General features: G+C 39.7%; 1 pseudogene; it reads left to right on the plus strand.

Annotated features, from left to right (window-relative positions):
• The first annotated feature begins 13859 nt into the window (after positions 1-13859).
• On the plus strand, positions 13860-37788 carry LOC147642485 (uncharacterized; annotated as a pseudogene).
• The last annotated feature ends 34301 nt before the right edge of the window (positions 37789-72089 follow it).

Consider the following 72089-nt stretch of genomic DNA (forward strand, 5'->3'; position numbering starts at 1 on the left):
TGTAAGTTGTGCCATTGCTTCAGTAATTCTATGGAGCTTTCATGAGCTTCAGTAATTCTATGGAGCCTTTTGATGCAGCCAGCCTCTAACTGTCTTGTAGTTATTGTGTAAGTTGTGCCATTGCTTCTTGGTGGGCCAATTCCATCCTTTGCATTTCGACTTGACTTACACTTATGGTGTTGTTAAGTGTTCTTGATTTTTCTGCATGTGCCTTGTTCTATTGTTCTCTCTCTTGCTGTAAGTGTCCTCCGCTACTTTCAGATTGGAGGATAGCTGTTGGATTTGTCATTTGTAGCTCCTCTTCTTTGGCTCTGGAATTGTACTGGAGCTCTTGTACTTGTTGGTGGGCATGAAGTGCTGTAAGCTTATGGTGGGTGTGGGTGACCTCCTTTTGAAGTTTCTCTTTAGCTTGTTCTAATTTTGCCTTGAGGTATGTATTTTCCTTGATCCTTTGTACAATGGTATTATTGCTCTCCACCAGTGCTTTATATCTGGTCTTTTTCTCCTCCGTGGCCTTCAAGCTTTTCATTATGACATCCCTATGTGTGGCCTCAGAGCTGCCACCAAGTGGTCCTTTAAGGTCTACACTTGTGTGTTCGAATCGTTAACCTGCTTCTAAAGGGCAGCAATACGATCATGGAGCATGTGTGTTGTGAGGAGGTGGCAACACCAAACTTTCTGCTCCTGCTCCTATGGTGCACTTGTGCTTGCGCTTTCTTCTAGTCTTGCATGTGGTAGGTTTAACAATTCATCCAGACCCTCCATTGTTTCCTGCATGAATTGTGTTCATCTTATGTGGGAATTTACTCATTTTTGGTGGATTTTCTTTTATTCTTGAAATTTTCTTATTCCAACACTTGGATTAACCCTATTGGCCCTTTATTCTTGAAATTTTCTTATTCCAACACTTGGATTAACCCTATTGGCCCTTTAGACCACTCTTTGGACCTTAATCTGTAATTTTTTGAAAATGTGGACCCTTAGGCTAAGGTGTCTAATGCACATATTCAATTAATTTCTAATGCATATTAGAAAACTCTTTTTGAAATTCTGTTTCAGGGGAATTCATCCTAAATAAAAGGGATAAATTTATATCCAAAAATATCTCAAAACTCTATTACCTCTCTCTGGAATTATTTTTCTCTCTAGGCCAAAAACAAAGGAAAACAGTGTTTTCTTGCATTCTGAAACAGGGGATGAGTACAGGGGACTGAGAGGAGAACTTATACATCTTTTTGGGGTTGAGGAGGAACCTTACATCTATTCTCAAGGGGGGGATGATTACAAGAGACTGAAGGGGAGATTCTTATATCTTTACATCTCAAAAGGTGGAGGGAGGAATCTTACATGAATAAACTAATAAAAGAGAGGCTAAGACATCGCCATATTAGGAGATTCTTGGTGGTCCTTTTATACTCTTGGTAGTGATCTCTTTACCACTACCCTAGTCTCTGTGGGTTGGTGCTTATCCCTTATATTATATTTACCAAATAAATAAAAAACACCTTCACACTTAGCACTAAGCTCACTAAATTCTGTGTATCTTGATATTGAACCATAATTGTAGGCATATGACAAAGACTAACTTAGGTATAAATAGAATTATTACTAACCTCTAAGTTGAATTGGCCTTACCTTTCCTCTTTGGCACAACTTGAAGTTTATCCAGTCATAAATGAGAAAAATTCATGCATAACCATGTTTCATCTTATTGTTACAAGGAACTCTTTATTGGTTGATTTGTTTTTCATGCAGGTATCACAACACTTGGCCTTCAACTATCATCACCTTCTTATTAAATGACATTGACTTATCTTCCACCAACATATTCTAAGGATGGAATCTGCATCAAGAGGGGGGCATGTTAAACCTCATTGGCCAATGTCGATGCCATCCATTGGCAACCCTCACTTCATTTGGCCCCATAGCCATTAGAAATGATAATACTAAATATTTTAGGTGTGCAATCGTCACTTGTCTATGAAAGGCGTGCCATGGGATTATTTATTAGATTGCATACTTAGATCAACTATTTGCACAAGACTAGGTGGCCTTGGATAGCCAAGGACCTATATTTTAAGTATGGCCAACCAAGGTGTGAATGCTTGGGACCAAGATAAGTATCCATTTATAATTCTCACCATTCATTCTCTTATACAGCTAATAGAGTGCTCTTCTTTTCCACTTTCTTACTTCTTGCCTAATCTCATAAACTAATCCAATTAGGGCTGTTATATGATCATTGTGTGTGTGTGTGTGTGTGTGAGTGTATGTGTGAAAGAGAGATTGAGTGAGAGGAGGGTCAAGCTTCCATTAAAGTGTGGAAGTGGCTATGGAGTGGATCTCTCGGGTGCTCCTACAGTGATGTTAGCCATGAGAATCCCAAGAATTAGCATTCAATAAGGTGAGTGACACACTCTCATTTGCATTTTATATGTTTGCATTTTATACGTTTGCATTTTATACATTAGAACATGGTAGAATGTTCATAACACAGTGAAAACTTGAGAGCATCACAAAGTGAAAACTTGAGAATAATGCTAATGATTTTGAAGATGAATAAATGATAACCAAAATTGCATGTAATCCTCCAAGGAACTATGATTGTGTAAGGTTAGTGTGCGTGAATGTTTGTAAATGCAAGACATGACAAAACAACAAGTGTATGCATAAGAGGTGAGTGGCCTGATTCTTGATCTAGTTCTCACAAACCTAAGTAGCCTCAAAACAATTTCAGTCTAGATTTTTGTGACTAATTCTACATTTGGTTCTCACAAACTTGAGTGGACTCAAAAAAATTATAGTCTAGATTTTTGTATCTAGATCAATGTGTTAATGGATTCAATTGCAGATGTGTTTGAAGCTCAAGTGATGATATAAAGGTGAGTTTAGTTGTCACTGCTATATAGGTGAGTGTAATTGTGAAGCTACTTTGAATATAATGTGCACTTGACAAAGCCCCATTGAGGCTCAGATGTGAGGTTCACGCTTGGCAAGATCACATCCATGAGGTTCACACCCTTGAGGCTCATTCTTGTGAAGGTTTGTACCTATGAGACTCATGCTTATGAGGCTCATTCTTGTGAAGGTTCATGCTCATGAGTCTCAAGCTTACGAGGTTCATGCCTATGAGGCTGGCACTCGTGAAGGTTCATGTCCGTGAGGCTCCGACGCTTGTGAGGTTAGTGCCTGTGAGGCTCACACCTCAAGAGACACACTGAGGAGGTTGAGAGGTGAAGGCATAACCCCACTTATCAACGCCCTAACAAGCAAAAATATAAGGGAATCAACCCAACAATTCATTATGGAGCTAAAAGCATGGGAAACACACCTCAGGGGGAGACACTGGAGAAGGCCAAAAGATATGAGGCTAACATAATTTCAAGTCCTAGGATAGATAACTCACGTCTTGTAGGCAACACTGAGGAGGCTCACACAAAATCTCAAGTCCTAGGATAGATAACTCACACCTTGAGGAGGCTCACATCTGTGAGGCTTATCGACCATGAAGAGTCCTGCGTGAAGCTATGTAGGACCCCAATAAATCCACTGTCAGATGCTAGTTGTTATGTCAGTGTGAAGTGTGAATGAGGAAATTGAATGTGTAAACATGACACCCCATAATATTCCTTCACTTCAATGCAATAATAAAAAGTGAAAGCCATAAGAAACTAATACATATGTGAAGCAATCAACTACAAACCTGCCACTCTAATCAGTAGTAGAACTCTCTACCACCCACCAGTGGGTGGGTGAGTCTCATCTACTCACCCCTAATTCTAGGAGAAGGTTAATAAATGATATCTCTCCTCACCAACTTACCACTCATAGTATTTTCAATGGTTATGTGATCACATGAGACAACTGTCAACCTAACCACTCCCATAGATCCTAGCCAATGAGTGGGTGAGCCTCATCTAGTCCGACTAAAACTTTTGACTTAAATATGCAGCATTAAATTCCCCTAGATGCTCACAAGCTGTTACACTTCAATATAATGAACTATAGCACCAATTTGTTGATCAATTAATGGGGGATTATTCAAGACCAAAATCAAGACACACAATAGTCCTCTTTATTTTACCCACAATGGAGGAATCTAAGTGTTAATCCCATTTTGGATTAACAAGTATCTCCTCCAATTGAGGACATTAGTAAGTGTCATGCAAAGGCACTATAAAAGTTGTACATTATGAGATATTAGCCACCCAAGGTCTTAGTTAAGTAAGTTTTGGGCGCCCAAGTGTGAATAAGGGCCAATTGTATATAAGGCATTTTCTTATAATGAATAGACACAATCTCCCTTTGTGCTATTGAGAGCTCTTCTTTGTGACTTGAGAGAGATTGAGAGAGAGCATTCTAGAACTTGTGCCTCTTCTATGCTTGTATGTTGCATGCTTCGGTTGGAGAGTGAGAGAAAGTGATTACCTTATGAGATGGTGCAAGTGACTCTACGGTGATAGCGTGGAGGTGGAGCTTGGAGGATTGGAGCTTCTCAAGTGAGCTTGGGGGCCTCAGGGGACTCAAGTTCAAAGCATTGGTAAGTGCCCTATGACAGTTGTGTTCTATTGCTCTTCCCTTAGGTGAATGCATTGAGTTCCCTCTTGGAGGTGTGGTAGCCCATAATAACATTTTTGGCATTGCTGCTGGAAACACCTTTGTTTCTTCCATCCTCTTGGAGTTTCAGCTCCCATTACATAAGATTCATGATTACCTTTGTATTTTGGTAGTGCATTGTGTAGAAAATAAATGGATAAGATTTGTGTGAAAGTGAAAAATCGTGAGAAATCGGTTGTGTTTGTTGTGTAAATGTTTGGTGGAGTGGTCTTGTGATTCTGCAGCAGCTAAGTATGGAATGATGCCCCGCATTTTCTTCTCTTTCTTCTTCTTTCTCCCTTTCCTTATCTCCTTCATAATGGCCTAGGTCTCCACTAGGATAGCTTGACCTTCATGCATTTCTTCAGCTGTTAGTGGTGGTTCCTCTAGCAGTAGTGTCAGTTATAGTTTCTCTACTAGTTCAGGCTCTGGGAGAGGCCTTTTTGCCACATGATGATTAAGGACTTGGGTTAGAAGGTACGGGTTACAAATTTTGGACTCGTGAGCCTTCAGATAGTTCTCCATCTCTATGAATATATATAATAGGCCCAGTCCTCCTCCTTCTCTTCATGTACCTTAGTGATTCTGTTCAAAGGAACCCTGTTGTATCTATCCACCAGCTTGACCTGCATTATCAGTGACATGGCCTTGCAGGCTTTCTTTATAGCCTCATCCCAGATATTCTCGTACTGTGCCCCATTGGAGTTATAAGAACTCTTCTTTGGCATTGCATCCAGAGGCATTTTGTCGAATGCATGGGCGTGGACTTTGACTGCTAGTGGGAGCTGCAGAGCGTCACGTATGAGTTCTTCCGTGATTAGGAGCTACTCTCTAGTGTCGTCAGCCTTCGTGATCATGCCCCGTTTGGTGCCTTTTGAAAAGATGTAGGGGAGAAGAGAGCTTGAGCTCTTGCAAGAACACACACACTCACACAAACCCTAGAAGAGAACACACAAGGTGAGAGGCTAAAAATTCTTCTTCTTCTTCACACAACAAAAGAGGTCTCCAAAGAAGATAAAGTGACTAACACACATAATAGAGTATATACAAGCGATCCATAATGTGAACACGCTAAGAGGAGTGAGTAGATGTGGACTAGTCGGTGTAGTCTAGCTGTAGAATCTCTGGCAAAGATATGTTGGTGCCAGCTACTATCAAACGCGCCAGTGATATAAATGTCGAACGATCATGCAGGTGCCTCGTGAGTGATGAGTGTCAGCTCATGTTGAGCTTGATATCTCAACACTCCCCCTCAAGCTTAACTCCAGCTCATGAACTCCAAGCATATCTGAGAATCTTTGGAGCTTCTTAGCTCCCAAGGCCTTTGTGAAGATGTCAGCAACCTGATCCTTTGTGCTGACGTAAGCTAAGTCGATGTCGCCTGCCCAAGACTCTCTCTGATGAAGTGGTAATGCACCTCAATGTGTTTCATTTGTGCATGGAAAACTGGGTTCCTCGCCAACTGTATACTACTAAGATTGTCACAATATATGACAACCTTTCTATTAAGAGACTAAGGTTATGTAGAAGGGTGAGAGAAGGGTGTGAGTGTGAATGGACTTGAGGTCCACTTGTTCACCTATTTAAAGGTGAGGCCATGAGGCATTTTGTATGTGAGCAAAGCCTAGTTGTATGCATAAACAACTTAATAAGCAAGAGTTTGTTTGTTCTTGTACTTTTTGAGTCTCTCCTCTCCACACACTTGATCTAGCATGAGCACCATGTTTTCTCAACATGGTATCTAGAGCTTAGGTGATTTGAACCACTTGTGGTGTAGAATAGGTCAAAAATATCCACTTTTTGCTTATCTTTCTTGTGTGGAGCTCAACCCTCTCATGGTGGAGGAGCTACAGCAGCCTGTAGAAGCCATTTCTCTCAAAACTTTCTTCATGGGAGATGGAGAGCACACCCGGGTGTTGCATTTCGTATGGCCAATTCCTTGATTTCTCCTGGCGGCGCAGCGACGGCATTGCCCACGAAAGCGTCGCCTGTGTTTCGCCACTATAGGAGATGGGCTCCTAGGGCTATGGTAGCCCATAGAGTGGAGGACTCACAACTCTGATTTGAGCTTCAAACACGCAGCAACGCGCCAAAAATCGTCAAAAAACCAGGAGGGGGTTCTTCTTCTTTCTCAAGCTTTCCATTAAAGCTTGATTTTTGGAAGTTCTTTTTGCTCATATCATAACCCCCTTGCTTTAATCACACAAATGGTGTTGTGAATGCTTGTAGCTGAGATTTCTCTTGATTTTGAAGAGATCCCATCCACATGAGGTAGCCATAAGCCTCATGCTCAACAAAGCTTCAACATCAACATCAAACTTTAAGCTTTCAAAGTGATTCAAAGTGTGCTTTTAAGCACTAATTGTGTTGTTTAACACTAATTACTCTGTTAATCTAGCAAAGGAAAAGTGTTCTTAAACACTAATAGTGTAATTAAATACTAATGGTGAGTTGATCACCAAAATAAGTGTCATTTGACACTAAAAATGTGCTTTTTTAGCACTAATTGTTTTATACACACTAATGGTGATATTAATCATCAACCAAAGTGTTGCTTAAGACTAAGATGGTCTTAACCCATCAAAGGAGGAGGTCATTTACATTAAGGAGGCTCTTCTTCATTAACATGGAGGCCGAGCACACACCATAAGTGCTAAATTTCAAGTCTTCATCGTCAACCCGTTTCTTCCAAAGAGAAATGGTGCAACCATGAACCAAGTGTCTTCATCCCATCACCCAAAGAGGTTGAAGAATTCTGGTTTTTTCATCATCAAACTCAGATTTTTGAGTGGTTTTAAAGTTGAACACATGTACACTAAGTGTTCATCTTCAATGTTTATGTTTTACCCTTGAGGCTCTTATTTGTAAAAGACATAAGCCATATGTTCTCACTTTCCAAGCCCAAGGCATGTCATTCTGCTGTATATTCTGCATTTTCATCGTATAAGATGAGTTGTAAGGTTGAGCATAGAATCCCTAAATGCTCTACCTTGTTGGTTGTCATGATTTTAAGCATTTTTTGGCATTACTTTTGTAAGAGGCATTGGCAACATTATGAGCCATGTCCTCTCCTTCTTGAGCCAAAGATGATAAACATTATTTGTTTGAGTATTTACCTCAACCAATTACTCACATTAAGCTTGTAACTTCAAACCCTAAAGGGTATCATTTAACCAACATGCATAAAAGCTATTGTAATTATGGAATAGACACTGTCCTTGACCAATCCATAAGGCAAGTGGTAAGACCCTCCCTTTCCCTTCCCCATTTAAATCTACCTCATAACCCATGGAGGAGATATGGCATTCAAGGAAGCATAAAGCATGTTGGAGGACCATCTAAAAGCAAACCACTTAAGCAAGGGTGGCAGCCTTGTCATGATCATTGTGTGAGAATGATCAAGGTGGAAAGCATATGGTGGAAGAAATGGCATGTATGTCTCAACCATGTCATCTACAAGAAGCCAAGCAAACACAAAGACACAAAGAGTGGGTGCACCGTCATCGAGGTATACATCTTCATCGACAACAAATAAAAGACTTAGATGGTAACAATGTATTAGCCTCTAAGGCTCTAGGAACACATTTGTAAATCCTAGATAATCACACCTATATTCCAAACCTTGTACGCCTAATGCTATAAAGGCATCTTATGTCCAATACCACCTATTCCATCCTTCCATAGTTAGTATTGATGAGGGGGGGTATTAAGAGACTAAGGTTATGTAGAAGGGTGAGAGAAGGGTGTGAGTGTGAATGGACTTGAGGTCCACTTGTTCACCTATTTAAAGGTGAGGCCATGAGGCATTTTGTATGTGAGCAAAGCCTAGTTGTATGCATAAACAACTTAATAAGCAAGAGTTTGTTCTTGTACTTTTTGAGTCTCTCCTCTCCACACATTTGATCTAGCATGAGCACCACATTTTCTCAACACTTTCTCTCCACATGCATTCCCAAATCAACAAGTAGCTTGCGTAACCAAGCTACCTCACATGCTGCCACTACATCTCCTCTATACTCTGCCTCTGTGCTGCTCGACAAGGCAACTGTGGGTTGCTTCTTGCTGCTCCATGTCACAGCAGCAACACTCCCCAATGAAAAAATAAATCCACTGGTAGATCTCCTATTTGAGATGCTACTTGTCCAATCTACATCTGTGTACCCATATAGCTCCATTGGTACACCTACTGCATAAAATAATGCATAATGAACAGTGGCCCTCAAATATCAGTGTGCGTCGCACACTCTCAAGATGTGGTTTGCACGGAACCTGCATAAACTAGCTCTCTAAGCCAACAATGTAGCTCAAATCTAGCTTGTTGATCGTGACATAGATCAGACTCCCCACAATCTTCCTGTACATAGTGGGATCCTCCAACACATAACCTGCATCCGCACTAAGCTTGCCATTTTGATCTAATGACACCGGGATTGGCTTATAATTAGCCATCCCATACTTGGACAACATGTCCAATGCATACTATCTGTGTGATAGCCAAATACCCTTAGGTGTGCGAATGACCTCAATTCCCAAAAAGTAGCGTATATCTCCCAAATCCTTCATCTCAAACTTCCTTTTGAGAAGACTTTTCACATGCTCAATCTCTTCCAAGTTATCACCCCCAACAATAAGATTATCTACATATATGGTGATGATCATAATACCCTTATCACTCTTGTGTCGTGTACCACCGATACATCCCCCTAGGTAAATAGGAAGAGATGGGTTATCTTGCAGCTGCAATGATTTGCACAAGTGGTGCGGGTAAGGCCAATGGGGCTCTAGGTACCGGCAACTATGCAACTATTTGGATATCTGCACATGGAAGTGTCATGACTCCCTAATTTTACACAGTGTGCACAATAGAGTACTGGCCTTTCTCTTAACGATGGAGATTTGGTGGTAGTGTGATTCAATTTGCAAAATACCACACCAATTCCCTATGGGGGTAAAGATGGGTATGCCCATGCCCAGATGTTTCTCTTCCCTCCTTTACCTTCAATTTTTTTAGTATTTCATTGTTGCTCAGTTTGTCCACCGTCGTGGAGCTTGATTCAGCCCATATAAGACCTTACGAAGCTTACATACATACTCTGGGTGACCTGTATCCTCAAAACTTGGTGCTGATCCATATACACCTCCTCTTGTTGTTGCAAGTCACCATGCAAGAACACAATTTTTACATACATACTCTGGGTGACCTGTATCCTCAAAATTTGGTGCTGATCCATATACACCTCCTCTTGTTGTTGCAAGTCACCATGCAAGAACACAATTTTTACATCCATCTGATGTAAAAACCAGTCTTTAGTTGTAGCCACACCACAATCACAACTCTCATAGTTGCCATCTTTGCCAACTAGGGCAAATGTCTCCTCATAATCAATCCCATGTGTCTGTGCATATCCAGCAATCTAGCCTTATACTACCTGCTTATGCTACCATCACTGTTATGTTTCACCTTATACACCCACTTACAGCCAATAGCTTTCTTGCTTTCAGGCAATGGCACCAAATCCCAAGTCTCATTTCCATACAATGCATCCATCTCCTCATCCATGGATTTCTCCCAACAGACATTTCCAATAGCCTCATCAAAGCATGTGGGTTCTACAGCTCGCACAACTTTTGCCATATACGCATAGTGATGTGCCACATAACCATCATAAGTTAACCTCTGCACATGATTTTTGACTCTTCCATATCTTTGTAACTTTGCATTCATGGCTTCCATAGCCTTCTTCACACCAGGTGTCCTCATTGCTGGAATTCCAAGCTCCTCATCAAGGCTCATCTTCGAGCCGCTAGAATCTCCATCAACAAGAGAATGCCCTACAGAAATGTCAGGCATACCAAGGGGCTTAACCACTTTCTCTTTGCCTTTATGTGATGTACCAACTACATTTTTAGGATTGGTATTATGACGCAACCTACCACTCCATGGTCTATCAAAACAGAACCACTTGATGTGAGGACTCTCCTGGTCCATTCCATGACTATGATTACTGACCTCTCCTGGTCCATTCCATGACTATGCAACCACATTTCCACTTACATCAGCCTCAACAGCATCCTTTTTAGCAACATATCAGCTACTCATCTCATCAAAGACAACATCCCTGCTTACCGTCAATTCACGTTGTCGTGCCATGGCATGCCTATGGTGTGAAACCATGCATGTGAGGTCATTAAATGCAAATCCAGATGCATGGGATTGAGTGCCATGACTTGAGTCATTTTATGATGCACAAGTATATATGTTCATATTATGAATGAGGAACAATAAGCAGAGCTGTGAGGCTGAGCCAGGTCTCGAAGCCTCTGACAGTGTGGTGTGAATCGTGGAGTTTTTATGCTTATGGAGAATTTTGGAGATAGCAGAAACCCTGTGCCTTGATAGGACTGGATTATGCTTGTGGGTTGTTTGATTGCTTTTACTGATTCCATGAGATGGTGAAATTCTCATAAGCCGTGTCTATCATGGTTGAGTTGATATTAACACTGAGACAGAAAACTTTTATGGTATATAATGGTCCTGGTCATGATCATATGCTTCTGATGGCAAGGTCATATGTGTAATAAGGATGCCAAATGAAGCTTCTTTTGATGTGGCGTGGGAAACACCCTTAGCAAAGTTGTGGTGTGAAGGAGTTTAATTTTTTTTATGGTTATCACTCTAAAATAGATGCATGGAATGGTAGGCGCAGTGTGGAATTTCAAAATGGAATAAACATGTTTTCAGCTGCAAAAGGTGGTGGGGGCGCCGATTCCCTTGCGGAAAAATGAAGAAAAACCAGAGGTAGCGCAATCAAAAAAAAAAGGGGAGATATGCAGGAAACGGGGAGGAGTCAAGACCAGAGAAGGAGACGAACCAGAGATTCAAAAAAATAGAAAACATCTTCTGTTCATGTCATGTAGGATTTCAAAATATAGAGGAATTCAGGCTGCGTCTAGTGATATGCTTCATGTAATTTTTGACAAATTAAGCTGCAGATATTAATGAGCGACGGGCTGGTGAGCTAAGCAGGCGCAGAGCTGCTGGTGGCTTTCGATGGTGGTGGCGAAGGCCTCTGAGAACACTAGCTGACTGTGGGGAGAGCGCTGGTTGAGTACAGAAGAGGGAGGTGATCGTCTGAACTGGAAATGAGTAGAATCGTAAGCATGTGAAGGCAGTCGGCGCACAGATGCATTAGAAACAACAAGAAAGACTTCATCGCCTCAGAAACACTAGGCCCTGAGCTACTATAAATCAAGCTGGTTCTTTTCGCACTGATTGAGCACCAGTGGTTTGTCTCACTTCAACTACCAGCAGGGTTGACTAATGCACATATTGCTCAAGGTCTTCCCAAACTGAGTCATAGATACAAAGTAGTGGAGGATGAAAAGGTGAATAGCAACTAACTTTAATGTGGATTTCTTGCATCTCTTTGTAAAGCAAAATCGTGTATCTACTCTATGGTTGAAAGCTTGGTATTATTAAAAAACTGGATTATAATGTATTAGTGAATGGTGACACCAGCACGGTTCTGTTCGGGTGATGAAAAATGTATGTGGAAATCTTTTGAAGATTGTGTGGTGCCTACATGTGACATGTATATGGCATTTGGATAAGGGGTCACGAGATCTATGCTTGGATCTGATCATGCTCTTGATACACAATTCATGTGCAATCTTCAAGCTGAAAATGGAGATGTCTTATGCTTCTTGAAGAATTATATGTTTTGTTCTGTTTCCTTGCTGGGATTTTGGATGTAACTCTCACAGCCACCCAGTGTGTTCCCGGCTAGACTGCACACGTCACGACAGCTTTTGGTGAGCCCGACGTGAAACTGCTGGGGTGAGAGTGTGGTGAAACATACAGGGAAGCTATGGCTGAGAATTCTGAGGGTCAGGGGGTTCATTTTGACCCCGGAGTTATGCAGATGTTTCAGATGTTTACCATGTACATGCAACAGCAGCAAGCTGCTGAGAGGGGACAAATTTCCACGACCAAAGCATTGCAATCAATTGTGAAAATGGTGGATCAATTTGATGGAAAGGATATCACAAAGTACGTGCGCAATTACATAAAGGAAATGGAGCTAAACAGAGTGACTGAGGAGGATATGGTTCGAAGTTTTGAGCTGGTATGTGTTCTTGAAATAAGAGAGCGCATAAGAGGATTGCAGACAGCACATGGTGGCAGAAATTGGGAGGAGTTCAAGCTTGCTTTAAAGGATGAATACTTCATGGAGGATTCTGAGCGAGTGACCAAACGAACTTTTTTGGAATGGGTCACAAAACCCAAAATGGGAATTTCTGCCCCACAGAATTGCTAAGAGAGTTTGAGAAGCGCTATGCCCAGCTGTCAAGGATAGAGCGCACAACTTTGGACAGAAAAAAACAGAGCTCTTCTTACAAGCAGCTGGGAAAGATCTCCAAGAGAAACTGGAAATCCTCCTTGAGGATAAGGATACAGAGCAGGGACTAAAGAGTGATCTGAGGGCTCTTCAGTAACAGTGAAAGCCCTAAATTCAGCAACATCAAGATTTAAAAAAAAGAGACAGTTTTGCAAAATAGAGCTTGGAAGTCACTATATGGCAGAGCCCGACTAAGCGAAAATAAGTGGTCCAAAAGTTAAGGGCCTTGGCAATTTGAAGGTTCGAAAAAAAATGAGAGAGAGTTTTTGAGAATATCCGATGGAGCACGTGGAGCGTGGCAAAAATACCTTAAATAGTAACCATTCGTGCCACGTGGTAAAAATGATTGCATGACACGTGTATCTAACGGTCCTATGTACGATGGATTCGAGGTATAAAAATTTAATTTTCTTGAAAACATTTATCAAGCGAAATTGCTCCTCCGAAATTCCCGAAATCTCCTTTTACCCTTCTCACCCATATAAAGCGATAACGCTCATCCAAACATCTCGGTCCTTCTTCATCGCTTGGTTCCGGATCACTTGGCCATACCCCGAATCAAGCGATAACGCTCATTCAAACATCTCGGACCTTCTTCATCGCTTGGTTCCGGATCCTCCCCTATCACTTGGCCATACCCTGAATCAAGCAATTGAGCTATTCCAATCCTTTTGGAAGCTATTCCAATCCTTTTGGAAGCTATTCATCGCTTAGTTCCATCTCCTATAGTCATAGCCCGAATCAAGCGATAGAGCTAATCTAACCAATTTGGATCCGCCCCATCGCTTAGTTCGGGCCACTGTTAGTTTTTTATCTCAACTCACAAATCACCCCGATCGGGTCTATTCTTTTTCTTTAACTTCAATGGTGAGGACAAAACAGACTGCAAGGAAAGTCTATGCCCCTTTGGAGACTGAAAAAGCTCAAGACAAACCAGGATTTTCCAAAAAGCCAGTTGTCGATGAAAAAACAAGAAAAGCCTCCTCCAAAGCCTCGTGCTAGGGCAACAGCAAGAAAGAGAATAAACTATCAAGTGAAGTCACTAAGAGAAATCAGAGCGGCACAGAAATCTACTAATCTTCTCATCCCTCGACTGCCATTTATGCGGGTTGTCAGGGACATATCAGAAAGGTTAATTGGCAAAATGAGAAACACAAATCTTGATAAAGTCCGAGGATACATTGCTGCTGCATTTGCTCATAGGATAACTCTCATGAGCAAAGATTTTGTGCTTGTGTCCAGACTTAGATACAAGTTTGACAAAGCTTTGGAACCCATTCCAAGTCAAGATATGAGGGCTTTTGAAATTCTAAATATTCCTCCAGCAAGACAACCCAAACAATCAGTTGTTATTGAAGATGTTTCACATACTTATAGTACAAGAAAAGCTCAAGATATTAAAGAAGAAGTGGAGAAAGAGAGAGAGCAGGAGAAGATTACAGAGGATGCCATTCTTTCTCAGCAAGCTAAAATTCTTCATGCATCCAATTCAGAACTTTCTCAGAATGTACCAGGTCAAATGGTAGTAGATGTCTCCATGCATGGAGAGGATGAGGTTTATTGTGACATTGCCCCTGAAGACACAAGTATGCTTGTGAATCACAATATTGAGAATTGTGACACAATCGTCTTTATCTGTCTGAGGTTTGTGTGGATTTCCTTTTTCTTTCTTGATGAGTTTCTCAGATTCCATATTTTATTGATATGTTTTGTTTGTCTCCAGATGTCTTATGAGGGATCTTCCTAACTCAATGGCTATGCAAGTGACCATTCTTGATCCCCTTGTTACACAGTGCCTTTTCAATAGGCAAGGGGATCTTGCAAGTTTTCTAAAAAACTTTGATATGCTGACATGCAATTACATTGTATACCCTTATGTTGAAGTGTAAGACTCACACTCAATTATCTTTTGTCCATCATTACAATATTCACAACTAATTGCAGTATTCATCTTATCACACAGAGGCCATTGGAGTCTTATTATCTTCAATCTATTGGATAGAGACATTGTAATCTTTATGAATTCTTTAGCATCCATTCATGGGAGAAGTAAAATGTAAGAATCAACTTTACCATGGTTTATGTTCTAGAGCAATATTTTGTAAGTTTTCAATTGTTTGGTTGACCCTCAATATTTTATGCTTGCAGTGCTGCCAAACTTATCTTGAGTTTCCTAGGTTCCACCTATGAAGACTACAAACTTGAAGATTTTAAGTACTACAATCAGAAAGTTCCTTTGCAGAAAGACTCAACATCTTGTGGATGGATGGTGCTTGCTAATGCTTGGAGATATCTTGAGTCAAGATTTAGAATGACAACACTTACTGTAAGTTTATGTAATGATAGCATTGATTGATTGGGTCAATACATTTAGTGACTTTCTCATATTAAGAAATTTTATCATTTTCTTTTGTCTTAGTTGCATGAATATCCAGATTCTTGGGTAAGTTGGGTAAGGGAGAAGGCAGTGTCTATGGTTTTGGAAAGATCTATCAATCAAGTTGATCCTGATTCCCCCTTTCCACCTGAGAAAGGAGCCAAGGGTACAACTTCAAAGAAAAGAAAAAAGGAGGAGAAGAAAAGCCATGTCAAGGATGGCTCATCCAAAAAGAAAAAGACCTCTGCCAAAGAGAAGAAGGAAAGAAAGAAGAGCCCTACTAAGAGCAGATCTTCCAAGGGGAAAAGAGCACTACTAAAGAGAAGACCCATTCTAAAGGAAAGAGCCCTCAGGCTACAGAGAAGAGCCCTAGCCCTCAGGCTATAGAGAAGAGCCCTAGCCCTAGCCCTCAGGCTACAGAGAAGAGCCCTAGCCCTCCTGCTAAAGAGAAGAGCCCTAGCCCTCCTGCTAAAGAGAAGACCCCTAGCCCTCCTACTAAAGAGAAGAGCCCTAGCCCTCCTGCTAAAGAGAAGAGCTCTTCACCAGCTCAAGAGAAGACTCCTATCAAAGAGAAGACCCCTGTCAAAGAGAAAACCCCAATCAAAGAGAAGACCCCTGTCAAAGAGAAGAGTGCTACTAAAGGTCTTCCGTTTCACTCACCAGTGAAATTTAAAATTTAGAAGCGTCGTTCATCCAACAAAGAAAGTAAGAGGGAAAATGTTGGCTCTCCATTCAATTTCTTTTTCATGTTCCCCAAGAAGACTGCCAAGTCTCCAAAGCCAACCTCCAAAGAACCTTCTCCAAAACCAGACCCCACTGCCAAATCTCCCTCGCTCGCCAACACCTAAAGATCTCAGAGAAGAGCCCAACTTACCACCAGTTGAGGAATCCACTGCAAAGTCTTCCTTTCCAACACCTCAAGAGCTCAAAACACCGGAACTTGAACCTCAATCAGCCAAATTTGATTGAAGCAAACAGAAGAGAGAAAGATTCTCTAAAGATCCAGGGTCATCCCATGCCAAAAAAAAAGTTGATTTTGTTGAGTGATTCCACAAATTGGCTTTTGTTTTGTTCATTTTGTCCATATGAACACACCCTTTTTGGGACTATATTCTATACTTAAATTCAGTATCAACAATTTGATATTCAACTGTTAAACCTTGTTTTGTGTTGCGAACAATATGTTGACCATTTTTGTGAAGAAGTCAAGACAAAATTTAGCAGAATATATTGATTACATTATTGGAGAAATCCTTTTCAGCTTAACAAAATTTAGCAGAATATATTGATTACATTATTGGAGAAATCCTTTTCAGCTTAACAAACTTGCCCTTGCAAGTGGCTCAAATACAACTTTTTTTGGGGGAAGACATGTGATGCATGAGGTTACACTCTCCATCCTTGTATTGACAACAATATCATCTACTTTGAATCTATATTCAGGTGATGTTTTGTCCAGAAACTCAAGCGACTCTCTTACATGTTGTAGTCTCCAGTTTGATGTTACTATAAGGTTCCTAGGATCTATGAATGGATGGACTATGATGTTGAATTCAAACTCTGGACAATTCTCTTCAGAATCCAAAGGGACCCGACTACCAAGCTTGCTTTTCCATCTCCTATAGTCATAGCCCAAAACTAGGGATTGACGACATTGTTGGTATGAGATAGACATAGAATTTGGGCTTACTCTACAACAAACTGATATTGTCGCCAATATGAAAAGTTTCCTTGGTACTCCATCCTTCTCCAAGTACAGTGTCCAGATCAGTCGTAGATAGTCTTCTATTAAGCCACATCGTTCTTGTTCTCTCCATTGTATTGAAACATGCCACAAAGACATGTATAGGCAAGAACCATTGAATTTTTATCCTTCTTGAAATCCTTCCTTGAAATCCTTCCAGGAGACATAGCTTTAAGAATATCATCTTTGATTTTGGATTTGAAGCTTGTTATGGTATTTGGATCAGGAACTTCCCATTCGAGTGACATTAATGTGGGAATAGGTATGTCATCTGATTCTCCATGAACACCTTCTCTTGATGGAACCTTGTATTATGCAAAATACACAAATATATCCAGTGATTTGTAAAATGAAGGTGGTCTGTCTGCATACATTACATCTGCAATCCCCTTGTGAATTGCTTTGAATGTGCCACTTAAGCTCTCAACAGGCTGCCACTCCACAGCTGTTGATAGAAAGATAACTGAAATTAAACAAACAAAAAATATATCAGAAGGAAAAATATTGTGTTGTATCAAATAGATAAAGTTTTGTTAAATTACAATAAGAATGGAGAATTGGATGTTTATCCAAGTTCAACACCATGTCTTTGGCCATGTAGACGTGTTGAACTTTTGCAAGCCAGCCATTGTCGGTCACTTTGAAGGCAAGAACACGACCTTTCCAATGGGATTTCACTTCATTTTGCTTGGTTCTTTTCACCCTGTGGGCACCTTTGCAAGAGGGAAGCGTTGTTACCCAATCATTCACACGAAAAGACATGGGTTTCCAAACACCATCCTCTCTGGTGTTATGAAAATCACAAGTTATATTATGAGAAGGACGACGTGAGGACGCCATAGAAGCTCACAGATGAGAGAAAAATAGTGAGTCTTTTGAAAATGCAAAGAAAGGAGAATAAGCCATATGCCAAAATGGAGGGAAGGTGGAAAAGGGAATGAGCCATACCAAAATGGAGGGAAGGTGGAAAGTAGACGTTTGAAAAAATTTGGTGATTTGTCATTAATAGCGTTGTTTTCAGAGCTTGAAAAGAGAAGATTTCGTATCTTCCTGCTTGATTTTTTGAAATATAAAATGGAACAAGATGTCACTATTTTGGACCCAAACTTTAATGTTAGCCATAGTAAACGTCTAAATTAAGCCATTTTAGCCATTCGCCACTAAAATAGAACCGTTAAGAAGACATTTAGAGGAGACAAGAATGCCATACTTTTGTATACGTGTCAATTCACAATTGGACAATTTCTTAATCCTTAGATTTACAAACAGCCCTTTTTTAGCCGTTTTTGGCCCTAATGATCATCCACAAAAACACTAATTGATGCAAGGGATTCCACAATGCCCTTGATCTTCAAAGCATAATCATTTATCTTCAAAGCATAATCATTCACGGATATATTCTTCTTCTCCACAATATTCTTCTTCTCCACAATATGAAGCTCATTCTTAACAGCCCTTTTCTAGCCGTTTTTGGCCCTAATGATCATCCACAAAAACACTAATTGATGCAAGGGATTCCACAATGCCCTTGATCTTCAAAGCATAATCATTTATCTTCAAAGCATAATCATTCACGGATATATTCTTCTTCTCCATAATATTCTTCTTCTCCACAATATGAAGCTCATTCTTAATTGAATTTTTCATGCCTTGGTGTTGGTTCATACAGCTTCACCAAGGTGTACCAAGCCTCCTTAGGTGACTTGGCATCCTGTATATGCCCAATCATAGTGTCCCTGTATCCTGATAGAAAGCCAATACATGACTTTCCTTGCTCCTTGATTCCAATCCTTAAACTCTTTTATATCTACAACAGTTGGATTATTCTCAAGTATCTCCAGGGCCTCCTCATGTTCACCTTCTCAATGTAGTCCTAGTAATCTTTTCCCATCAAGAAACTGGTCAATCTAAACCTCCAAGCATGGAAGTTGTTCTTGTCAAGCTTCTCTGCAACAATCTGGTTTATTCCATCATTCGACATCTTTTCTGCAACACAAATTTACCAACAACAATACTCTTGCTTGACTTGCACAAACTCATGTATTCTCTGCAGGCGGTACTGTAGTGCACCCAAACTGTAAGATTCCTCCTCAGCCTGAATAATGAATAAGCTTTAATTCAATCCCCTATAATCATTCCTTGTTTTTGAATATAAGAAAATATTATTTTTCCTTGTTTTTGCCTAGTGAGATGAAAACTTCTAGAGAGTGGTAATTTAATATTGAGATATTTTTAGATATATAAATTCTACAAATATCAAAAATATGTTTCCCTAAAATAGAAAATCAAAATAAATTTCTCAAGGTGCATTGGGAATCAATTAAAAATGATTTAAAAGACCTTAGCCTAAGGGTCAAGATTTTTTGAAATTTTTAGATTATGGTCCAATTAAGGTTCCTATGGACCAATAAGATTAATCCAAGTGTTGGAATGAGATAAATCCGATGAATAAAAGAAAATACCCAAAAATGAGTAAATGTCCACATAAGATGAAGAGTTGACCGAGTACAAGATTTATTAGTTAAAAATTATGAAATATTACTAAAAAAATAAGATATTTTGGAGTAATCATACAGGGGGAGCCTTCAAGGAGGCACCTATTTCACACATGTGAATGAGTTTTAAACTCAAAAATATTAAGATATTTTTATCTCTCCTCTCTCGTGGATCAAACCAAATCAAAAAGGGAGCCAAACTGGTCCAAATTCAGCCAAACTGAAGCTGGAAAATTTTAGAACTTAGTTGGACTCAGTTAGTGGCCTCCCTCATCTATAAATAGACCCTCATTCTTTTGTATTCTCATCTGTGGACTAGACCATGCCAATATTACATTAGAATAAGCATATTTTCTATTATCCCCTAAAAATCCTCTACAATTTGGAGAGATTGGAGCTTCTCTCTCTCTTCAACCTTCCTTGGAGCTTTCCTCAACATACTAACCAATTGATTAGTTGGGGGCCTCTCCTAAGAATAGAGAATCAAGAAAAAAAAGAGGTAAGGTGTGACTTTATAGTTTTTTCATAATCTTCTAAATGTTTTTCACTTCTCAACCCCTCTCAAGCTTGAGAAGTATTCAATTGAATGGATTTTCAATGCAAATGAAGCTCTCTAATGAATTTTAATGATTAATCAATTAAAGTTTACATTTATGATTAATTTAGGATGTTTTTTAAGTATATCTCTCCCCCCCGAAGAATGGTCATTTCTATGACCAATTCTATATTCAAATGATGCTTCTCATGGAGCAATTCCTAATTCTAAAATCAAACTCTATGCTAGTCAAGCTAGAGGCCAAAGAGATGGCTTTTTAATGCTTTTATGTTACTTAAATTATGATAAACTTAGGGATTAAGTCAATAAATTGGATATTGGTCCAAATGATAGTTATTCTATCATATTGTATTACTAAACCTTATGCTTTTCAAAATTATTGAAAATTATCAGTAATAGCAGCAAAGCTATGATTTTTTTTAAGAAAATTAACACAAATAATTTTTATGCATAATGTGAAAAGAAGACTTCCTACCATATTCTAGGATTAGTCATCCTATGTTAAATGAGTAATTGGTATCATATCATTGGAAAATTAATTTTTGCCCATAGCGAGTATTGAATGATGTCTTTGGGATGTCTTGCTCCTTGATTCTAATCTGGTAGTACCCGGATTTGAGATCTATCTTTGTAAACATTTGGGTACCACTTAATTGATCCAGAAGTTCATCAATCCTAGGAATAGGATACTTATTCTTAATTGTTAATTGATTCAGTCCTCTGTAGTCAATACAAAGTCTTAATATTCCATCTTTCTTCTTTTGAAAGAGAACGGGCACACCCCAAGGTGAGACACTGGGTCTGACGAATACCTGCTCCAACAACTGTCTTAATTGTTCCTTAAGTTCTATGGCTTCAGGGTCTGGCATTTTTGTATGCACGCTGGGCTACTAGCTGAGCTCCGGGGGTTAATTCGATCTCATGATCTACTTCACGAGATGGAGGCATCTCAGTCAGCTCTTCAAGAAATACATCTGCATACTCACTTAACCACTATGGTTCTTTAGCCTTGCATTTTATGTCTACTGGATTCATTTTAATGACATACACACCTTGCCTTTTTCTAAGCCCTTTTAATAATTTGGAAGCCTTGACTAATTGCAGCACTGGGGATCCGGAAATTCCAATTCCTTGAACTTTATTCCCATGAAGGTCAAGGAAGAGATGGTTCCTTTGTGACAATGAATGTCAGCTTGATTCTTTTGGAGCCAATCCATTCCAAGGATTCCGTCATATATTCCCAGGGGTAGGACTCTGAAGAACTGGCACTCTGTTGTGTTCCCATCTAAGCTAAACTAAATAAGGTCAGTCTCAAGGTGAGTGAAAAGAATCTTCCCACTAGTTAATTCCACTTGCATAGGTATCCCTGATTTTAGATTTAGGACTAATTTATGCAAACATCCTGGGGAAATAAAAGAATGAGTACTGCCTGAATCAATCAAAAGCTTGAATTTCTTACCCTGGTACTCTGCTGGAGTCTGGAGGACTAAGAATTGATGGTTATTCCCCTGATGCTCAATTGCTACATAGATATGTCCTTTCTCTTCCTCCACTTCCTCTGCTATGGTGACTGCTCTGGCTGCTGCAGTCTGAGGTGGATCTCTCTCTCTTTGGTTATTCCAATTCTGGGAGGGAGCTTGGAGACTTCTTTGCATGAAGGCTGCAAGCTAAGCTGGCACTCTTCTGGGGTTACCATGATTTTGGTGCTGGGACCCTGATTGGACTCATATGAAGGAGTTTTCAACCCTGGCTTCCTTGGCCTACAGAAGGAGATGGGCAATCCTTGAGCTGGTGCCTAAGTCCTTGACATCCGGAAGCATCTGTTCTCGCTTCGAAGGTCTTCCCTTTGCATTGTGGAGAGAGTCGGAGTTCCTGAGAATGTACTTCAGGGGAAAGGTCTTCGTTCATTTCTAAAGCTTCCCATCTCCACATTCTAGTTAGGAGCTTGGTGTCTCTTTGGAGGCGAAAAGGTGGAATAACTTCTCAGTGTTTGAAATCTCTTGAAGGATGAGGGAGCTCGCTTTGGCGAGACTTTTATGATGAAAGCTTTGGAAAAGTCCGCCATTCTGATAGCCTCTGCCATGGACACTGGCTTGGCATTTTTAACCAGTGTGTCCAAGGGTTTGTTCATTCCCCGAATGAACCTGGCTATGAGTTGCTCTTCATCTAGAGGTGGTGAATATTTGAGTAGAAGAGCAAAGGCCTGGTGATATTCCTCGATGGTTTTGCTCCCCTGCTTTAGCTCTAAGAATTCATTCATTTTGATTTCCAAAAATCTAGGGGGACAAAATCTCTTTCTCAAATAGGTTTTAAGGTCATTTCAAGACTGAGTATTTCTGTCCAGATGGTTGGTGGTTCCTCCATGCCACCCTTGCTGTTTCCACTATTTTCAGCCTAGTAAGAGCCATTTTGCTCCGCTCATTGTAGCTTGTGACGTCAAAATATTCTTCCATAGCTTCCACCCATTTCTCCACAGCCTTGCCCAGGTTCTCCCCTTCTCCTTTGAAGGGTCCTAGCTAAGTCCTATGAAGAGCCTTGTGAACATCAGGGTCAAGCTCATCATCTTCAAAGAGAGGGTCTGCTGGCTGACGGCCACGGTTTCCTCGTCTCATGATTCTGTCAAAAATTATATATTATTAAATTTTTATTTTGATATCGTCCATGAGATTCTAAGACTTAAGAGGTTTGGAAAACAATTTCTTAAACAAGACAATAAACTTATGGGAGATCTATGACATGTCCGATAACAAATTTTTCTTTAACAATCACTTATACAATAGGGAAATTTTCTCCAGAAAACATTTCCTTATTTATATAAAAGTTGCAATATGTACATAGAGCAGCTGGGCTCTAGAATTCAAAATCTCCTCGGGAGATACATAAGACGACAGTACTGGGCCATAGCCATGCCCTGATACAAATGTTCACTAATAAGGGAGCTATTATCTTCTCCTTAGGAATAAAGCAACTAAGGAGTCTGTAGACTTGGCATGAAAATCTAAAATTCCGAGGCATTGAATGATATAGAATGACACCATGTACCATTTTCAGCTTTAACATAATCATTGCCAAATGAGAGGTTCTGCCTCAGCATTGCACGCCGGTCACAAGAGGTGTGGACATACTGCCCTACAAACCACTTATGCTGGCGTCTCTCTACTGGGTTAGGGAAATATAAATCCTCTAAAATGGCGTGCAAGACTTTCTCAGCTTGTTAGAGTTGAAGCGGAAGAGATGAGATGCTCAAAGGCGAACACAGTCATGTCTTGTGATTGGGTGAGGTCGGGAATACCAAATAAATAGAAAACTTCCATCTATAAAAATAATTTCTTTGATTAAAAATTCTTCATTAAAGAAGGTTACGGAATGAAAGTACTTTATGAAAAATGTTTTTTTTTGAGTTTTTATTATCAATTTCTGATAAGAATTTATTTATTCTTATTAGCTTTCAACAATGCTCTGATACCAGCTCTGTGAGGTCCCCGCCCGCCCGCTCCGGGGCTCCTGTCGGTGAGACGGAAGTGGCGTCGGCCTCCCGTGCGGGCCGAGGGTCCTGCACACTTGGGACCGCGGATGCTCGGGATGAGAGGCTAGCCCAGGGGTGGCCCCTTCGAGACCGGGCCCGAAAGACTCCCCTCGGCCGGAAGGGGATTCCGCCAGGAAGGGGGCAAATCTTTTAACTAGGAGATTACTTTAACGAGTCAAGTCTTGACTAAATTAAAATGATCTGACCAAACTTGAAGTCACATGGTCAGATCAAGAAGAGACTTGCACTTGGTCCATGGAATCAATGTGTTTTTCCTCATTTTTCCAATGATCCCTTCCCACAGAACAAGGTCTTCTCAAGATTGAAATTGATTAACGTAACTAACTATATCTAGTTGTTTCTCAGGAATCCTCTGATCTAGCCTAACCCCATCCGTCCATGGGTTAGCCAACCACCCAACCACTGAATTGGTGGGATTCCTTTATAAATATTTGATTGGGTTTTTGCCCGGGTATCGAGGAAAAGAGTTCCTAAGCTCCCTAGCCGACGATTCATGCAAAAAACAAATAGGCATACCACGTACACACCCAATATGAAATTGCCATTTATATAACAGATTCGACTGGCTTAAGACAATCCTTGAATAAAATCATAATATTTTCGATCATCATTTTCCAAAATTCCAAGTCCATTGTATTACAAAAATGCATGCTCTGAGCTCTCCATTGAAGACCAACTGGCCAACCAACGAGATCTAATATCAAATTTTTGTTCCCAAAACCTTTCCTTTTTGTCATCAGATATATTCCTCGACGTACGCCTGGGTGTCCTATAGCAACAACGAGCCCGTGCATCGCTTGGTCAGAACCCTCTAGGATCCTCCTTAGGTGTCCTAGCACTTCACTCAGAGACCGCTTCGTCGGTCCTCACCCATCGTGCCTGAAGCGCACCACTTTAACCGTACCGAGGCTGGTCAAGACCTCGGTAGGCTTTGCCGCGTAGGCAAAGTCCCTTGACGACTCCCCGCTAGCTGTTTCAACGAACCTCCTCTTAGAACAACATAAGCCAAATGCTTCCTCCAGCATTCTGGCGTAAAATAGTCCTTTGAATGAAAAACAGAGTTTCCAATACAAGTGAGATTCCAATTTGAGATCCATTCCAAAGACCCTTTTTCCAATAATTCCCAGTTTCATAATGAGGATCCTTGATCTCTCATGAGAGTAATCTACCCGTCATTTTATCCATTTATCCAACTAGATTCTTGGTGAGATTGGTCAGGGGAAAAAACTAGATTAGTTCCGGTAGTCTATTCTTTGGACCCACTGGATCAAGTTAAGGGATGACAAATTAAAAACCTGCATAGCTGAAATTCCCATGGAGGAATGTTTAGATGGAATTTTCGGTATGATGGACCATCATTGTGTTAAGGATATGAATGATATGTTCTGAATGAATTATTCCCTGATAATGAGTTCTGTGTGTTCTTCTTGTAGAAGGAATCTTTATCCCAGGATTCTGTTGGGTTGATGAGACTATAAGGAACCCCAGAATCAGTTGGATCTTAAGGGAAAGAGTTTGTCCTCTAGCTGTGCGAGATGAGGACATCTCGTATTTTTTAAGTGGGGTAGGATGTAAGATTCCTCCCTCCAGCTTTTGAGGTGTACAGGTGTAAGAACCTCCCCTTTTGATCTTGTAATTATTCCCCTCTCTAAAATAAAAGAAAGATCCTGTTTTACCCTGTTTTGGCCTGGAGAGAGAAAATGTATAGAGAGAGGTAATCCAAAATTTTTGGATATAAAGATCCTCCTAGTGTCTAAACTGGTTTCCCCTAAAACAAAAATTCAAAAAGAACTTTCCAATGTGCAATTGGAATTAATTGAAAATGTGTATAAAGGACCTTAGCCTGAGGGTCTAGATTTTCAAAAAAAATTGGATTATGGTGGTCCAATTAAGATTCCTATGGGCCAATAGGATCAATCCAAGTGTGGGGAGGAGATAAATCCAATGAATAAAAGAAAATACCCAAAAATGAGTAAATGCCCACATAAGATGAAGAGTTGACTGAGTACAAGGTTAGTTAAAAACTATGAGATATTACTAAAAAAAATGAGATATTTTGGTATAATGATACATTTTTGACACCTTGGTAAGGAGAGGAGGGGACTTCAAGGAGGCACCTATTTCACACATGTGTTGGAGTTTTTAACTCAAAAAAATTGTGATATTTTTATCTCTCCTCTCTCCTGGATTAAACCAAATCAAAAGGGAGCCAAACTAGGTCTAAATCTTGTCCAAATTCAGCCAAACTAAACTTGGAAAATCCTAGAACCTAGTTAGAATTGGCTAGAGGCCTCCCTCACCTATAAATAGATCCTTAGTCTTTTGTAAAGAAATCTGTGAACTATATACCATGACAGTATTATACTAAAATAATGATATTTTTTATTATCCCTTAAAAATCCTCTACTTTTGGAGAGAGTGGAGTCTCTCTCTCTCTTCAACCATCCTTGGAGCTTTCCTTTCAACACACAAACCAATTGATTGGTTGGGGGCTTCTTCTATGATAGAGAAACAAGCAAAAATAAGAGGTAAAGTGGAATTTCATGGTTTCGCTCTACTATTCTCAATGTTTTCACTTCTCAACCCCTCTCAAGCTTGAGAAGTTTCTAAATTAAGTGTTTATAATGCAAATCAAGCTTTTCTTAAGAGTTGCAATGAATAATTAAGAAAAGTTTACATTTATGCTTAATTAAGATGCTTTTTATGTTTATCTCTTTCTCCTCCAAAGAATGGTCATTCCTATGACCAATTCTCTATTCAATTGATGCTTCTCATGGAGAAATTCTCAATTCACAAATCAAACTCCAGGCTTGTGCGGCTAGCGGTTAAGAAAATGGTTTTTATACTTATATGCTAGTAAATTATGGAATCTTATGAGTTAAATCCATAAAATGGATTTAAGGTTATACTATCATAATTACATTACTAAGACTTTTTTTTCAAAAATATTAAAAATTATCAGTAATAGCAGCGGAGCTATGGCAAAAATTTTAAGAAATTTATACATAACTCATTCTTATGCATAACGTGAAAAGAGGACTTCCTACCATATTCTAGGATTGAATATTTTAGACTAAAAGAATGATTTTCATCATATTCAATGGAAAACTAATTTTTAAGGTTTATTTATAATTAAATAATTAAGAAAAGAGAAATATATGGTAATTTTATTTAAATGATAAAAGAAAAATTCCCTTCACATTTTGAATTCAATCATTTAAATAGGAAGAGTAAAATTCTTATTATATTAGAATTAATGGATATTTTATTTAAATTCAAAGAGAAATTTTAGATAAATTTATTTTATGCATGAGAAATATTTAAATGATAAAAGAGAAATTCCCATGACATTTGGAATTCAATCATTTAAATAGTAAAAGTGAAATTCTTAGTATATTAGAATTAATGGATATTTTATTTAAATTTAAAGAGAAATTCTAGATAAGTTTATTTTATGCATGATAATATTTAAATGATAAAAGAGAAATTTCCATGACATTTAGAATTTAATCATTTAAATAGTAACAGTGAAATTCTTAGAATATTGGAATTAATGGCTATTTTATTTAAATTCAAAGAGAAATTTTAGATAAATTTATTTTATGCATGAGAAATATTTAAATGATAAAAGAAGAATTCCCATGACATTTGGAATTCAATAATTTAAATAGTAAAAGTGAAATTCTTGGCATATTGAATTAATGGATATTTTTAAGAAAGAAAAGAGGGGTTTTAGATAAATTTATTTGATGATAAAAGAGAAATTCCCTCGATGTTATGAATTCAAGAAATTAAATGTAAAAAGAGGAATTTCCATGATATTTGAGATCCAAGAAATTAAATGAAAAAAAGAGAAATTTTTTGTATAATTCAATTTATGAATATTTATCAAAAGTGGAAATATGGGTAGAATTGATTTTTGTAAATCCCATGAACTCTTTTATTCAAAAGAGGAATATTGAATATAATTCATTTGAGAAATTGAGAAATAATATGGAAATAGTCGTCAATAAAAAGAACTTTTATCTAAGCCAAACAATTGGTAAAAATTTAGAAAAAGTCTCATTATCGATATCGAAGTAGGGAAAGCTACTAAATGGGATGCGATAGGATGTGAATAGATGTAAATGGGATGTAAATGGGATGTGATAAGATATGATAAGATGTAAATGGGATGCGATAGGATGTGAATGGATATGATAAGATGTGAAGGGGATGTGATAGGATGTGGTGTGAAAGGATATGAATAGATGTGGTAAGATATAAATGGGATGTGATAAGATATGATAAGATGTAATGGGATGCGATAGGATGTGAATGGATATGATAAGATATGAAGGGAATGTGATAGGATGTGGTGTGATGAAAATTAATGTGGATGAGATGTGAAGTAAATGGATGTAGATGTGAATGATGAGATGAGAATGAGATGAGAGGATATATGAAAGGGTGAGATGGGAAGTAAATGGATGTGGATGTGTATGTGAAATAATGTGATGTAAATGGATGTGGATGTGTATGTGAAAGAATGTAATGTAAAGGGATGTGGATGAGATGTGATGTGTTGAAATGAGATGTGGATGTGAATGTGATGAAATGAGATGTGGATGTGAATGTGATGTGGATGTGGATGAGATGTGATGTGATGTAAGGGGATGTGGATGTGAATGTGATGTAGATGTGATGTAATGTAAAGAGATGTGGATGTGGATGAGATGTGATGTGATGTGGATGAAATGTGATGTGATGTGAATATATGTGGATGTGAAGTGATAGATGTGAATGTATGGATAGATGTGGAGGAGAGACTAATCTAACGGCTCTTCCAAAACCAAACCCGAAAAAAACTTCCCTCACCTAGAAAGCATAGGTGATTCCTCCAGGAAAATCTTCTAGCATAGTGAAGAGCCTTAACTATCCTTTGTATTCTGACCAAACCCGCCGGTCACATGGCCGAATCAAAGGAGGAACTTGCACTTGGTTCATATAGACCAATGCTTTTTTCCTTATCAAAAGAGGCAGAGCCGTTGATTCTTTTCCATAGAACAAGAATTATCCTGTGACTTACTTCAACTATCATAACTTGAATATAATTGAATTTTATTATAGAAATCCATCGATCCAGCCTAATCCCATTCAATCCCATGGGCCAACCATTGTTGATAGGATCCATTATAAAAATTTTGTTATGTTTTGTCTCGGGTACTAGGGAAAAGAGTTCCCAGGCCCCCTAGCCGGCTCTCATGCAAAAATTAAATAGACACACCACCTACACACCCAATATGAAATTGCCTTTTCTTAGACAACTATTTCTAGAACAACATTGCAATAAAACCACAGTGTTTCCATCATAATCTTCAGTATTCTAGTTCCAAGTCCAATTTCCAATCATTCCTTCCTCGGCATACCTATGGCATCATCGGCAACCAGAACGCTCACCACCTGCTCACTCAGGGGCCTTTTCAATAGTTCCTAGCCCATAGTACCTAGGAATATAATCAAGATTTTTCCATAAAATTCATATTCTATTCATTCCTTCCTTAGCGTACCTATGGAATCATTGATAACTAGAACGCTCACCACCTACTCACTCAGGGACGTTTTGAATAGTTCCTAGCTCATAGTACCTAGGAGTATAATCACATAAAATCCATATGGACTCTCCATTTGAAGATAAGCTAGATCAACCAACAAGACCCATTTAAAGAGCCATGAACTCATCCATTGAAGACTAGCAAGGCCAATCAACCAGATCCATGCTCGTGTTCAGAAAACAACTCCAACTCATTTTCTTCCTTGATGCACATGTGGGTATCATGGGCAAACCAGAGCCCAAACACGATATGGTCAGCACTCTCTAGGCTCCTTCGTAGCGGTGACCTAGAGCTTCACTCATAGGCCACTTCCTTGGCCCCTCATCCACCGTACTGGAAGCTCACCATTTTAACCGAACCAAGGCTGGTCAAGACCTCGACCGCGATCTTGCTATGCGAGACGTCCTTCTTTGACTCTCTATCAACTGTTGCAACATTTTCCACTTAGGTCCTCACGAGCTCATTCCATAAGATAGTCAAAATGCTTCCCCCAGCATTCTTGATGTAAAACAATCTTTAAAAAATAGGTTTCACATACAAATACAGTTTCCAAGCAAAATTTCCATCTTTCCACATCATTCCTCATCATTTCACATCATTCGTCATCATTTCTCATCATTCCACATTATTTCTGATCGTTCCATATCATTCCCACATTTATTCACATCATCCCACATCAATCCACACATCAATCCACATTAATCATTTCTCATCACTCCACATCAATCCATGCCAATCCACACATCGCTCCAATTTCCACAAACAAGATGGTCTCTTTTTGCTTTGAGTGAATCAGATTTGACTATCAACTTTCCTTGATCTAGTTTTATCAGAATTTTTATTCCACAATCAACCAAGTTAAAAGTACAGTTACTCTACTTTTACACTCACAGAACTTTGAAAGTCTCAGCCAAATACTTGGCTCAGTTAAAGATAACTTTTTCTTGACTCAATTTAGTTAAGTCTAAACTTCCGTTCACTTTTGGATCCTCGATGCTTTCAAGAATTCTAGATTCCTTTCCCGAGGAATCTAGGAATAAGTCAGTCACACACAATTATTTATGTTCATTCAACTATGCATGTTTTTGGTCTTTTCTCTGGGAAATCCTTTTCCCGTTCAAAATGTACCCAAGATTCTAATTTTCAAGAATCTAGACGTATACTTCATAATTCCAGAAGTTAAATATATTTGTGATTCCTCTTTTTGATTAAAATTTATCCATGTTTTCTCGATGCATTCCTATGAATATTTTCCCATTCTTTTCTCAATTTTCCCAATATAAAATATGCTCAATGATCCTCTTTTTGAATAAAAGATTTATGCATATACTTTCTCACGAGATTTACAAAATCAATTATACCCATATTTCCTCTCTCAGCATAAACATTTATGCACACATACTAATTTATTTTTATCTAAATAAATTATATTCATAATCATTTTCATAATTTCTCATAAATTGAACGAATCTAGAAAATTTGTGCATAACCTTCTTCATTCTTCTAGTAAATGAATAATGCTCAAAACTCCACTTTTAGTATAAAATTTATTATGTGTAAATTCATTTCCAAATGATAAAGATTCTGCCATAGTTTTCCCACATTTTCTATAAAATGAGAATACTCAAAGTTCCTCCTTTAGCATTAAATTTAATTTATGAATAAACCTTCATTTTCTAATGATAAAATTTTGCCATAGTTTTCCCGCATTTTCTATGAAATGAGAATGCTTAAAATTACACTTTTAGAATAAAATTTATTATAAATAAACCTTCATTTTCTAATGATAAAGTTTTGCCATAACTTGCCCGCATTTTCTATGAAGTGAGAATGCTCAAAATTCTACTTTTAGCATAAAAATTAGGATGCATAAATTCATTCTCTAATGATAAAAATTTTGCTATAGTTTCCTCACATTTTCTATGAAATAATAATGCTAGAAATTCCACTTTTAATATAAAAGTTAGTTTATGCATAAACCTAAGCTTAAACATAAACATTAATTCATCATAAATCAAGAAAAGCATGGTTTTAAGAGAAAACTCATAAAATAAAATGCTTCCCAAGCATGAGGGAGGTTAGGAAGAAGATTAACATTAAAAAGAGAGCATAAACTTCATTGTTTAGGCTTGGTTTGCTTGATTCTTTACCTTGCAAAAGTTATGCAGCCCTGAAGGAAGAGGCTTGGCCACCAAGGGAAAAGGGTAATCTTCAAGAAAGAAGAGGTTTAGTGAAGCACCAACGCTTCACAATGGAGGGCCAATGAAGAGGGAAGAGAAAAATATACTAAATTAAAAATTACACTAGCATAGAATTACTCTAAGATGAAAATACAAAGGAATGGGGGTCTATTTATAGGTGAGGGAGGCCACCAACCAAGTCCAACTGGGATCTAGAGGCTTCCAGCTTCAATTTGATCCAATTTTGGACAAGTTTTGCCCACTTTTTGATCTAATTTGGAAGAGGAGAGATGAAATATCTAGCCACTTTATGATATTTTTGAATAAAAAAATACCTCCTTCATGTGATTTCTAGGCACCTCCTTGATGAAGGGTTTTCCCTCTCCTGAGGTGTCACAAAGCCTCAAGTCTCCTAAAATATCTAAAAACTCATAATTAAGGAACCTTCACCTCATGTGATCCTTTCTTTAATATTTTCTTGTGGGTAATTCTAAATTTTTTCATTTTTCTTTTATTTTTATTTTCCAACCTTAAATAATAAGGATATTGCATTTTTAAATTCAAAAGAATTTGATAAAGCTTAGAACTCTGAACTAGGGGACTCCTTGGTTCACCCACCATTGTCCAAATCTAATGCAACTTAGGAATTTCTGATTAAAATTATGTTTCTGAGGATCACTTCCTATTGTTTGGAAGAAAATACTTATCCAAAAATATTTCAAAACTGTATTATCTCTCTCTAGATTATTTTCTCTCTTTAGACCAAAAACAAGGGAAAACAGAATCTTTTTCCATTCTGAAGGGGGGAATGATTACAAGAGACTGAAGGGAAGATTCTTATATCTTTACATCTCAAAAGCTGGAGGGAGAAATCTTACACACCCACGCAATCAAGTATCTTTAAATGCATGCATGCATGCTACCTAAATATGCCGGTAGCTCCAGCATGCATCAGAAGCTCCCAATGCATGCCAGATGCTACCTAAATACGTCGGTAGCTGCCAGCATGCACCGGGAGCTCCCAATGCATGCCAAGTTCTACCTAAGTATGCCCGTAGCTACCGGCATGCATCGAAATCCCCGAATGCATGCGGGTAGCTTCCAATCCATGCCGCTAACTACCGACGTGCACCGAGAGCTACCAGCATGCACCAAAAGCACCCAATGCATGTCGGGTGCTCCCTAGGTATGCCGGTAGCTACCCGCATGCACGTGAGCACCGAATGTATGCGGGTAGCTTCCAATCCATGCCGCTAACTATCGACATGCATCGGGAGCTACTAGCATGCACCAAAAGCACCCAATGCATGATGCCAGGTGCTTCCTAGGCAAGCGGGTAACTTTAAATGCATGGATGCTTCCTTAATATGTTGGTAGTTTTCGGCATGTACCATGAGCTCCCAATGCATGCCGGGTGCTATTTAGGTATGCGAGTACCTACCGGCATGCACCGAGAGCACCGAATGCATGGAGGTAAGTTCCAATGCATGCCGATAACTACCGCCATGCACCGAGAGCTACCGGCATGCACTAGAAGCACCCAATGCATGCCAGGTGATACCTAGGCAAGCGAGTATCTCTATATGCATGCTAGATGCTACCTAAATATGTCGTTAGCTGCCAGCATGCATCGAGAGCTTCCAATGCATCCCGTGCGCTACCTAAGTATGCCGGTAGCTTTGAATGCATGATGATAACTACCGACATGCACCGAGAGCTACTAGCATGCACCAAAAGCACCCAATGCATCCCAACAGGTGCTACCTAAGTATCCTTGTTATAGCGACCAGCATGCACCGAGAGTACCCAATGCACGTCAAGTATACTACCTATGCAAGTGGGTATCTTTAAATGCAGTGGGTGCTACCTAAATATGCCGGTAGTAGCTGCTAGCATGGACAAGGAGCTCCTAATGCATGTCCGGTTCTACCTAAGTATACCAGTAGCTACCCGCATCATGCAACGAGAGTATTGAACGCATGCGGGTAGCTTCCAATGCATGCCGATAACTACAGACATGCACCGGGAGCTACCGACATGCACGAGAAGCACCCAATGCATGTCGGGGTGCTACCTAAGTATGTGGGTTGCTACCGGCATGCACCGAGAGCATCCAATGCATGTCAGGTGCTACCTAGGGAAGCGAGTATCTTTAAATGCATGTCGGATGCTACCTAAATATGTTGGTAGCTATGGGTGCTCCGAATGCATGCCGGCGGGTGCAAACCTAAGTATGCCAAACAGCTATCGGAATGCACCAAGAGTGTAAGATTCCTCCCCGAGCCCCTCAAGATGTCCAATCTCTCTCCCTGTAAAATCATTCCCCTTGTCAGAATATTAACAGATCTTGTTTCTAACTATTTTGGCTTAGAGAGAGAAAATATTCTAGAGAGATATTATTCAATTTTTAGATATTTTTGGATGTAAAAATATCTCTTCTTATTAAAATAAATTCCCCTGAAACAGAAGCTCAAAAAGAAATTCAGAAGGTGCATTAGAAATAAATTATAATCTGTTCATAAGGCCTTAGCCTAAGGGTCAAGATTTTTTGAAATTTTAGATTAAGGTTCTGAGGGGCCAATTAGATTAATCCAAATGTAGGGAGGAGATAAATTGAAGAAATAAAGAAAATCCCCCCAAAAATGAGTAAATACTCACATAAGATGAAGAGTTGACTAAGGACAAGGTTATTAGTTAAAAAAGAAGAGATATTTAGAGGAAATGATGCATTTTTGACGCCTCAGTGTGTGGGGGAATTCCCCTCATGAAGGAGGTGCCTATTTCACATGTGTGGTTTTCCCCTCTCTTCATTCTTGAATTCAGCCTTTCTTTATCCTAGATATATAATCAAATTGTTAGAATTAAACTTTTCATATTGTTTCCTTTTACAAAAAGTGAAATTTGATTAGTTTAGAATACTTTAAACCATTTGGGATAATTTCTAAGTAACTTGAGAATGAAAAAAATTGAAAAATGGTCAGCCATACAAAGAAGGTTATGGCAAAAAAATTTTAAATTTTATGAAATAAGTTTTATCTTTTATATTTCAAAAAGAGTAATCCCCACCGTTTGTGTATTCTAAAAGTGTTATTTTTATTCTATGCATAGAAAAATGCATATTAGAAATATTTTTATTATAAAAGTGTTATTTTCATTAGAATTAATTTCTATACATAGAAAGATACATATTGGGAATATTTTGATTATAAAAGTGTTACTTTCATCAAAATTGATTTTTATGCATAAATAGATGCATAAAAGAATTTTTTTATTATAAAAGTGTTCCTTTCATTAAAATTGAATTTATGCATAAATAGATGCATAAAAGATTTTTTTTAAATTATAGAAGGGTTACTTTTATCAAATTTTGATTTTATGCATAGAAAGATGCATAAAGAAATTTATTTTTATTTCAAAAGAGTTATTCTCATCAATTTTGATTTTATGCATAGAAAGATGCATAAAGAAATTTATTTTTATTTCAAAAGTGTTATTCTCATCAATTTTGATTTTATGCATAGAAAGATGCATAAAGAAATTTATTTTTATTTCAAAAGAGTTATTCTCATGAATTTTGAGTTTATGCATAGAGAAATTTATTTTTATTTCAAAAGAGTTATTCTCATTACTTTTGATTTTATGCATAGAAAGATGCATAAAGAAATTTATTTTTATTTCAAAAGAATTATTCTTATTAAAATTGAATTTATGCATAGAAAGATGCATAAAAGATTTATTTTTATTTCGAAGGTGTTATTCTCCTTAAAATTGAATTTATGCATAAATAGATGCATAAATGGATTTTTATAAAAGTGTTATTTCCCACTGAAGTTGTTCTTATGCATCAATAGATGTAAAGAATCTTTATATCAAAAATAAGAATTCTCTTACATTTTACAAATAGATGTGATATAAATCAGATAGATGATAATGAATAGAGAATAGATGTGATGAGAATAGAAGTGATGAGAATGAGAGGTAAATAGATGTGATGATATGTGATGTGAATCAGATAAATGGGAATGAATAGATGAGATGTGATGTCATGTGAATCACGATGTAAATGAATGATATAGGATGTGAATGGATGTGTTAGCATGTGAATTGGGATGTGAATGAATGATATAGGATGTGAATGAATGTGTTAGCATGTGAATTAGGATGTTAATGAATGATATAGGATGTGAATGAATGTGCTAGCATGTGAATCAGGATGTAAATGAATGATATAGGATGTGAATGAATGTGTTAACATGTGAATCGGGATGTGAATGAATGATATAGGATGTGAATGAATGTGATAGCATGTGAATCGGGATGTGAATGAATGATATAGGATGTGAATGAATGTGATAGCATGTGAATCGGGATGTGAATGAATGATATAGGATGTGAATGGATGTGATGTGATGTGAATCGAGATGTGAATGAACGATTAGGGACGTGAATGAATGTGTTAGCATGTGAATCGGGATGTGAATGAATGAGATGTGATGTGAAATGGATGTGATAAGATGCGATGTAAATTGATGTTAATGTATATGAAGTGATGAGATGTATGGGTAGATGCAAGTGGATGAGATCTGATGAGGATAAATGAGGAAATAAGTGATGAGATAGAAAAAGATGTGATTAGATGAGAATGGGAATACTTATGAAATGAATGTGGATTGATGTGTGGATAATGTGGATTGACGTGAATGGATGTATGGATGATGTGGGTTGATGTGTGGATAATGTGGATTAACGTGAATGGATGTATGGATGATGTGGGTTGATGTGTGGATAATATGGATTGACGTGAATGGATGTATGGATGAGTGCGTATGGGTGCTCTGCCCTTGCATTATGCATAAAATGGTTGAAATAAATAGTGTGATGTGTGATGGTCAATAAGGGTCCTCTGCACGGGGTTGTCCCCCAAAAATGTGTATTGGTTTTACTTTGATATGATGTATTGACACCCAGTTCAAAGTAAGGGGGTGACAAGTGATGGTTCTCACTGCTGCTGCCGGCGGTCACAAGTTGACACAGAAGTCACTTATCACACGGGAGGTGTTGGATAGTTGGACTTGCTCTTTGCATTATTATGGTGGAGGGGGGATCGGTCTACTCCTTGAGTGTTGGGTCTCACACTCTTTGCTATTTGAGGGGGAAATCATAGTCAAAGAGTGTGTATTTGTGAGTCTTTGTGTGAGAGAGTACCACGTGTCACTTTGGGAGTTATCCCATAAGCATATGATACTTAAGTGTATGTGTTCACTCTATGAGAGTGATGTACTTTCTTGTGTGTCACATCAATCAAGTCAACCTCTCTTGGTCTACACGTGAGTACTTTTACATTTCTTTCATTTTCATTTCAGTATGTTTGTCATCTTTCCTTTCAACACCTAGAGTTATCTTGCTCCATTGTTCCTTCACCAATGCATGCCGATAACTACCAACGTGCACCATGAGCTACTGGTATGTACCAGAAGCACCTATGCTCCCTAAGTATGCCGGTAGCTACCGACATGCACCAGGAGCACCCAATGCATACCTAGGCAAGCAGATATCTTTAATAAATGCATCCCGGATGCTACCTAAATATGCCGGTCGCTACCGACGTATGCACTGGGACCTGGCAATACATGCCAGGTGCTACCTAAGTATGCTGGTAGTAGGTACCAGCATGCACCAAGAGTACCAATTGCATGCAAGTAGCTTCCAATACATGCACCAAGAGTACCAATTGCATGCAAGTAGCTTCCAATACATGCCGATAACTATCGTCATGCACCAGGACCTACTGGCATGCACAAGAAGCACCGAATGCATGCCAGGTGCTACCTAAGTATGCCAGTAGCTACCGGCATGCATCGGAAGCACCCAATGCACAGGTGCTACCTAGGCAAGCGGGTATCTTTAAATGCATGCCGCATCAACCTAGATGTGGCGGTAGCTACCGGCATGTACCAGGAGCTCTTAATGCATGCCAGGTGCTACTAAGTATGCCACTAGCTATCGGCACCCACCGAAAGCGCCGAATGCATGCAGTTAGCTTCCAATGCATGCCGATAACTACTGACATGCACTACGATCTCCCAATGCATGCCATGTTCTACCTAAGTATGCCGGTAGTTATCGGCATGCACCGAGAGCACCGAATGCTTGTTGTTGCAGGTAGCTCTTCCAATGCATGTCAATAACTACCAACATGCACCGAGAGCTACCGGCATGCATCAGAAGCACCTGATGCATGCCGACTGCTACTTAAGGAGGCCGGTAGCTACAGGCATGCAACGGCAACACCCATGCTAGGTGCTACCTTGGCAAGCGGGTATCTTTAAATGCATGCCAGGTGCTACGTTGGTAAGCGGGTATCTTTAAATGCATGCCAGGTGCTACGTTGGTAAGCGGGTATCTTTAAATGCATGCCAGGTGCTATGTTGGTAAGCGGGTATCTTTAAATGCATGCCAGGTGCTACCTTGGCAAGCGGGTATCTTTGGATGCTACCTAAATATGCCGATAGTTGTCCATGAGCTCCCGGGTGCTACCTAGGTATGCTGGTAGCTACTGACATGCATCAAGAGCACTGATGAATGCATGCAGGTAGGTTCCTATGCATATGTCGATAACTATCGACATGAACCGAGAGCTACCGGCATGCACCAGAACCACCCATGGGTGTGCCACCTAGGAAAGTGGGTATCTTTATATGCATGTCCGATGCTACCGAAATATGCCGTAGCTGCTGGCATGCACCGAGAGCATCGATTGCATGCTGGTAGCTTGCAATGCATGCTGATAACTACCGCCGACATGCACCGGGAGCTACCAGCATGCACTAGAAGCACCCTGTAAGATTCCTCCTCAGCCTGAATAATGAAAAGCTTTTATCTCAATCCCTTGTAATCATTCCCTATTTCTGAATACAAGAAAATATTATTTTTCCTTATTTTTGTCTAGAGAGAAGAAAATTTATAGAGAGAGGTAATTCAATATTGAGATATTTTTGGATATAAAAATTCTTCTAATATCAAAAATATATTTTTGTGAAATAGAAGTTCAAAATAAATTCTCCAAGGTGCATTAGGAATCAATTAAAAATGATATAAGGGACCTTAGCGTAAGGGTAAAGATTTTCAGAAATTTCTAGATTATGGTACAATTAAGATTCCAATGGGCCAATAGGATTAATCCAAGTGTTGGGATGAGATAAATCTAATGAATAAAAGAAAATACCCAAAAATGAGTAAATTCTCACATAAGATGAAGAGTTGACTGAGTACAAGGTTTATTAGTTAAAAATTAAGAGATATTACTAAAAAATGAGATATTTTGGAGGAATGATGAATTTTTGACACCTTGGTAAGGAGAGGGGGACCTTTGAGGTAGATGCCTCCTTCACATGTGTGGGAGGATTAATTCAAAAAAAATTGAGATATTTTTATCTCTCCTCTCTCCTAGATCAAACTGGATCAAAATGGGAGCTAAACTCGTCCAAATCTTGTCCAAATTCAACCAAACTAAAGCTAGAAAATTCTAGAACTTAGTTGGACTCAGTTAGTGGCCTCCCTCATCTATAAATAGACCCTCACCTATAAATAGACCCTCACCTATAAATAGACCCTCATTATTTTGTATTCTCATATGTGAACTATACCATGCTAGTATTACATTAAAATAATCATATTTTCTATTATCCCTTAAAATCCCTCTACTTTTGGAGAGATTAATGCTTCTCTCTCTCTTCAACAACTCTTGGATCTTTCTTCTCAAAAACCAATTGATTGGTTGGGGGCTTCACTTCTAGATAAAGAAGCAAGCCAAACCTTGAGGTAATAAGAAATTTATGGTTTTTTTTATATTCTTAAATGATTTCACTTCTCAACCCCTCCCAAGCTTGAGAAGTTTCTAATTAGTTGTTTTTAATGCAAATCAAGCTTTCCCTAAGAGTTTTAATGATTAATCACAAAAAAGTTAATCTTTATGCTTATTTAGAATGCTTTTTATGTATATCTCTCTCTCCCAAAATAATAGCCATTCCTATGGCTAATTCTTAAAAAAAAAGAATGCTTCTCATTGATAAATTCTTAATTCAAAACCAAACTCTAAGCTTGTAAAGCTAAAGAATAAGAAAATGGTATTTTTATGCTTTTATGATAACAAAATAATGGTAAATTATTTTAAATTATTTATAAGTAGTTTAAAAACTACTTTAAGTGATTCTAAATGTGAAAGAGATAATCCTATAATGCTAAAAGAGGACTTCCTACCATATTCTAGGATTGGACATCCTATGCTAAAAGAATGATTTTCATCATATTCATGGGAAATAAAATTTTAGTGTTTATGCATAAATAATTAATTAAAGAAAATAGAAAGTTGAGGAATTTCCATGATAATGGAGATCCATGTAATTAAATGAAAAAATAAAAATTTTGGTATATTAAAATAATGGATATTTTTATTTAATTTTGAGTAAAATTTTAAATAAATTTATTTTATGCATGAGAAATTTTAAATGATAAAAGAGGAATTCCCATGACATTTGGAATTCAATCATTTAAATGCAAAAAGAGGAATTTTAAGCATATTCAAAAAAATGGATATTTGTATTTAATTAAAAGAAGAATTTTTATAGTATTTAAGTAGAGAAAGGTTTAAATTAAATTTTGGTGACAAAAGAGGAATTTTCACCATAATTCCACCTAGAGAATTAGGGATGATTTTAAAATTAAATTGGTAGAAAGAATATCTTTAGATATTTTATGTGGATAAATCACCAAACTGATATTTACCCAAAATTAGATTAAATGAAAGAAGAATTTTTATAAAAAATTGATATTCTCATATAAAACCATTTCTTAATCTATTATGGTCAAGAAGGAATGGAATTCATAAAGTTGGAATTTTCTTACACTTTAGAAGTTCAATAGATGTTTATTTGAAGAAAATCCTTGGAATCAAAGTTAGAATTCAACCGAATAATTTGGGTTAGACCACGATTGTGAGAGGGAACGGCCAATAAATTACTTGTACATCTCTCCATCATCTGAATCAAGCAAAAACCTCGTGAGTGACCAATTCCAATTCCTAATACAAAGAATAGATTACTATTGAATTAACCTAGTTTTTCCTTGACTGAAATCACCAAGAATCTAGTTGGACATTTAGTCAAATGATGGGTAGATTACCCTAATGAGAGATCAATGATTCTCATTAAGAAAATATGGATTAACGAAAAAGGGTTTTTGTGGAACCAATCTAAAATCGAGAATTTTACTTGCATAGAATCTCTGTTTTCTTTTAAAGGATTGTTTTAAGCTAGAATGTTGGAGGAATCATTTGGTATGTGTTTAACTAAGAAGAGGCTCATTGTTGCAATAGCTGGTGGGGAGTCGTTGAGGGACATCGCTCGCGGCAAAGCCTGCCAAGGTCTTGACCAGCCTCGATATGGTTAAAATGGTACGCTTTCGGTACGATGGACGAGGGACCGACGAAGCGGTCCCTAAGTAAAGTGCTAGGATACCTAAGTATAGGATCCTAGAGGGTTCTGACCAAGTGATGCACGGGCTCCCGGTTGCTAGGACACCCATGCATACGTCGAGGAAGATTCGGATAAACTGAGAAGAATGACTTTTGTGAACTGAATTTGATATTGGATCTCGTTGGTTGACCAGCTGGTCTTCAACGGAGAGTCCAGATGATATATTTTGTAATACAATGGACTCGATATTTTGGAGGATTATGATCAATAATACTATGATTTTTATTGAAAGATTGTTTTAAAGAGAGTCGAATATGTTATAATGGCAATTTCATATTGGGTGTGTACGTGGTATGCCTACCTTAAATTTTGCTTGAAACGCCGGCTAGGGAGCCTCGAAACTCTTTTCCTCGGTACCTGGGTAAAACATAACCAAACTTTTATAAAGGAATCCTACTAATACAGTGGTTGGGCAGTTGGCTAGTTGGCTAACCCATGGGCGAGTTGGGGTTAGGCTGGATCGGGGGATTCCTACGATACAAATAAGTTACGATTAGTTCCATTAGTTAGATTAAGTCCTAGAAAGACCCTTGTTCTGTGGGATGGAATCAGCGGTATGCCTCGTTAAAGGAGGAAAAAGGTGGTGATTCTATGGACCAAGTGCAAGTCTCTTCTTTGATCTGACCATGTGACTTTTGGGTTTGGTCGGATAAGTTTGGATAGTTAAGACTTTGACTTGTTAGATCAATTCCCCTGTTAGAAGATTTTCCTGGTGGAATTGCCGGTGCCTTCCGAGTGAGGGAAGTTTTTTTGGGTTTGCTTTCGAAGGAACCACCGGTCGGGCTAGTCTCTTGTCCGACTATTCGTGGGCAAGGCCCTGAGTGTGGATCCCTACCCCACACGCGAGAGGCTAACACTACTTCCACCACCAATGCCCTCGGAGGGGGCACCACGGAGGGGGTGGGGGTCTCACACACCCAATGCATGCCACGTGCTACCTAAGTATGCTAGTAGCTAACGGCATGCACCGGGAGTACCCAAAGCATGTCCCGTGCTATGTGGGCAAGCGGGTATCTTTAAATGCATGCCGGATGCTACCTAAATATGCCAATAGCTGCCGGCATGCACCAGGAGCACCCAATGCATGTTGGGATCTCCCAATGCACCGCGAGCTCCCACGGGTGCTACCTAAATATGTTGGTAGCTATTGGCATGCACACCGAGAGCATCGCGAATGCATGCTGGTAGCTTCCAATGCATGCATTAACTATTGACATGCACCGGGAGCTATCGACATTCATCAAAAGTACCCAATGGGTGCTACCTAGGAAAGTGGGTATTCTTAAATGCATGCCGGATGCTACCTAAATATGTTGGTTGCTTCCGACATGCATCGGATAGGTCCCAACGCATGCCAGGTGCTACCTAAGTATACCGGTTGCTATGGACATGGAGCTACTAGCATACACGAGAAGCACCCAATGCATGCCAGAGCCAGGTGGTGCTACCTAAGTATGTCAGTGGCTAGCCGCATGTAGCGGAAGCACTCAATGCTTGTCAGCTGCTACCCAAGCAAGCGGGTATGTTTAAATGCATGCCGGCGGATGCTACCTTAATATGATGATAGCATCTGCACCGCGAGCTCCCAATTCATAGCTGTTGCTACCTAGGTATGCCGACAGCTGTCGGTGGCAAGCATCGGGAAATATGCCAATAGCTGTCGGCATGCACCGTGAGCTCCCAATGCATGCCAAGTGCTACCTAGGTATGTCAGCAGTTGTCTTCATGCACCAAGAGCTCCCAATGCATGCCGGATGCTACCTCAATATGTTGGTAGCTGCCAGCATGCACCACGAGCTCCCAATGCATGCCCAGTTCTACCTAAGTATGCTGGTAGTTACTAGCATGCACCGAGAGAGCCTCAAAGTATGCTGAGTTTTACCTAAGTATGCCGGTAGCTACCGGCATACTAATGTGTCATGGGAATTTCTCTATCTGCCAAGGTTGAGCATGGCTCAAGAGCTCCACTGAAGCCTCTCTCACCATCATCCTCCCGCACTTGTTGTCACACCAAGGTGGCTGCTCTAATCTTACGGTTGATGTAAGCTCCACTAAAGCCTCTCTCACCATCATCCTCCCGCACTCATTGTCACACCAAGGTGGTTGCTCTAATCTTACGGTTGATGCAAGCTCTTTGGCAAAGATTGTGTGGGATCTCCGCGGAAGAAGATTGCATTGGCTAGCCTAATCACTCAAGAAAGAGAGAGAGAGAGAGAGAGGAAGCAAGAGGGAACAAGTGATTAGTAATCACTTCCAAACCCTAAGTGTATGCACACCACACATGCTAGATTAGAGTTGCAAGAGGGAGAGAGAGAACACTCCACTTCTATTGCACAAATGGGAGAATGAGTTACAAACAAGAGAAATTGGTTTTTATAGTTCCAAGCCTTTTCCCACTAGGCCGCCTGCTGGGAGTAAGTCACTCAGGGCACCCTTTTCTCAATGGTTTGGCCAACTCATCAAGATCCTCTTGTCTATCCTTTGAATCTCAATAATTGGGATCATCTTTAGGGCATTTTCCTCATCAAATGAAAGGATTTATAATATATAGTGCTGGCGCCCATCACATAAGTGTGCGGACATAGTTGTCATAGGAATGTATTCACCAATATATGTGGTTAACATACTCCCCTTCCTAAAGTTGATCGCATCCTCATGATCGGTGAGGGGTTGTCGAGGCACGTGGGGAAGTGTTGTTTCTGAGGAATTTGGATCTACCCATTCTTTGATTGCTTCCGTCTCTTCGTCCATTAGACCTTGGCCAATGAGTAGCTGCACCCACCTACATATCCAAAATAAAACAAACAGCACTAAAATATTCTTTTTAATGCATATATGTATTTTATGCAAAAATAGAATGGCATTAGAAGATATATACCTGTAGACAACCCTCTTTGTGGCATTTTCCACCTCAGCTTGCTTTTGGCCTTCCTTCACTTTTCTAATCTTTGTCCACACCTCATGGAAGGCCCATGGTATGTGTTTCGATCGCTCCTCTTGCACCCATTACATAAATGGTGGGACGTAGATAACATCATCATATACCAATAAACCCTCCAAAATAGAGTCTGCCTCCCCTATTAGCTCTTTCCCAACACAACTCTTTCTTCATATGCAGCAACGTCTTTTTGTTATCCCCAAACATCTCCGAAATTACCTTGTCCTTTGCCCTCCCGGTCATAAGCATTTGAAGCAATTCTGTCTTCCTATTTCAGCATCATACCAAAGCCATAAGAGATTAGATGTTAAGGTTAGTTTATTGTTAAGGGAGGTTTATTGACATGTGACATACCAAAGCCATAAGAGATTAGATGTTAAGGTTAGTTTATGTTAAGGGAGGTTTATTGACATGTGACATACCTTTGAGTTGAAATCTGAGATATGGTGTGATTGTGTAGAGCTTTTCTTTGGTCAGAGAAACCAATCCCTTCTTAGACCAATCATAGTTATATACGAGTTGAAAGAATGCATCACCATTGGATGGGTTTGCAATTATAAGCATCTTGTACGCTCCATCTCGAAATGTTTGCTCTACACCACGTCTTGCTTTCTCACATTTTGTCTCATATTCTTGCAACCCCATGGCATGTCTATCAATATGGATGATTTATCCGCCATTCCAAATCGTTGAAACATGAAGATCTCATGTGACAATGTGGGTGTAACACTAGTGCGCACCAATCTGTTGTAAAGAGTCACAATGAGCCAAGAACTTAACAACAATGACTTCACAATGTCCGTAATTAAGTAGAGAGAGATCACGTACTCATTTTGAGATCGCAAAGCCAATAGCAATTCTCCTTCTTGCTTCTTGTCCACAACCAAAAATTGACATTTGACTCGGACATGGCATGAGGGGCTATGAGACCAAGCTAGAGAAAACAAAATAAAGATATTACAATATATTACTTTTAATGTTGCATAAAATCACTCTATGGCATTCAAAAGAACATACCTTTGCGCACTCGAGACATCCATGCCTTCACACGATGATTGCCATCCCAAACAAGAAACTTCTTACCATCCACTGAGATCCTCCCACTTAGTTCCTCTGATTTCATCCTCAAATCTGTCATGTTGTACCACCCAGTATGGTCCCCATTCTTGCAAGTCTATTTGTGTGACCGCGAAATCCATAGAGCTTCCGGGACGTCTAAGTGAAACTAAAAAAGGAGGAGATGCTTCAACATAGCCATGGCAGTCAAAGGAATCACGAAACACCTCAAGTTGGTTAGAAACTGTACGGATGGCTTCATTTGGAATCAACCTGCATAAAGGGACCAATGGGGTAGAGGAATTGCGTTGCACAAAAAATTTAGTAAATACATCACCAAGCAATCCCAATTCAATAGATTTTCCAAGAAGCCTTCTATGGGTCTCCCCTTGAGACCAGTACTAGATTCAGGCATCTCCGTGTGAGTTGGAGGAGGTGAGCTCATTTCATTCTCCAACACAAGCGCTTCTTCCTCGTGAACAAGAGAAATATGCGCTTCTGTTTCCTCTCTAACAAGAGATACATGTGAGGACACAGGTGTTCGTGATTGAGATTCCTCGCTAAGAGTCAAACAAACACGCCCAGATCTAAGTGAGTATCCCCTGTAAGACACACACACCAAGCCCAAGTAAGCATAGCTAAAAACATTAAAACACAATCTTAGTAGAATCTTGGCTATTCCCATCATATACCTTTCTTAGTCTTTGCATGTTGTTTTCCTGCTTTTCTTGGAGCCATCTCTCTCTCTTTTTCCCTGAATATGAGTAGCAAAAAGTTTGAGTTGAATGACAGATAGAGATGATCAACCTCACACATAAACCCTACTTCATGTCTATAGGAAAACATCAACCTCACACACAAACCTTACTACATGTCTAAGAAAACATTCAGGATGGTGAAAGCTCTAGAGGCTAGCACACAACTTCAAAGAGTAGATCAGTAAGCTCACAAGGCCGGATACCAAAACCAAGATTGGGTCGTAAGTATAGGCCCTATTCAAAGAAACCTCTAGGAAAGAAACATTCACCCATCATCCACCATGATTGGGTCGTAATGGGCCCCACTGTGCTGGATCCACCATGCCCAAACCAGCCCCAATAGTGCCAGGCCCATCTAGTTTTTTGGAAACCATAGAATTGGACTGGATGTTAGATTACTTGAATAAATGCATGACAAATGTCCCCAAATAAATGTCAAAACTACAAACAATCATAAGGAAAAAAGATGTGGCATGTTCTTAGAGCACAAAGTCACAGAAGAATTGAGGAGCTAGCAAGAACCACTATAGGAAGAACTGCACAATCTTGAGGAGGAGAGCATAAGCCAATCAAGTGGAAAACCTACAAAGGCAGCTAACAGAGGTCCAAGAGGCCAAGAAAGGGCTAGGACAAAGGCCTCCTCGCCCTCACCATCACCTCATCTCCATCCTCCACCTATAGTAGCCGAGGGATACTACCAAGGGAAGAGTCAAATATGGGTACCAAGGAAGGGGGGTGACATTCATTTTTAAAGGTGTCCTTATAAGCTTACATAGGGGCCTGTTAGTGAATCCCTCGGGATCTCATCAGATCAGTCTTGAGTGAAATTGTCTAAGAGTAGGATTGTTAAGCTAAGTGGAATCACTGAGTTGAGTGGGATTTTCATGATTTGAGTTCACAGAGTGCTATGATCCTAGAAAATAGAATCTTTATGGAGCATAGATTTAAGAGGGTGCTCAATGCAAGTTGAAAAAAGCACGACACTTATAACGCATGGCTATGATTATTGGATATATCAGACACTAATGTTGAATAAAAAAACAATACCTATCTCTATACATGTGCCATAGCAACAAACTTAAAATCATAACAAAACTGAGCATTGTGCAATATACCCCTTTCAATATTTTATCTGCAGTGCAAGACTATGTCCGAATAAGGTTGAAACATGTTTTACATACATTGACAGGAGGTTGAGCTTCAATGTTAAAATAAAGCCACACAAATAAACAAAACATTGCAAGTATGTTCAGCTTATAGTAAGAGCGCACATAATATCAACATTGGCTTGCAGCATCTCTGATCAAACTATCAACAACCACAGTAACTATGAACAGCAGATGTAAATAACCGTCGTGAAGTGCTTAACTAGTTTTCCATGCAAATAGCAAAGGCATATATCTTATATGTCCACCTCTTTAATCTCAACCATCCTCTCCAAGCACCACTTCATTTCTTGAAATGGGAGAGCCTTCGAAAAAGTGAAAAGATTTAATGGTTCTTCAGATAACTTTAAAGCAGAAGATTGATTGCAAGGCAAACATTGCATCTTTCAAGCTTTGAAGCTCCCACATTGAATAAAATTCATAAAATCCTCCAATGCCACCGCCTCCACCAGCGCCACTGCGGGCTCTCAAAGTGCCACCTCCATGCCTCCCTTGCCCCTGTTGCTCTGGCCTCTCCAGGCCTGGAGAGGCCGGAGCAACGGGGGCAAGGCATGGATGACCGGGGCCATCTTCTCCACCACCACTACCTCCAACATAGCCGTCGGCTCTGCCTCCAATGCCACCTCCTCCACCTCCACCTTCATAAGCACACTCCCTCACCATCTTCTCCACCGCTGCCCTTCACCTCCGTGTCTGTCGACACCCGGGCCATCTTCTCCACCGCCGCCACCTCCAACATAGCCCTCGGCTCCGTCTCTAGCATCACCGCCAGCGCCGCCGCCGCAGGATCTCAAAGTGCCACCTCCATGCCTCCCTTGCCCCCGCCGTTGCTCTGGGGCAAGGGAGGCAGGGATGACCGGGGCTATCTTCTCCACCGCCGCCACCTCCAACACCTCCTCCACCTTCATAAGCACACTTCACCTCCAACACCTCCTCCAGCGCCACCTCCTCCACCTCTAACACCTCCTCCAGTGCCACCTCCTCCACCTCCACCTTCATAAGCACACTCCCTCACCATCTTCTCCACCGCCGCCCTCCACCTCCTCCGTGTTTATCTCGACACCCCGGCCATCTTCTCCACCGCCGCCACCTCCACCAACATAGCTGCCGCCTGCTCTAAATTTAACAAAAAAGAATAGCAAACAAAGAGAAATGAAATGAAAAAGAACATACCTCTTTTCATAGATGCGTTCGCCTACTGAGTTGAGAGTATCCACACCCTAACCTCTTTTCCTTCACAGCAAAATACAAAAATGAAATGAAATACATGTACCCTAAAATATGTGTACCATATATGTGTGTGTGTGGCCTAAAATATATATAGCCTAAAGATAGATACATACATACACACACATATATATGCCTAAAAATGTATTAAGCTATATGTATTTTATTACACACACACACACACACACACAATTTCAATAACATAAATAATAGAAAAGTTTTAAAAAAGTATGCCACACATATTGAACCATTGAAAAACAATTTCAATAACATAAATAATAGAAAAGTTTTAAAAAAGTATGCCACATATATTGAACCATTGAAAAATGTGTGTGTGTGTGTGTGTGTGTGTGTGTGTGAGAGAGAGAGAGAGAGAGAGGGAGAGAGAGAAAGAGAGAGAGAGAGAATATGTGATGTACAACAAAGAGAAAACTCGTGCTCTTTTAAAACTTTTTTAAACATTTAGGCTCAAAAGAGAGAGAGAATATAGTTTAGGCTATGTATATATGTACATATATATATATTGATGTATATATATATATATATATATTTTAGTCTAGGTATTTATTAGGTTACACACACACACACACACACACACACACATATTAAGCTATATGTATTTTAATAAATGTGTGTGTGTGTGTGTGTGTAGCCTAATAGATATATAGTCTAATATATCTATATATCCTCAAATAGATAAAAGGCTAGTCTCTTTGTAAATACACACACACACACACAAAAATACATATATCCTAATAGATTCTTAGCCTACAATATATACAATATAATATATAAATATAGACATGTGTGTGTATTTACAAAGAGACAAGCCTTTTATAAAAATAATACTTAGAACCAATAAATGTATATATTTGTATATTTTTTTATATATTTGTAGATACATATATATTTGTATATTTTTTATTAAAAATATTTGTCGTGACCATTCTCAATCGTGATTGCTCTACCTTGTTTTATCACTTCAACCGCCTTCATTCTCAATCGTGATTGCTCCACCTTGTTTTATCATTTCAACCGCCTTCATTCTCAATCGTGATTGCTCCACCTGTTCCTTCGTTTTTATACTTTCATTTCACATTTTTGTCTCTCCTGTCCTTTCTGCATCTTCGTATTGCCTTCCCTATGGAGCACACTGTCACCTTTGAGTGGGAGCTTGATGGTGGCTGCATCAAAAAATCTCAAATTTAATACTTCTCCACGAGACCACGCTTGTCAGTCATGGATATCTACAAGGGTTTCTGCCTTCATCACACGCCCTTTCTGGAGTGAAAGCTACTAGGACCAATGGAAGCCTATAGGAAATCATCGCTCATTATGATATGGAGGGTAATAAAAACTACCTCGTAGATATTACTCGAAGTAAAACATATATGCTACAATGTAGTCCTCTCTGTGCTGCTGATATTCTTGATTCTAGTGCTAATGACATTGCCCAAGATGTCCGACATTTGGAGACTTCAGTGGAGAAAGAATAGGGGACACAAAACACCCATGTTCATATCTTGAGCTCCTCCTCTGAGAGTGACTTGAATGGCTCAACAGCTGTTTTGCAACCAGGTGAAGGCACAAGCAATCCAAAAGGTTCAAAGCACAATATCTCTGAAGATGAATGTATTGCTTCAGAGAGTAAACTTTCAGTTCTTTGTAAAAGAAGGAGCAACCTTCTCTTCTATGTTCATTGTTGGAAAAAGTTACTCGAGTCATCCAAGTCCAAGAGGTGGCAAGACATTATGATGGTGATTCCATCCTAGAGTTTCCATCAACATATGGCAAAATAGGAAATATGGATGGAATGGAGCAAAAACATGATGGTCAACAATGGACATGTCCAGTAACATTAAACATGGACGGAATGGAGAAAAAGTATGATGGTCACCTATGATGGTCACCTATGGACATGTCCAGTAACATTAAACATGTCTGTAAGTTGTACCGTGCATATTAGCTATTGTGTTGGTACTTTGGAGTGCCATAGGTCAGCTGTCCTTTTTACTTGAACAATAAAAGGTATAACAAAACCTTCTTTCATGGACATCTGACAAAAAAGATTGCAGTTGGACTTCTGACAGAGGATGAGAAAACTAAAATAGTTTGTCACTTTTGTCGCAAAACTACACACTGTGTGCATGGTGTGTAGATGTGTTGTGTATTATGTAATGCCTCGTGACACAACTATTACAAGAATGATGCTCCACACTCGGCTGCATGAACATCCAGTTCACCAGGAACGTCAAGGTCAATGTTGGAGCGCGTGAAAATGTTTGTTTCTCAAGTGTTGAAAGCCCAGAGAAGTGCAGGTCCTCGAAAAATACAGATGGATATTGTGAAGGATATGTTGTTTTCCTCCATGATGAATTAAAATAATGAGCTACCTATACAGGTATTGGGGATCATGAGCTCTCCAATTTTTTTGGAGGAGTTGAGTCCTCTTGTGGAAAACTAGAGGTGAGTATTCATTCTGTAACTTAATTATATTTGGATGTATTTTTCTACATTCGGTCCTCTCTTTATTGTGAAATTGTGTTTTTTAGGTTTAGACGCATTGTATCCCAGAAGAAAAGAAAATTGATGGCGACAGGAGAGGGCTTTGATAGCATCCTTCTTATACAGAGAAGATCTCGCTATTCATTTATACAAGGTAGCCGTTTCCCAGGACAAGGTGGCCCTGATGATAAATGTTATGTCTTTAAGATGTCTTTGCGAGGACCAGCATCACTTGGTGAATCGCATGCGGTGTGATAGTGGAGGTGACTTGTCAAAGTCTTGGGTTTTGTTTGATCACACTCATCGAGTTTTTGGTTGGTCAACAATGGCTTGTCATGTTACGACCCAAGGTGAGACTACGTACTTCAATTTTTTCCTTTCTTTCATTTACCTTGAATGATAGCTAATTGAAAAAAATTCTCTCCAAAATCCTAGTGTTCAAGATCTGTTGACAATTGCCACACGCGAAATGAAGAAGGAGGATACAAAAAGGCAAGTACTATTTTGGGAAATGTTGAATAGCACAATGGAGCAATGCGGTTATGCACCGCACACTTCTATGGGTTTATGGCTGATGAAGCAGGGTCAAATTGGTGTGCAGTTAGGACCGTTTTCAATGGGGGTCCGCACAACATTATGGAGGACAGGGAGCGAAGTGCTTATTCCATTGGAAACAAAGTTTGATGAAGCATGCTAAACAATGCGTGAAGGCAGAAAGTCGACAACACCATATTGACTTGTGTGAAGAATGGAGATTGGCAACCAATAAGGAGTCAGCTTTCTTAAAAAGTAAAGAGATTCGTGAGTGGTGGAGAAATGTACATGTTCATGAGGGAAAACTATCAATGATGGATAGGTGGGAAGTACGAATAGCACATTGGGGCAACCTCATGTCAACGGTGAGATTTTATGGAGAAATGATATGTTGTATGGATGTATTTGCATTGGAGTCAATTTTGTGAATTCATGTATGAAACCTCTTGTGTGCAGGTGGTCTTAAGCTCGGTGGATGTATTTGCATTGGAGTCAATTTTGTGAATTCATGTATGAAACCTCTTGTGTGCAGGTGGTCTTAAGCTCGGTGGATTTAGCACAAACCCCTCGAACAAACTTATCTAAAAGTGTACATGGGAGTTGGCTTGCTGGACAAGGAAAAGGTTAGCTTGTATGATGCGTGCATTTCAGATATGGTAAACGCTTTACTACAAAGTGCAAAGCAATATGCATATCAACAAATGGGGAAGCACAAAGGTGAGGGACCAAGCTTGAGCAAGTTGCTGGACAGGGTGGCAGCAAGGTCAAGACCGACACCACCACAAGTGGCTCGCATGGTCCATGAAACAGTAGTTAATACTCCTATGTATGAGGAATCAAGGCCTCTACATGGAGATAAGGAGACTATTCAACGGAAGAGGGTGAGGACAACGGAAGTAGACCAATGCTCACATCATCCAGGTTATGTCATGCAGAGCAGACATCGTCAAAACCGGGGAACAGCAAGAAGAGTAAGTTTTGGAGATAGATCTAGAACAAACAGTGCAGCAAGTCACTCTTCAAGGGGAGGACCAAAAAGTCCAATGACTAGAGGAAACAAAGATGTCGGACATGAAGAGCCTAAACAACATTATGGCATAATGATCGGAGGACAGATGCATGTAAAGGAAGAGGCCATTGGACGCACAATGTGGGCCATTAGACGAACCCCATTGAACTCAAAAGTCAAATGTTTGGGAGGTATTGATGGAAGACCTAAGTGCAACTCATACATACAGGGAAGCTCTATTGGAGTTGTTGCCCCTAGCTTCTACTCAGAGCGATGACATCCTGGTCTGGGAGGGCCAAAGGCTCAAATGATGTGGTTTTGTCCTTTAGATGTTTCACACACATGGCGTGTAGATCCAAATATAATATACAAGCCATCATACCAGATATGTGGAAAGTAGATGTTGGAACCAACATAACCAGCCAAGAGGTAGAGAAATTAGTAAAGTCAGGGTTCAAGTTAGATGTTACTCATGACGAACCTTTTGTGTCAAGGGTGGAAGAAACGTCCACACAAGCAGCGGGCAACAAAGAAAGTGACAAGAGGCCACATGATGCTACACAGAATACAAAGAGATCAACCAAGTGGAGGCATTGGATTTCCAAAGAAGCAGAAAAGAGGATTGGTAGTGCCAAGGCCATGAGACAGACGACAGTCCTTAATGAGAGTGCAATGCAGCCGTCCCCCTACTCTATTTTTCATTTGGCATGTGAGAGTGGAGAGGACTATTTTATACACATCAAGGTACAACCTTGGTGTACATGTCCTGATTTCATGCAAAGAGAATCTAGAGGAAAGTCTTAAATTGCATGTAAGCATATCTATTTTGTCTTCTTGCGAGTTTTGGGATTACATAAGAATGAGGATATGGTAATGCATCAACCGACACTATCACCAGAGGAAGTGGGCAATATACTATCACGTCCTCGAAGCAAGGATGTTTGTGCCTATACTTAAGCTTTAATCAAGTCTCTCATGTTTGTGCCTACTTAAGCTTTAATCAAGCCTCTCATGTTTGTGCCTACTTAAGCTTGTAAGGAAATGTGAAGTCAATCTTTTTGTAAGAAAATTTGAACCAATATTTTTGTCTTGCTTTGGGATGGAGTATACTATCACGTACTCTAAAGTCTTATTGTAGGTAGCTTGCGACGCGATGGTAAAGGAGTTGTACCAACCATATATCTTCTTGTAAGGAAATGTGAACTCAATCTTTTTGTAAGAAAATATGAGCCGGGTATACTTGTTTTTACTTGTGTTGAAATAAATATTGGAAGAAAGGTACATAGATAGGTATGTTTGTGCCTATATTTAAGTTTCTTTGACATAAAATGTGTGTTTATATGTAGGAAGGTAGGTATGTAGGTATGTATGTATGCATGCATGTATATGTTTCAGAGTATGCATGCATGTATGTATGTATGTACTGTACAAATGTGTGTATATATGTATGTATGTATATATGTATGTATATATGTAGGAAGGTAGGTAGTAGGTAGGTGTGTTTGAGAATATATATGTATATATGTATGTATGTATGTATGTGAATGTATTTATTTCTCTTTCATAAATACTTACTATAAAAAGCTCACCAAAATGTATCATTTTTCTTACAAGCTCGCATAAAACTATCTTATCTCCAAAAAGCTTGCCAAATAAAGCTCGCAAAAAAAATCAAACCCAAGCTCAATACTTGGGAGTGTCTTTAGGGTGTTTCCCTTATCAAATGACGAGATTTATAGTATATAGTGCTGGTGCCCATAAGTGTGCAAACATAGTTGTCATAGGAGTGTGTTAATAACCAATATGTGGTTAACACGGTGATGGCACGGAAGCGGTAAAGCTGTCTACGCCCGTATAGGGTGCCACACTTCCACACAAAAACGTAAACACACCAGAACACCAGACCAAAGAGCGTGAACAAGACTTATATTTCAGATCTGGCTGTCACTATTTGTACCCAAACAAACAAAGAAACAAAAGAACTCTCTGGCATCACCAAACACCAGCCCCACAGCAAATCAAAAGAATTTACAACTCTGGCTTGAGTCTCCAAAAGAGGTAGAAAACCACAAAAAAACACACACACACCCTCTCTCTCTGGCTCTCTGTGCCTGCAGACCTCCAACTAACAGCAACACTTGTCCTTCTCTATCCAATCACGGTACCTGCTCTGCTGTCCACTGTCTTGTCTCACCTACTAGTGGCCCACACCTGCCACCTTTCGCCTGTCTATCGGTCTCCTCTGCATGAACTTGCAGCTGTGCCCTCCATACTTGCTCCCACACGACTTCACTTAGCCAGTCAGCTTTTCACCAGCCTTCTACCAGGCAGCCACTTGCGCTACCACACTTTAGGGCCTTCACCTTAAGTACCTGTAAACAGCTGCCTTTGACACCCGTTACATCTGCGCCCTCAGCTCCCTGCTAACCACCCCAATCAACTTCAGCTTACACACTTACCACTTTCTCAAAAGCGGCTCCTGTGCATCGTCACCTGCGGGGGCAGCAGCCCCTAGCCACGAAAGCTGAGCAACTCTCTGCTCTTCACACGGGCATCCAACCCTTCTACTACTTTGCTATGATCAGCCCGACCTGCATGTTTATATCAACCTTGTCGCCTCTGCGCCGCCCACTTTGCCCATAGGCGGCTCTTCAGTGCCTGCTTTGCCTCTGTAGACTAGTAGCTCCACAACTCACACAATCCCATGCACACGCAGTTGCTACAGGGTCAACACCACCTCTTGCGCTTGTCAACCCGACCTGCATGTCCCCTTCACATAGTCCCAGCCATCTCTATCCTTGTGAGTCTCTCTTGACCAACCATGCGTTCATCAGCAACAGCACCAAGATAGCAGTCCCCAGCCTGTCGTCTCGCCAGTACCAGTCATTCTCAGCCCAAGCAAAACACACCACTTCCTTCATCACCCACTCGCCCTTCTCAGAGGCGGCCTCCTCACATCACTTGCTGTAGTGCCTTTTTCCTCCCCCTCAATTCCCTCTGCTCCCCCCGCTGCTCTTCACCAGTTATCACCCAAGCGGCACTCCTTCAACTCTTCTAGAATCCCCCCTTTTTCATGTACTAGGCCGCCTCCAAGCATCCGCACTTCGCCAACTTCCAAAAGCAGCGTCTTCTTCACGTGCTGGCCATTGTTGGCAAAAATGTAAACAACCATGTAGTTATGCTTTTTTGGCCACATAAATAATGTAACTTATTATTTTATTTTACTAAAACCTCAACAATGGCTACATCACTCTTCATTTCACATTATGCTCAAGGGCACATCAATATTTTATGGTTCTCATGCTTCCACATCTTCCAACATAACTTTCCAGTGCCCACTGTATCCTTGGGGACGCGCACACACTTCCAGCGAGACCGAGCAGCTGATTCCTCATCCTATGGACCTCTCACTGGACAGGCCTGCACATGCTCACATCAATACCATCTACTCTGTACACCTGGCAACGCTTTCAAAAGCAAAACCTTCACACACGCCATGTACACGTATGTACACATTACCAACTCTTTTTTTGTCCACACATATTTAGCAACCCCCTACTTCTACTGAGACATTCATGTCCAGCAGCAGCTGTACAAACAGGGATGAAATATTTAGATTTTCCTCTGTACTCTCCACAACCTCCTGACATGCATCACAGGCTTCCTGATCTTCTTCTTTCATGACTAACATCAATCGAGCAAAATATTTCTTCAGTTGTAAACCATTCACTCTCCTTTTATGCTTCTTTCCATTCAAATCAGCAAGCTGATAACTCCCATTATCAAATTTTCTCTCAACTTTATACGGACCTTCCCACTTTGTATGGAATGCAGTATGAAAAGTACTATCCAGCTTGCTATTATACCTGAGAACCAGATCACCCTCTTCAATTTCTTTCTGCTCCACCTTGTCATTCTCTCTCTCTTGTCTTTTCAATTGCATAGCTGCATAATGATCAAATGCTAGCTCTCTGTCCAACTGGACTATTTGTAAGGCCAGTAATCTTTCTCTGTAATAATCAATAGGCTCATGCCCTTCTTCAACCAGGAACTTCAAAGCTAGAATTTCCACATCAATAGGCATGAGTGCTTCTTTCCCATAAACTAAATGAAAGGGTGAGAATTGTGTACTAGATTTTACTGCAACCCTGTATGCCCATAATACACGATTCATCTCTATATCCCAATTCTTGATATGGCCTTCTGTCATTTTGGTTATCATCAGCTTAAATTCACCATTGAATCTTTCATTCAAGCCATTGCATTGAGGATGATAAGGAGTGGAATACTTGTGGTTGATATTCAATCTTCTGCATAAATGGTCAACTACCTCTCCTCGAAATTCAGGACCATTATCTGATAATATCTCCATAGGAATACCAAATCTGCAGCATATATGTTCATACACATTTATCTGATAATATCTCCTCGAAATTCAGGACCATTATCTGATAATATCTCCAGAGGAATACCAAATCTGCAGCATATATGTTCATACACCATTATCTGATAATATCTCCTCGAAATTTAGGACCATTATCTGATAATATCTCCAGAGGAATACCAAATCTGCAGCATATATGTTCATACACAAAATCAGCCACCTCTTTACTATCCACTCTCTTCACTGCCTTCACTTCTGCCCATTTTGATAAGTAATCCACCGCAGTAAGCACATAACACTTTCCTCTGGCTGTCCTGGGAAGTGGTCCAACTACATCCACTCCCCATCTTTCAAAAATGTCATATACCAGCATGATGTTTCTCGGCTCCATTTTCAAGATTCTCTTCCCCATTCTCTGGCTCTCATGGCAAGACCTGCACCAGTGCTGAATATCCTTCTGAATGGAAGGCCATACATAACCCTCCAGTAATACTTTCTGCAAGGTGATCTTAAATGCATAATGACCCCCACATGCTCCCTCATGATTTGAAGATAGAATATAATAAATCTCTTCCCTCCACGGAATTCTCCTCAATACTTGATCAGCTCCCTGCATGTATAATTCATCTCTAATCATGACATAATGCTTACTTTTCCTGATAAAATGATACTTTTGGCCTTTTTTGAGCTCCTCAGGCAAGCGACCTGAGAGTAAGTAATCCACCACTTTGGACAGGTATTCCCTCCCTCTGTATAATGGCTCTTCAATTTTTGCAATTATTGGATCTTGATTAATTGCCTCCTGAGCCAACTCATGTGCCATATGATTTTCCTCCCGCTGCACATGTTGAATACTCCATGCTGTAAATTGATGTAGTAGCCTTCTAACATCAGCCAGACATTCTTTTAATCTCGGATTCTTTGCTCACCAGCTACCCAAGACCTGCTTTACTACTAATAGAGAACCCTTTATGATTAGCTTCTAAATTTTCTGTTTTAAAGCAGCCTACAGCCCTTGAAACAATGTTGTGTATTTAGCTTCATTGTTACTTTCAGCTTCCAGAAGTATCCCATCCTTTAGAATCAGCACGCCTTCTAAATCCTGGATTATATGGTGGCTTGATGTATACTCCTCTTATATGAACCGTCAAAGAATAAAACATGAGCTCCGGGAATGATAATTTGTTCCTCTTTTTCTATTTTTGAATCCACTTCCTTCACCAGTATCCGACCATCCTTGTATGTTAGAAGATCTGCCAGAGTTGCCTTGCAAGTATCTTCAATCAAAAATGAGAAATCATACTCTTGAAGCTCTACTAACCATCGCATCATACCTTTCGAGAGTGAAGTACCATTCACCAGCTGAGGGAGTAAAGTATAATTTGTCAACACCACAAATGGTTTCATCAAGAGATATGACCTGAATTTCCTGCAAGCATATACCAAACTTGACAAAACCAATTCAGCTTCAGTATATTTCCTCTCTGCTTCTGTCTTCACTCTACTTGCATAATATACAGGCTTCATATATCTAGATTCATCTCCTCTCTGCATTAAGATTGCTCCAACTACATCCGGACCAAAAGATGGATTCACATAAAAGACTCGAGAGAAATCCGGAGCTTTCACACTGGAAATACCTCCCAATACTTCTTTCACTTTCTCAAACACTTCCTCGCATTCTTCATTCCATTGCAATGGTTCTTTCTTCATAGCCTGCTGAAGAGGGTAAAGCAGTTGAGACATTAAAGGAACAAATCTTGCCATATATTTTACCTTCTAGATAAAAGTCTGCAAGTTGCCTGGATGTTGATGGTGCAGATAATAAGACAAGAGCTTTTATCTTCTCTGGATCAGGTTCAATTCCATTCTGAGATATCATATGCCCCAACAGCTTCACCTTTGAATATCCTAAATGACACTTCTTTGGATTCAGCTGTCCACCTGCAGCATCCATTTTAGAAAATACTTGCTCCAATTTATTACCATGCTCCTTTTGAGAACTATACACACATGATATATCATCCAAAAAAGCTCTCACAAAATGATCTGTAAGAGGTGCAAGTACTCTATCAGTGTTTCTCTGATACCACGACGAGGGTGCATTTTTCAAACCAAATGGTACTACTCGGTAATAGAAGCAACCCCACAGTGTAATGATAGTGGTTTTAGCCTGGTCTTCCTCAGCAATTGAGATCTAAAAATACCCAAAGAAGCCATCGCATACATTATATCTCTCATATCTAGCTACCCTGTCCAAAATATCATCAATGAACGGTAGAGGATAGTAATTGCTTTTTGTTGCAGCATTTAGAGGCTTGTGATCAATACAGACTCTCCACCCACCTGTATGCTTTGGAGTGAAGACCACTGGATTTGCCCAATCTGAGTGAACTACTGGATAAATTAACCCTGCTTTTAACAATTTATTCAGCTCCTCTCTTAATACAAGCAATAGCTCTCTATTTATCCTCCTCAGTTTCTGAAACACTGGTGGCCTCACACCCTCTTCAATACTATAGGCATTGGTTCACATTTGAATCCTCGAATCTCTTCATATGAAGTAATAAACAAATGAGGTAATTTATGTATTACCTTCATATACTCTTCTGGCTGCAATTTAGGATTCAGCATGCCCTGTAAAACAGCTTCTCTTGATGGAGGCTGCATCAGACTGTCCATATCTTCAAGTCTGCTCTCTTCTTCCTTCTTTAACTCCTCTTCAGCTTGCATCACATGCTCATTTTCTTCCTTCATTATAAATGATACCTGGCTCTCATCATCAGAAGTAGAACTCTCTTCTTCAGTTTCACTATCTGTATACTCATCAGCACTTGTTTCTTCAGGCTCACTCTTCATTTCCCGCTTACTACTCATATTGAACTTCCTGGCCCTTCCTCTCTTATTATGTACTGTTATAGTTCCCCTTTTCTAGTTTTGGATGGCACCCACTTGTCTGAGCCAAGGTCTGCTGCCCAAAATCAGTGGATAAGCTCCCAAACCAGCCGGCATAATATGGCAATTTATGTTGCAAACCACACCAAAAGCAGTCTCACTGGCACTTCTGTACATATACCCAGACACTTCACTTTTGCATGATTTGCCAGACGGAGTCTAAAATCTGAACTAGCATTCAGCTTTAACCCCAATCTCTCCATACAAGACTGAGTCATCACACTGATTTGTGCACCGCCATCAACATATGCTTCTCCAACACTCACACTTCCACACCAGGCAAACTGATGGACAAATATTAGGAAGATCTTCCACAGACATCAGCTCCATTTCGCCTTGTGTGGGCTCCTGCTCATTTACTTTCCTCGGATTTGCCAACTTCTTCCACTCTCTCTTAAGCTTCGGACACAATCCAAGCAATTGGGCAAAAGCTATATTGGCACCTTTTAAATCTCCCATCAATGTATACTCCTCCTGACCTTGACCAATATGCAAATCTGAAGTTTTATAATGTCTTCTTGGCTTCCTCTTCTTCTTCTCTGGTTGAGGGCTTATATAAAATTGGACATGCTTACCTTTCTTAGAAGATGGCTCAGGTTCTGCCATTGTACTCCTCGTCCTCTTTGCCACCACAGGCATGATCTCTGGAATGGTCTCCACTCCTATCAAGCTGAGAGCTGGTCCCTTTCCTTTATCTTCCCATTTAACTCCACTGGTAGAGGGTTGATTTGGATCTTTTACTTCAACACTATGATCCCCCGATCTATCATTAGACCTCTGCATCACAGGATACATTCCACCACCTGCTCTGGGTGGTTTGTCACATTGAGGGCTGATATGTCCCCGCTCCCCACAGTTCCAGCATTGGACATTGCTTAAATAGTAGCCCTGTCCTCTCCCTGTTCCTCCCATATTCCCTTCACTTGTTGACATATTGTCCCTTCTATTATTTGGTGCACCTCGGCTTTTTCCCTTTCCACTTGCTTCCATCCAATTCAAACTTAGAGACTTCATGAGCTCCACTGCATCATGTATGTCCCTCTTCAAAGTGTCCTCCTGTTCTGGAACAACAGCAGCTTCCCTTTCAAGATGTATACTCTCAATCTCTGGCATCTTCACAAACTTCTTTGGCTCTTCCTGTATTCCCATCTGCCTCAGACGCTTCACCTTCCACTCCTTCTCTCGAGCTACTTTGACAGCCTCCTCAAAGCTATCCAGGTTCTTCAGCTCCACCTTCATCTGCGGGGGGTACTTCAGGAATCAGAGCCTCACACCATAGACTCCACAGTCTACCAAACTCTATTAGACGCAAACCGGTCTCTCTTTATCATCTGCGGGGGTACTTCAGGAATCAGAGCCTCACACCATAGACTCCACAGTCTACCAAACTCTATTAGATACTGATCCACATTCTGACCGTCCTTCTGCTGAATGTTACACAACTCCTTCCACACCTCATTTGGACTCCTCACTCGGGCAAACTGTGCCAAAAATGCAGCTCTGACTACACGGTACTCAGGATCTTGTTGATGAATGTTCCTGTGTGTAGTCACAAACATCTGTTAACCATGTTTTTGCATCACCCTGCAAAGCAATAAGCCAAAATATGAGAAAGGATCTCCGGAGTTGCCCTGTCTTTCATCAAGGCTGTAAATTCCATCCTCTCCAGAAACCTGACTGCATTCTCCTGTGGCAATCCCCAATACTCTGGAAAATCCTGAGCCATCTTTCCAAACTAGGGCTCTGCCCAGTTAGTCGGCTGTGTCATGTGCACAGAGTGTATCTACCATGTGCAGCATGCACACAAGACTAGCTTCGAGGCTTGGGGTAGCTTGGAGCTAGGTAGGCAGATTGGTGAGATGGGTTAGGGATGGACTAATGGGCCAGCGCCCATGTATGGATGCTCAATGAGATGACCGAGCCTATATAAGGGCGGCCAGGGTTAGCCAGCCACTCAGAGTCTTACGAGGCTATGCAAGAGCTCTGCGGTAAAGGAGCTTGGATCTAGTGTAGGCTTGCACTTGCTTCATTGTAGCCAAGGCCGACAACAGTCTTGAGGCCCATGAGGGTAGCCTCATGGTAGTATTGGATGTCATGGGGTAGAGGCTGATTGGTATGTCTAGCTAGTTAGCTCAGCTCGATGGGGACATCCAAGACTTGTGGGCTTTGCCCTCGACTATTGTGGTGGGGTGGTGAGGTGGTGAGTCAGGCCTGCACCCCCTTCATAGTTTTATGGCTTTGTTTTGTAGGTTTGGAGTCTTGTTGTTTCAGGTATGTCCTACGAGGAGACCTTCAAGATTTGATAGGCTAAGTGAGGGGCAGTCCCGCCTATTTGTGTATGGCTACCTAGAAACCTGGAATGATGTCAGGTGATTTGTGTATGGCTACCTAGAAACCTGTGATCGTGTACTGGACATCTGTAGGTGCATGTAGGATTGCATGTAGAGAAGGGGCTAGCCCATAAGGCTACCCTAGGGCAGAGCCTTGTGCTCTTATTGTGGGCATGGGAGAGGTGTAGAAGCTATCGGCCAGCTATGGGATAGCCCAGACAACCAGCCTAGTGGCTGCCCAATAGCTGATTTGCTTCACGTGGCCAAACCATATACAGTCAAGGGGAAGCTCCAATACATAATGGATATTCAGGATCGTTGTGAAAGATTGTTGAATTCTGAGCATTGAAGTTACCGATCCAAGACCAAAGCTTCTGCATGTCATACAAGGCAACTCTCCATTGTTTTGGTGATCTTCAGCCAAAGATCCTGTGGAGTTCAGCATTCAACAGTATAGCAGTTCAACATTCATAACTGAGCATTCAGTCAAATTCAACATCATCATCATCTCACAAATATTATTAGATCTCAGTTGTAAACCATCTCATCTAATATAGCTACATTGCATATATAGCTACATTGCATTTATAGCTATATTAGATGAGATTTTATTAGATCTCAGTTGTATTAGATCTCATCTAATATAGCTACATTGCATTTATAGCTATATTAGATGAGATTTTATTAGATCTCAGTTGTAAACCATCTCATCTAATATAGCTACATTGCATTTATAGCTATATTAGATGAGATTTTATTAGATCTCAGTTGTAACCATCTCATCTAATATAGCTGCATTGCATTGCATTTGTAACCATATTAGATGAGATTTTATTAGATCTCAGTTGTAACCATCTCATCTAATATAGCTACATTGCATTTGCAGCTATATTAGATGAGATCTTATTAGATCTCAGTTGTAACCATCTCATCAAATATAGTTGCATTGCATTTGCATTAAAACCATTCTCTATCTCTTAAATATATTTCTAAGTGCAATTTAGTTAAGACTAAGGTTGTTTTACTACGATCAATCTCTCGCATATGTCACAGATGATCTGTGTGTCTGCTTTGCAATTGGATGCTATACTTCTATAGTGCATTAGATTTAAATGTAGAAAAGGGGGCTAGCCCATAGGGCTACCCCACCAAAGCAGAGCCTAAGGCTCTTTTCAGTGGGCATGGGGCATCTTAGAGCCACCCCAAGGGGCCAGGAAGGCCCCGAGTTGTGCCCACTATCCCTTGCATGGGTTGGGTAGGCTGTTGGCTAGCCCTCGGGGCCCTCACCAGGTAGTTGACACGGCCAAGACCCTACCCAGCCAGTTGGCTGAGTGTGGGGTATTCCCGTGCTATTTGTGCATGGCTGCTTAGAAGCCTGGACACCCTCTCTCTATTTTTCTACACATCTACTTTAGTCTTTCAAACAAGGTTGTGTATTATTACCATGAATTATCTCTCCGGTGCCTGAGTAGAATCGCACAGTTCTACAGAACACCTTTGTGGCTCCAGCTGGCTCCAAACTCTTGCTTGAGCTATGGGAGGACAAACTTCTTGTCTTGGTCCCTACATTTAAATCAAAACTCTATGTTTATTAAGCAGTTCAATTACAGTTTACAACCATCTCATATTATAATCAAAGATATCTTACCCCCATAGCTTGTGGACCTCAGGCATATAGAGGTCCATGAGGTCTCAAAGCCGACGACGGAAAACCTTGCCTCCATCTCGATCCACTATGTGTCCCCATTCATCGATGGAGCACACTATGACCACGTCCCCTATACAGGATCGTGGCACCAACGGTGGTGGGATTGGCTGCTCGAGAGGATCTATGACACTCCGCTTGTCACTCCTAAACAAATGGTTATTAGACATTAAACTTAGCTATTAGACATTGAAATAACTAGTGTAACATACAAAACATACTTCATACATGTGTTGATGACACCTCTATGAAGGCTCCTGGGTGACAACACTAGGCCCCTATGTACCTCTCCTTTGTGTCCTAAACGATTGACCAAATATAAGTATTATAGCCATTTTTTAACAAGTGATAGCTCAAAAGAGACAAATTATAAAAATTATACATACTCGTCTCGTTGCGTGGCACCACGTTCTACTCCTGATCCTTGTGAGATCCCTATCCCCACCGCGCAACGAATTCAGGGGTGCTAGCACTTCTTACGCGAGGCAGGGTCCCACACTCAAGGCCTCACCCACGGATATCCGGACAAGAGACTAATCCATTGGTTCTTCCAAAACCGAACCCGGAAAAATTTCCCTTGCCTGGAAAGCACGGGTTCCTCCAGGATAACTTTTCTCTAATGTAGTCAAAAGCCTTAACTAATTCAATTGATCTGAGCGAACCCATAGTATCAAAGTCAGATCAAGGAAAAGATTGCACTTGGATCATAGAGACCAACGCGTTTTTCCTCATTGAGAGGCACAGCTGTTGATTCTTTTCCATAGAATAATTTTTATCTGGGATTTACTTCATCTATCGTACCATAATAGAATTGAGTCTCATTTTAGGGATCCATCAGTCCAGTCTAACCCCATCCAGTCCCATGGGTTAGCAAACCACCCAACCACTATAGTGATGGGATCTAATTAGGAATTTGGTTAGGTTTTGTCCCAGGTACCAGGGAAAAGAGTTCCTAGCCCCCCTAGCCGGATATTCATGCAAACTTAAAACTAGTCACACCACTTACACACCCAATATGAAGTTACCTTTTTCACAGAATCAGTTATCTTTAAAACCATCTTTAAAAATAATCATTTAATGAAACCATTTTGTCAGTGATCATAATCCTCAAAATCTCTGGTTAAATCTTTATTTCCAATCATTTCTTCATCGGTGTACCTATGGCATCATTGGAAACCAGAACGCTCACCACCTGTCCACTTATTAGGGGCCTTTTCGATAGTTTCAAGCTCATAGTAACCTGCAATATATTCACATATCAAAATGGAAACTCCGTTGAAGATCAGCAAGATCAACCAATAGATCCATATAAAAGAGCCATGGACTCATCCGTTGAGGACCAGCAAGGTCAATCAACTAGATCCATGCCCAAATTCAGAAATGCCCAAATTCAGAAAACAACTCTTACTCCTTATTCAATATCTTCCCCGACGTACTTACATGGGTATCTTCGGCGACCAAGAACCCAAGCACTATATGGTCAGCACCCTCTAGGATCCTTCGCAGAGCAGGTCACGTAGCACTTCACTCATAGGCCGCTTCCTTGGTCCCTCATCCATTGTATTGGAAGCTCATTATTTAAATCGAACCGAGGGCTAGTCAAGACCTCGGCTGACCTTGCTACGCGAGACATCCTCTGTTGACTCTCCGTCAGCTGTTGCAACTTTATCAACTAGGTCTCCACGACCTCATTCACAAGATGGTCAAAATGCTTCCCTAGCATTCTTGACATAAAACAGTCATTTAAAAACAGGTCATAAATACAATTTCTATAATGAACTCTCGTCTTACCACATCAATCTACATTACTTAATCCACATTCATTTCATATGCATTCCCATTCTCATCTAATCACATCATTTTTCATCTCAACACTTCTTTCCTCAATTAACCTCATCTAATCTTTTCATCTCAACACTTCTTTCCTCAATTAACCTCATCTAATCTCATCTACTTGCATTTACCCATACATCTCATCACATCACATTCATTAATATCTATCCAGTTACATCACATTCATTAATATCTATCCAATTACATCGCATCTTATCACATCCATTTCACATCACATCACATTAATATCTATCCAGTTACATCGCATCACATCCATTTCACATCACATTCATTAATATCTATCCAGTTACATCGCATCTTATCACATCCACCCATTTCACATCACATCTCATTCATTCACATCCATTTCACATCACATCTCATTCATTCACATCCCGATTCACATCACATCACATCCATTCACATCCCATACCATTCATTCTCATCCCGAATCACAAGCCATCACATTCATTCAGATCCCGATTCACAAGCTATCACATTCATTCACATCCTAATTCACAGGCTATCACATTCATTCACATCCCTTATCATTTATACCTATCCAATTTACATCACATCTCATCGCCTCTATTCTCGTTCATATCCATCACATTCATATCCACATATTATCTTCCACATATATCCACATCCATACTTATCACATACACATCCACATCTATCCTTTCACATACATCCACATCCATCCTTTCACATACATACATCCACATCCATTCTTTCACATCCCTTATCATTTATACCTATCCAATTTACATCACATCTCATCGCCTCTATTCTCGTTCATATCCATCACATTCATATACACATATATTCTTCCACATATATCCACATCCATACTTATCACATACACATCCACATCTATCCTTTCACATACATCCACATCCATACTTATCACATACACATCCACATATATCCTTTCACATACATCCACATCCATCCTTTCACGTACATCCACATCCATCCTTTCACATACATACATCCACATCCATTCTTTCACATACATCCACTTCCATTCTTCACATACATCCACTTCCATTCTTCACATACATCCACATCCATTCTTTCACATACATCCACATCCATCCCATATCATTCATTTACATCCTGATTCACATGACATCTCATCACATCTATTCACATCACATCCTTCCATCCATTCATTAACATTTATTTGATTCACATCACATCCATCCATCCATTCACTCACATTATCTGATTCACATCACATCCATCCATTCATTCTCATTTATCTGATTCACATCACATCCATCTATTCATTCTCATTTATCTGATTCACATCACATCTATCCATCCATTTATTCACATTTATCTCATTCACATATGATCTAATCACATCTATTCACCTCACATCTCATCACCTCTATTCACAGAATTTAAACATAGAATTTAAGAGGATCCTAATTTTTGATATAAAGATTCTTTACGCATCTATTTATGCATAATTCAAATTTAAGAAAAATAACACTTTTAAAATAAAAATAAATCCTTTATGCATCTTTCTATGCATAAAATCAATTTTAATGAAATTAACACTTTTGGAATAAAAATAAATTCTTTATGCATCTTTCAATGCATAAAATTAATTTTAATGAAAATAACACTTTTGGAATAAAAATAAATCTTTTATCTTTCTATGCATAAATTCAATTTTAATGAGAATAAAACTTTTGATATAAAAATAAATTCCTTTATGCATCTTTCTATGCATAAATTCAAAATTAATGAGAATAACTCTTTTGAAATAAAAATGAATTCCTTTATGCATCTTTCTATGCATAAAATCAAAATTGATGAGAATAACTCTTTTGAAATAAAAATGAATTCCTTTATGCATCTTTCTATGCCTAAAATCAAAATTGATGAGAATAAATCTTTTGAAATAAAAATAAATTCCTTTATGCATCTTTCTATGCATAAAATCAAAATTGATGAGAATAACTCTTTTGAAATAAAAATAAATTCCTTTATGCATCTTTCTATGCATAAAATCAAAATTAATGAGAATAACTCTTTTGAAATAAAAATAAATCTTTTAGAATGCACAAACGAAGGGGATTACTCTTTTAGAATAACCTAATGATAAATTTTAGTTCTACAAAATTTAAGAAAATTTTACCATAACCTCCTTTGTATGGCTGACCATTTTTCAATTTTTACATTCAATTTAAGACTTGAATTAATCCAATTTGAATTCTAATACCGCTAATCTACTCCATTTTTCCAAAAATCAAGAGAGTAAACAATGAAAAAAGTTTAATCAATCTTTTAAATAAACTTTCTAGGATTGAGAAGGGCTGAATTATAAAGAAGAGAAGGGGGTGGCCTTTCCATCAAGGCATAGCATGAGATTTTAATTCAAACATTTTCAAAGCACAAAATTTAAGAAAACCATAGATTTAAAATTCACAATAAGTAAGAATTAAGCTTACATGGAGTTTGTAAGCTTTCCTTTGGCTTGAGGGATTGAGGGTTCTACTCTTGTTTGCAGCAAGAGTGGCCACCAGTTCTTTTGGAGAGGATTTAGTCAAAAACAATTGAATTATCAAGTGAATTCAATGTTTTTGACTCTTGGGAGGAGTAGAGTAACAGTGCATAAACACTATTAACCTTTTACAAAGAGGGAGGCTTCTATTTATAGGAAAAAGTGAGCCTCTAACCAAGCAAACTGATTCTAGAATTTTTCAGATCAGTTTGGTCACTTTTTGACCATTTTTAGGTCAGTTTAGCTTACTTTTTGGTTCTAGTTGAAACAGGAGAGAGGAGAGATGAGAATAGCTCATTATTTGTGAGTTTAAAACTCATCCACACATGTGAAATAGGTGCCTCCTTCATGAGGGGAATTCCCCACACCGAGGTGTCAAAAATGTATCATTTCTTCTAAATATCTTTTCTTTTTTAAGTAATAACCTTGTCCTTAGTCAACTCTTCATCTTATCTGAGTATTTACTCATTTTTGGGGGATTTTTCTATTATTCTTCAATTTATCTCCTCCCTATAGTTGGATTAATCTTATTGGTCCATAGGATCTTAATCTAAAATTTTCAAAAAATCTGGACCCTCAAGCTAAGGTCCTTTTTTACCTATTTTCAATTTATTCTAATTGCACATTGGAAAGTTCTTTGAATTTTTATTTCAGAGAAAATCATTTTAATAAGAAGGTATATTTTTCCATCCAAAGATATCTAGAAACTGAATTATCTCTCTCTAGAATATTTTCTCTCTCTAGGCCAAATAGAAACAAGATCTGTTATTATTCTGAAAAGGGGATTGATTATAGGGGGAGAAACTGGACATCTTGAGGGGCTGGGGGAGGAATCTTACAATCCTGATCCTCTGGCACCACGTCTAGCTCCAGATCTTGATCCTCCCACGGTGGCCAGCTGACCTTGACCCTTCTCCTCTTGACCCTTCTGCTATGGATCCTCATCCTCCTCCTCCTTCGAGACGGATCTAGAGGTGCCCTCGCTAGGGACTATGGGCCACAAGGAGAAAGGGAGTCAAGTGAGAATAGCCTCCAACTTGTCAATGCTCAACACAGTATACTCTCCCATGTTCTCCTCTACCTCCTCTCTACTCAAACCTAGAATCTGCAATACTCTATTGATGGCTATTAAGAGAGATGACTTCTCGAAGTCTGCCATGGATATTTATACGTGTGTAGAAGGAGATTGTATCTAAACCTATAAGAATACTCTCACAATTCACTAGTACATATATGCAAGATAAAAGATGCAACACAATCACCAATATCACATTCTAAGTAAAATATAACATACTCAAATACAACTCCAAATGCCACCAATGGCAATAACAATAACAACAACAATAACAATAACATTTAAATGTATTTCATAATGTTAAGAACGGAAATAACAACATAATATCGGACTATCAAGGATATAAAGCCAATAGTTCCATTAAACTATAGAAACAATATATTATAAAAGAGTACTTTAAGGATTGCATGTTCATAAATATTATGTTGAGCGTGCTGCACTATATCAGTGAGCTTAGCACGAGCTCTTGTTTCTCAATGGAATCAATTAGCTGATTTTGTTTCCACTCAGTGATGGCCTTTGAAAGCTTCATCTGTGCTTTATTCATGTCAGCAACAAGAGATGTCCCACCACGCACAATTGTGCCTTGAGATCAAGATCAACAACATATTGTTTCCTTTGAAGAGTTGTGTGGTAAGCGTCGATGTTGTCTTCATATGTGCAGGCCAACATGATATCATTAACAATCTTTGTGAGTGTCTCTGGTTTGGCCATTGAATATAAACCTGTGCAGATTAATTATTTTGATTAAGCATCGATGGATTTTCCCACATAATATACTATGACCAATAAGTTGCACTACTCTTACGCTTTATTGCTCACACTCTGATCTCTCTCTCTCTCTCTCTCTCTCTCTCACACACACACACACACACACACACACACATATTCAAATAAGTGCCCATGTGTCCATGGTGCCATGATGATCTACTCCAATGTTGTTGTAAGCCATGATTCTTATGCAAGCTATTCTCTATGGAGAAGTGATTGAAACGATGGGTTTATCTTATATACAAGCTGGAGTATTTGCTATGCCGACAGCCCATGGGGAGGCTGTAATGATGGGCTGATAGCCAATGAGCATGTGTAGGGAAACCCACTGGCTATCCAAGCCCTCCTATGGCTTGGAAGCTATTCTTTATGGGCTGGCCATGCCATGCCATGGCCCAAGGCTTACCTAAATTCTCCTACTACAAGCAACTCCTTGACACTCAGCTGACACTAATTGCCCACACTGTTGACCCTTAGTCCCTAGTCAAGGTCATTGACTAGGGACATCATAACCACCATAACCAAAACACCATAGCTCCAACATGACATTGACATCGAGGTCTAGAAAATATCACCTAGAGCACTATATGGTTTATGAGGTCGTGGAGGACCCACACAAATAGGCCAACAACTTTATCCTGGCTGACCATCTGACAACAGTCCACTCCCTTGGGCCAAGCCATCACATGACCTCGGAGTCATGCCGTGTCGTGCCGCCCCCCCACCCCCATTGTGCAGTGCCCCCACCTCTTGGGTCGTGCCGTGCTAGGACCCCACCCCGCCAGGAGTGTGCGGTGACCCCCCGACAAGCCGTGCAGTGCCGCGACCCCGCTCTGCCAATAGCCATGCGGTGGGCCCACCCCTCCTCCCAGACCATATCATGCCGTGACCCCACCCCCACTAGTTTACCTTGGGATAAAAGCCCTCTCTGCTCACCCTCTCACATCATCGGGATGGCAACCCTCTCAGCTTATCTTCACCATCAACACCACTCGACAGGATGACATCTCTCTCTGCTCCTCACCACCCCTTAGGTATTGCAGCACCCTTGTCACCAGAGCTTGTGCCTCTCGGGAGCCCTCTCTTCTCTCTTCATCACCATTGAGGTAGGGAACACCCTTGTCACCAAAGTTTGCATTATCAGTGTTTCCAACCATCCAATAGCAGCCTGCTCTCTACTACTATACATCACATTAGCGTTTTTGTTAGCATATTCATCCCCAGTTTTCGCCAATGTTTGGAGTCCCCTTTTGATCCCTTTTATGGTCCTTGGTTGTGGGCTGGCCACCCCTTTTTTTGGCATTTTTTCCTGGTATTTTTCCTAGGTCGAGTGGTGTCTCTTCTATCAACCAACTCTATTTCTCTAGTCGGCCAAGTCTCTTTGTCTAGTTGGTCAGCCCTTTCATGACCTATTTATAGGCGGGCTTTCCTCCCTCATTGTTCATAGTGTAGTCCTATTTTGTATCCCTCACTTATGAGACCTTTTATGTCTCTTTCTTGGGATTACTTCATTGTAGTATATTCAGCATAGTTGCTTCATATCTCTCTCTCTCTCTTGCACTTCTCAGATCAACACACTCTAGTGCTTATCTTGCTTCTGCTCTATACACTCTTTCATGGTATCATTGCTCTAGGTTCAAAGTTTCTCTACTACCCCTAGTTTTTTTCCCTGTTTTCAACAACTTCATTTCTGCATTTTCTTCCCTAGATCTACTGCTGCTGGTCTGCCTGCCTCTTCTAGGAACATCACCATTGCACGTTGTGGTCAATCGTTGGATAAAGCACCCTTGAATTGTTGCATGCAAAGGAAGAGCATACAAATTTGAGAGCTCAATGGTAAGATCATAAGCTATAGGATGGATGGCTTGTGGCCTTGAACTAAGCCAAGAATGAATCTATAAAGCCTAAAGGTAGAAGGCAATTTGTGGAAAACTACAACATCAAGAAGATCTTGGGAAAGAACACAAGATGGTTGAAGGAGAGTTGAGAGTAGTGCTCAACATAGGGAAACTATATGGGTGTGAGCTCAATATTCAAATAGCTAAGCTTGCCAAAGAATAGGAATCATGAGAAGAAAAAGCTATTACAAGACCACTTTTAAAAGTGGTGAAGCAGCAAAGCGAAGAAGGAGGTAGTAGCCACCATGGAAAGTGTCTAGCTAATAAACCTGGACACTTTGTAAAGTTGTTATAGGAATTGGAAACCACCTATGGAGCTTGATGGGGAGCTCACAAAGCCATTACAAGGTGGAATGGAAAATCAAAGAGGCAGCAACGATGACCGGCTCGCAAATGGATGCAC

Source organism: Cibotium barometz, chromosome 1 (genome assembly GCF_041138505.1).
Source record: "Cibotium barometz isolate CiBa-2024 chromosome 1, ASM4113850v1, whole genome shotgun sequence".
Lineage (NCBI taxonomy): Eukaryota > Viridiplantae > Streptophyta > Polypodiopsida > Cyatheales > Cibotiaceae > Cibotium > Cibotium barometz.